Source organism: Mytilus trossulus, chromosome 7, assembly GCF_036588685.1.
Source record: "Mytilus trossulus isolate FHL-02 chromosome 7, PNRI_Mtr1.1.1.hap1, whole genome shotgun sequence".
In the NCBI taxonomy this organism is placed as follows: Eukaryota; Metazoa; Mollusca; class Bivalvia; order Mytilida; family Mytilidae; genus Mytilus; species Mytilus trossulus.
Genome location: NC_086379.1, coordinates 69,454,392 through 69,523,674, shown reverse-complemented (window position 1 = coordinate 69,523,674; position 69,283 = coordinate 69,454,392). Strand labels below are relative to the sequence as shown.

Genomic DNA, 69,283 nt, shown 5'->3' with positions numbered 1-69,283 from the left:
GAATTGTGGAAACATAAAAGGATCTGATTCATCAGAACATTAGACTTCTTCCGAAAACCAACAATCACCACTAAGTATTTGAGTATACTAAAAGTGTATCTTGTTCTGAAAGGTAAAAATCAAAGCTCCCCAATCTGATTCTTATATATCTTGTTAGCATTGTTCACTATAATAGTTATTTTCCTACTTTTCATCAAAGGCAGTAACGCAATATTGAAATAGTCGACTCCTGTATTTCCAATGATATTCCTTTCTTTAAGGATGTACTTATGATGTGAAGTTTGATAAATCTGGTCTACACGTCTGAAGAGCATTAGTGAAAGAACAAAAAAAAACAAAAAAAATATTAATAGATTCGATTTTTTTTTATATTTGCATTGGTATTATGTGGATATGTGGATCGAAAGAAAAGAAATCTGAAATCGGCTGAAACTTTGGTAAATGACCTTTTACAAGATATTGAAGTCTTATATGAAACGAAAAATTATGTTACGGGGCAAACTATTTTACTTTGAATCATAGTCAGAAAATTTGTCAAAAATTCGTAGCCCTCACCTAAGAACATTACTAAAGAATACAGCAATATAAAAAAAAATCAATTATACAAATATTAGCTTCAGTGTGTTGGTTGTGTCTAATTACATCGGATTCTCTACTAACGAATAATTGCTTAGATGTGTTATCTAAGTTCAATTTATCGTTGATATATGGAGAAGTTTCATCATAGTTGTAAATTCAGAATGCTCGTGATATACGGTATGAAGAAGAGTTGTGAAATTCTTAAAGACATACGAAAACCGACCGGAAACATCAGTTTGAAAAGGACAAAAAACATCCTGTACTCAAATAGCTCATAAAGAAGTAAACACTTATGACCTTATACAGGAATAAATAATCTGTGTTTAAACTCTTAATTGAAGTTTGTCTTTAAAACTAATTGCATGTAATAGAATAACAAAAACATACATTTTAAAAGTACAAAATAATCAATACAGAAAAAACACTCTACTAAATAACTTTCAATTGGTTCAACTGGCATCAATCAGTACAGAAAATAATACTACAAATTGTACTCTTAACATTTTTGCTAGCCATATATCATTTTAAAAAGATGTTTGTGATCTCATTTGAATAGAGACGATACATAACAAAGGGGCAATCAAGTTTACAGCTCGAAAACTTAAGACTGAGCAACATGACCCCTAAAAGATCGGGGTGATCTATGGTGCTCAGGAAGGGTCAATAAATTATTTGAATTTTGTCTTACCATTGTATCTGGATGATCAGTCCAACTTCGATTTGAAACCACGTGACATTTGACACCTTGTTTACAGGTAATTATGTCATCTTTTCCTGCACCGTGTGAATAAAAGTCCCACCACAGTAACTTTGGTATAGCAGGAGTCTGTTTTCTTATATTTGACTGTTTGACATTATCACGTGTAAGTTCTGATGCCACTTGATCCTGCTTTTCTATTCCCCGAACTAGTGTTTCTGTTGATAGTTTTGAATGTTTAAGTAGAGAATAAGTTGGCACAGTTGTATCTGCATATTGATATGAATCTTTGTTAGAATGTGGATTATTTGTTGTGGAGGTAGGTTCTGAATCAAGTTGTTCGAACTCTTCGTTCTCTTTAAAATCACCAACCGGCACAAATGGATGTCTTTCATTACTCCTCTCTAAAGTTTGCTCACTATAAGGACTCGACTCGTAACCTAAGGGTGTATTACTTTCAGCAAGACTTTGTTTGGCTAAGACTTCCAAATTTTTGCTATTAAGTTCTTCATCTTTAGTTTGTCTTGTTGCACAGTCATCTTCATTCGTACAGACGTCTCTTAATGAATTTTCTACAAAAATGTATATTTTTTCTAGATTTCTTCGTATCATATTCATGCATCATATATATCATATATTATATAGTGTTAAACCAAACTGAGATCTGATGAATGAACAAATTAAAAATATATATAAACAGTATGATGGCTGTTCAGACCAGTGTCAGATAATGGTAAAACAAACTAAATAAAGATACCTGTTTTACAGACTTTTATTAAGGTCATGCACCTGTTTTAATTTCTTGCATCTCAATACAGATAACTGAATAAAGAACATTTTTATGAGTTTTTTCTAGTAAAATTAAAAAAGTCTTTAATCATATTTCCTTGCTGTCTTAATCAATACACTAAACGTGGAAATAATCTACAGTACTCATTCTGGAATAATTAAAGTGTGAAGTCTAATAAGTTAATGATCAAATGGTTTGATTCAAAGTATTCCTGATTAAAAAGTATCGTAAACGAAATTTTGTCATAAAAGGAATGAACAGAAAACCAAGAACGAACTGTTTACTTGACTTTCAAATTTTTCAATTTGACAAAGTTTCAGCTTTGTCTCACTTTGAAACTACCTGTACTTCAAAGAAAGCCTGAACGAAACATGAATGAAAAAGAAGATATTGTATGTTCAGCAAGGAAACAGCAAGCAAATGACACAGAGCACGTTTTCTAAAGGTAAATAAAAGGACATTGACAATATGAAATGTCTATTATATAGCAAATTCTAAACCGCACTGAGTTCGGATATTTGCCATCTGATTAAAATTATGATCCATATTAACTCGCGTGTTCGTCTATATACTAGGCTCCCATAAGTATAACGAAATCAGAGAACTATATTTTATATTTTTAATTAGATTGGAAAATTTGTTAATTAAAAGAGCCGCACCTAACAAAGATTTATAACAAATGCTAAATTCCTTTAAAGACAAGAACATGTTTACTTCTTTTTGTCGCTCAATCTTTAGTTTTACTTATTTTTGGTCATGGATGGTGTTGTTTATCTTTGTTTGACCTAGAGTTTTTTGTTGCTGACTTTGCATTTTTCTTCTTTGTCTATTAGATATTGGCAATGATGCAAATGAGGAATACTAGTTTCAATAAATTAAGGAGTTTTCCATGTATATATCACAAATAAAACTCTGCCTTTCCTGCTCTTAATATTATCGTTTCTCCAAGAATGATGATATCCTTAATTTTCTTGGTATAATGTATACAGTTTGCAATTTTGTATTCTTTGTTAGCATTTTCAAAATAGAAATCATTATAAACTGAAGATTAAATAAAGTGATAAAAGTGTTTCTTTATTATAAGGTGTTTTTGAAATAACCAACCACAACGTGTAAAGTCTAAATTATAACGGGCGATAAGAAAAAAATGAGAATTTAAGGATAAACTTGGGTGAGAGTTTGGAATGTGTGTCAGATGTTCGAACTCCTTACCATGTTCTTTACGATACAAGGTAAAAAAAACACCCATTATCTGTTGATGTAAGACTTAAAAATTCATAAAAGGTCATTGACCCAAATTTAGGCAGATTCCAGATTTCTTTTCTTTTGATTAGAGACAGACTTGGCAAATATAAGTAAAAGTCTGAGTCAGCCTTTTCCTGCTTTATTTTAAAAATGAAATATCTTCAAAAAAGGTCCATGATTTATTTTTGCTCCTCCAGCTTATAGTTTCAATTTATCATTACTAAATTTGATCAGACTTTATCATTTCAATATATGTTGTATTTGCAACTGAACTAAGAAACATTACTTATCAAACATTTCTAAAACTCAAGATTTGCAAAAGGTAAGTAATTTGAATGTGTATTTTAGATGAATATCCGGGACTCAGGAACTTGCTACCACACACTAAACTCTTAATGAACTCATAGAAATTATTGGTATGTACAGGAATATTTTAAACTTACCAGTTAAAAATATTTCATAACAATATGAACCAACTACTAAAACTATCGTTGTGGTCACTGAATACAGTATTAATCTTCGCCACTTCCTACAAATACAAGAACACAAAAATCATATATAAACATGAGATATGGTATGATTTCCAATGAAACAACTTGAACTGAGTTTTACTGTGCGTATTGCCGTGTTTTTTTGTTGTTGTTTTTTTGGTTTACCTACATTAGCCTGAGGTAGGGGAAGGGTTAAGATCTCTTAAAAAATAATAACCCCCGACATTTTTGCGCCTGTCCAATGTTTTGGGCATCTGGCCTGTGTTAGTCTTGTATGATTATTTTTACTTTGGTTCATTGATATATTTTGGAGTTTGGTATGACGTCCATTATCACTGAGATAGTACACATTTTTGTGTAGGGGCCTAGTGAAGCACGCCTCTGGTTGCGGATTTTATCGCTGTATTGAAAACCCGTTGGTGGACTTCGGCTGTTCATTGGTCGGGTTGTTGTCATTTTGACACATTCCTCATTTCCATTCTCTATTTCAACAATAAGAAAAACTCATTCCGTATACATGTAGTTAACTTTAAAAAAAAAAAAAAGACATGAATTATATGAATCAAATATGGCAACCACCGAACTACATGCTCCTGACATGGGACAGGCACTCATAGAATTTGGCGGAGTTATACATGTCTTGAAACGATCAACCCTACCCTAACATGGGATAGTTGTGTATAGTATAAAATAAGAACAAACATTGAAAATTATTGAAATGGCTTAACTCGATAGATCGATATATAGCAGAAAAGATCTAACAAAAACACAGACCGGCGGCGTGGCAGGGTACTTATATATCCTAACAACGAAAAAAACTACATGGTACATATCTGAGCGTACTCGCAGAAACTGACAGCTAGTTCAAGCTTAAAACAAGTAATACAAAATCAAATTTAAAAAAAAATCAAGTATCTAAGACTCAAAAGTCAATTATTACACATACAACATCCAAAGGATTTAGTATAAAGATGACTTAAACAGTCAGAGAAAAACATCCCCTTGTGCAATGCCAACATATAGGTATTAACTGATGATTGTAGAACTGTGAAAGTGCTCATGTGTATAACAATAGTATTAAATTATTTTGTTTCACTGGTAGTAAAATCAATAATTATACCAATAAAATCAATATTCAAAGATCTAAATACTAGTATAGTGTTGAATTGATAACCTACTAGTATTAGAATAAGGTTTTTTAACAGGATTGTTAAGTTTACCCCGAAATGTTTCTTTTAGAAAAAATGTTATGATTTCTAAAGTATAATCTTTTTTACAGAAATCATATCCTTTGCCTTAGGCAGTATGTTGGCAAAGTAAGTATATCGGGGTTTTAATTCGGATAATTTGGAATAACACTTGAAAAAGAGTTTGATAGGATAGAAACGCCATTTGACAATCCAATGGGCCTTGCAACTTAGTTATTGAAGGGTTCTAAGATTTACCGCCCTGTTTCCCTACTTTGTGCATGTATACCCCCTTATACCCAGTTTAAGACAATGCACGAGGCAGGATTGTCTCCTTCTTTTTATAAAGATAATTACGTTCAATAATTACGTTCTCAAAACAAATACAAGTACAATTTGAAATAAAATCATTCATTTTTTATTGCATTATATTGTAAATTCAATATATCTATTGCGCTTGTATGACTTAAATAGAGACTGATCCCACCTTAATTCGTCACAGCTAAAACACATTTAATCTATTATATGATTATACATTTTACGTCATTAATCCTACTTTTATTAATGTGTTGACTTAGAAAACTCTAAACTATATATTTATCATTCGTGAAGTATATTCACTTATTTAATGTGTCTTCAAAGTTATACAAAATTGCATGGCGTATGATGTGGCGTATATACAAAATTTAGTCCTGGTAATTATGATGAGTTTATTTACTCCAAAAGATCAGTCCAGTTGTTGTTACTCAGTCTTAAGTTTTTTTTATGTTGTGGTTTGTGGTCTATTGTGATGACTTCGAAAATTCTTAATCTATAAATCTATATTCAAGATTATTCAATGTGTGCCAAATTACAAAGAGATCCCCCCACCCCAGTTTGGTTGGGTTCGTGTTGCTTAGTCTTTAGATTTCTATATTATGTTTTGTGTACTTTTGTTTGTCTGTTTATCTTTTTTCCTTTTTTATGGGACTGTCACACGTCTCTAAGGGTTGATTACATATGGGAGGGTAGAGTGCTCATAATCCCCACCACATTCTTTATGTGACTGACGTGTTACAATTCTGTAAGGTGCTGATAACATGCGGGAGGGTTGAGATCTAATAATCCCTACCACATTCTTTATGTGACTGTCCCAAGTCAACAGCCTGTAGTTCGGTTGTTGTCGTAGGTTCACGCCTGTCATCCATGTATGTGTTTTACCTATACATTGCTTTGTTAAAAATTAGGCTAATATTTTTCTCAATTTAATCGTCTCGTATTTTTCATGTCAAGTCCTTTTATAACCAACTATATGGTATGGGTGTTTTCGTTGTTGAAGGCCATACGGTTGCCCACAATTGCTTATATCAACGTTATCTGCGCTGTGGTGGATAATTGTCTAATTAACAATCATGAAAATAAAGGTTCAGTATAATGCAGAAGCAAATGTAACGGTTAATAAAAAAACAATTGATGAATGAGACAGTAAAGACTCTTTTTCTCATGGCTTAATGTTATGAAAATAATTATTTATTGTAGAAATTCTCATCTTTAGCAATGGTCATATCTATACATCGTTTGAATATTTTCAAAATCTGCATCAGTCAGTTATGCCTGTTGGTAATTTAGAATAGTACATATGTAGCAAACAGACTTGAGATTTTAATCATTTTGATAAAATGGCATTTTCTGAGGAAACGGTTAATTAGATAACACAAAAATTGTGACAAATTCACTACCAGTATTAATAAAAAGAAAATCTCACTTTACCTGTGCATTTTATATCTTCAGCTGTTGATACCTTATCAAAGGTAATAATATGTACATAGCAAGTTCACCATCAATACAATAATTTATCGATATGGATTACTTTGGTCAATAGTATCTTACAGTAAAGACTAAAAATGGATTTTCAGACGTGCAAAATAAACATTGATGACCGTGCACACGTGGTTGATTACGGATTCGGACGATCAAGTTATTGTCTATATATTGGCATGCAATATAGTCAGATATTTGTACAAAATTATTGTATTGGCTGACTGTAAACTGATGTTTGAAGATCGGTTGAATCACTAGATATTTTTTTACTAGTGAAACATTTTTTTATCGTTCAAAAGTTCAAATGGATAAGATCTGACAAAATACAACAAGTATAGGGTAATTGCCCTTTCTAGTTCATCTACGGGTCACTTTCACTCTTTTTTTATTTGACGTCATCAATTTGAATTTGTATGTGTTTGTACTTCAGCATCCAAAGGTGTATTTAGTCTTCGTGTCTTACAAGAAAAGGCTTTGGTACCAATTTTTGTGTAACCAAATTCCTCTTATATTGTGGAATGCTGCTATCGGTATGATTGGTATATGTTCTGTTATACCGGTATCCTGCTACACTGTATCATTGACGTTATAGGGGATACTTGTAGCTCACAACCTTAGTCAAAAAGATACATAATTTGAATTCCAACACTACATTTATACTAGTAACAGTTCAATTTAGCCACAGTTAACGTAATTATAACTATATCCAGCATACATTTAACACATTTCCAGTATAAAGATTTTATCCACTAATATCAATGAAAAAATATATCCGACACCCGTATCGTGGCTTATCGAATTCTAAACACACATAAATTTAGGTTTAGAAATATTGTTTAACTTATATATTGTATACCTAATACACTGTACATCTTACATAGTGAACTTGAAGCAAACAAAATACAAACTTTAAAGCACATTAAATCATTAAAGGATAAAGTCTTAAGAGTTAAATGTATGTAGAAAGTAGCTAACGGATCATTTGACGTAATACAATAATTCGAAATTATAACAATAATAGTTAAACCTGTAAGACTCAAAGACAAAAGAGAAAGTATTAAATAAAATAAATTAACTGGGAACTTTAGTTTAATAACAGGGAAAATGCAAATTATCACTGCCACGTTTTTTTAACTGCCGATGATTTGTATAGTTGATAATATGCTTGCGAAATATGAATACACGTGTTTTAATTTAAACAGAAGAATTATCACAACAATTACTTTTAAAAAGGCATCATACAAGTAATTGCTCGTACAAAGTTTTTGTACTAGTAATAACCTGTACAAAATAACCAAATGTACGCAACATATACAATGTACAGAACTTATTAAAGATCTTTAAATTGGATAAGTAAGTTACCGAATGCAATTCAAACCTTTATATTACTATATGAAGAGGGATTTGCAGATATCACAACTTGAATCCTCTATAAAAGAAAATAACTAGACGATTTCATACAATAAAGTTTACACTGTATATTGTCCAGATGTTACTAAGATAAAGATTGAGGTATTTTTATGTTTGACATAAAAAATCGATCCGGTAATAAATGAATATTGAATAGTATGATTAAGCCTATTGATAAAAGTTAATTAAACCACGGTTTCGGGAAGGGGATTTTCGCCATTTAGTGGGAGGTGGGTGTTTCATGTATAGATTTGAATGTGAAAACTTGTCAAAAATGTAAACGAAAGTATATGTTAATAGCAAAAGTAACGAACTCCAAAGTTGATTTAAAAAAGGTTCAGGTCCATAAAAACTGACGAAATCAAATGTATTAAGACTTTATCAATCAACGGAAGAAATCTAAAACAACTGTCATATTCCTTATAACAAGTCATTTCCTGAAAAGAAAATTGTGTGTTAAAAATTTTTTTTGTGTGTTAATTAACAGTTGGCAGATAAAATAAAAAGAAATCATAAAAAATAATGTTTTACTTTCCATATCCTAGACGGTATATTCCACGACATTTTATCTGTATATATATGAGACTGGATACAGTTATTCATAGTATTACTTTTACAAGACGTCAGTAGTTATTCCAGATAAGTATTCGTTGAATTCCTTGGAAGTTACTTTTCGATTAAGCTTGGCAAAATGGGATACCGCTTTAGCTTCAAAGATGGACTGATAATATAAATGTCTATATATGCTTTCAAAAGGTCTCGGCTTAACTTTTGGATTAAATTTCACAGGACCAGGACAGCCAAAATGACTGTGATTTGCTCTGTATCTTAATATAGGAAGTCCCGATGTCGTTCTCCTTTTGTTTTCATGTAAAATTTTACAAATATTACACTGGGCGCGCATATGGGGATCCATGAAATCTCGTTTTTGTAGAACATGCTTTAGATATGTATTGGTGACTCCTGTCTTCTTCCATGCTGTATATTCGTTATACACGTCATCATTATTGTTCAAGAGGTGTATATAATCAGCTATTTTCTTAGGTGAGCTTATATCCTTTATTATTATAGCGGAATGGTTTGACGGAAGAAAGTCCTGGAAAATAGAATTAACCCATTTGTAAATCATCCTATACAAATTATTCATTTTGCAAAGAAGTTATAAATCAGAAGATAGTTCTGTTTTGATTTAGAAACAGAGGGAATCTATACTATATGAGTGCAAATTAATTGCTGTTTTGCTGTTGTATTCATCATAACAAGCTCACTTTCCAGAATTATTTGTTTATATCCTGTTTGTAAGTGCTTCAGACGGAAAGAATTAATAACGCGTTGATTTAATTTTTTAACATATATAGTCAGGAAGATAAGTTTTTAAAATATGTAAAAAAAAAAGTTTTCCATATAGTTATGGTTTAGTGCAGTCTATTGCTATTATATTACTATACATGTACGATCTAACATATTCATAGGAATGGAACCAAATGGAACTAAATGTGAAGTATAAATGAATACCTGTACAATGTTACAGTACTGTAGTTGCCACCGTTTATGCCGGGGGATATGTCAGCTGCAAACGACTATCAAATCCAAAACTTAATCTTTTTCAGAAAGTATTTTTTTCGCGTTAAATACATACAGTATATTATAAAATTAATGTAAAATGTTTTGAACTTGACTACTGAGTCAGGTGACGCTAAAAATGGGTGCGAACAACATTGCAGAACTTTGCATTTGCACCAAAAAGCATTTCAGTTTGCCACATTTCATACATGTTGATCAATTTCGCCTATGTGAACTTTTAAACACATGATCTTTTCATACCTGTACTTTGGTAGAACCTAAAACAATAGGAACTGAACCGAGGTATAACGGTCTCCATAACTTCTCTGTAATGTAGTCATCACATATAGAATTCTCCATTGCAAGTGTGAACTTATATTTAGCCATTAGCTTGTAGAACTTTGTATCAAACATTCCAGGCAGGGGATCTATAAGACTAAAAAGTTTAACGAAAAATTTTATTTGTCATATATACATCTGGAAAAAAGTATTTTCGCGCTTTCACAAAAAATACAAATTTTGCAGGCCTCATTTTTTCCAAAACATTGGTTCTGTAACAAATACAGATTTTTATGAATTAAACTCATCCACAACTTTTTGAATGTAAGTTAATAACACAAATTCCATGCCATAAAAGGATCAAAAGTGTATAGCAGAACCCAAATTAGTATACACATTCTACAATCATATCATTCTACATTGTTTTCAATGGAAGTGTTGCAATACGTTTTGCCAGGTGAATATATTGCTTATAATTGTTTCTTACAAAATGAATGTAGTAATCGTGTTGGATTTTACTTGTAAAGAAGTTAAGGGTAATACTAAACAAGTTATGTGATCTTGAAGTCATTCATTGAATTGAATAGATCGCATTTAGGCAGTACTTGAGATTTATGCAGTTGTTGATTATACATGATAACCGAAAATGCTTCTGAAATTATTCATGTTATATTTTTTTCTTTCAAATATCTATTTATTGCAAAATGATTAAACAAACACAATCATAACCAAATATACACATCAGCTCGGAAACTCGAAACCAAAAACACAAATAGTTCGTCATGCTGTTAAAGATGGAAACTTAAATCTATTGATATTATTTTAGTCACATATAATTCAGGTCATTTGGGTAAATAATGTAAATGTCTATAGAAAACAACCTACTGTAACGTCACAGACCCAAATTCGCCGAGTACCTACATTGCATTCATAAGGCAAATCAAAAGCTGTGGAAATCTTGCAGGTTTCCTTAGAGACTAATCAATAAACAATGATTTCATACAATTACGATTTACCATTAGTATGGGTACGTCTCCGAATGATAGCTATAAGCACTTATATTTGCACCCCAAAAAACTTGTCTTCCGTAATAAAAAGAAGATTCATGCGACGTCTACAAAAAGTCTTTTTTGCTGTTTTTAGATAATAAAAAGATATTGCAGACATTCATTTTCGTTCAATATGCATAACAAGTTTAAGTATGGACTATTGTCAAATTGTTTAACAATATGGAAAAAATAAATAACGAAAATCCTGAAAAGTAAACATTTTTGTTAAGGGCTAGCTTAAGCCTGAGTGTGTCCGGTTGCGGGATATATTTTTTTTGCGGTGTTGAGGACCCATTGGTGGCCTTCGGCTGTTTTTCTTCTCTTTTGTTGGGTTGTTGTCTCTTTGACACAGCACCCGTTTCCGTTCTCAATTATAGTATTTATTCGATGTTACAGACGATTTGTAAGATGGTGTGGTATATGATGTGGTATGAGTGCCAATGAGACAACATTCCATCTAAGTCACAGTTTGTAAAAAAGTAAACCATTTAAATCAAAGTAAGGCCTTCAACTTGAAGTCATTGCTCATACTAAACAGGAAGCTATAAAAGGCCCCAAAATGGCATTTCAAACAGGAAAACCAAAGGTCTAGTCTATATAAGAAACGAGAAACACTTTTAGCATTGGCGCAATTTGGTATACTCAATTCAGTCTCTTGGGTGGTTTAGAGGTCGGTACAATCCCATTTTCTATGTTTCAGTTTCCAGATACATATTTTAAATAAGATACATCTACAAAATAAAAGTTTTTTAAACCTTTTTCCAATGTATAAGAAAACTTTTTTGCCTCATAATGCATGACCGAAACAAAATTTTTACACTTGAATTGTTTCCTTCTACTATGAACATAAATATACATGTAAGCATGCAAATAAAAGATGCGTCTGTGTTAACCTTACCTTTCAGGTAAGTCTTTGTTGTGAAGACATTTTCCGTATGAGTCTACTTTAAGATACTTCATCAGCTCTTTGACAAACTCATCTCTTCCAGATGGTGGATTACAGTCACTATGCACATATACTACTGGAGATAGTTCTGTTAAGTATTTGTTTTTCTTAAGAGTTGGCACAAAATATTTACTACTCTCTAACCAGTCAATACTTTGTACATCACGGAGCAGTATTGGGAAAGTTGATTCTCTCCTAAATGTGCTGGTAATGTTGAATAGGTCCATGACTTCAGAATGGGAGAGTAAGTAGTTATTCTTAGGGGATTCCTCTTGAAATAGACCCCATAAATCATCTGGTTGACGTGGTAGCGGAAGGTCATGCGGTTTCAGAAAGGTGCCATCAAACAAGAAAGCCTGGAATAAAGTATTTAGCGAAAAGAATTATTATAATTTTCTTTGTCGTATCACTTCTGGAATCATTTGACAGAATTTAAATCTAACTGAAGAACTTTCCAAGTCAATTCAGTGTACACCAAAACGAAAATGAAACTACGTTTGTTAATGACGTTCAGCTTTTTCAAATATCTGATAAAATACCGAGCGATCGGCATCCCAAATGTCATGGTGGTAAATATTTGTGAACTGCATTTTAGTCTTCAATTGAGCGAATTATTTATGAAGTTGCTGATGTCGTATGGTGAGAAATTTTCCGTTAACGAACCAGGTTTGTTTTAGTTGAGCAGAAACTGTTGATTTTTTATGTGCACCTTAATTCACACCCTGTTTATTGTGGTTTTGGTGGTGTGGCTTCTTTGGGGTCTGAATACTTAGTGTTTTGCTGTCTTTATTTACAGTTCGTCATTATGGCATCAATGTTGGTCCCTTTTTTCTTCATCGTTTTTTTCCTACAGTAACATTTAGCGCGATATAGTTGAAAATCGTATCAAAAATTTTCCTCAAACTGACATTTTAATTATTATGCATAGATAACTACTTGATGCAAAATGCGGGGGAGGTACACATGTACTTCATACGCTGCGGCAAGGACATAAATATACTTTTCATACCTTATTTCTTGGGTTGTCTTGGTATTCTTTTTTATTTGTTACAAAACATTTAACATCATCACAGCTTGAATAAAAACTTGTACTGTGATTTGAAAAGAAACTCCACCATATAATTATAGGTTCTACAAAAGATTAATTATCATCAAAGCACATACTAATGAATCGATTTGTTATACAAAATAAAATAAATGTTTTCAAGTACGGTTCGAACTAGATCAAGATAGCTGAACACATTCATTCATGTTATCTAGAAAATACAAAATGGCGTCAGATATTACTTAGAATGATGAAAACATCGGTTTTATGTTCATAATAAAGTAAACCGGTAAGTGATGTCTTTTTTTTTTAATACAAATGAAAGAGGGGTGTAAAATACCAGAGGGAGAGTCAAACTCACAGATTGAAAATAAACTGACAACGTCATGGCTAAATAATAAAAAGACAAACACAAATAATAGTACAAAAGACAAAACATAGAAAACTAAGAACTAAGCAACACGAACCCCACCAAAAACTGGGGGTGATCTCAGGTGCTCTGGAAGGGTAAATCCTACTCCACACATATCAACCATCCCCCGATATACCATAGATCTGATCTTAAAGGATTACATTGGTGTCTCTTTTAATACGAGTGTGGTCATTCAACATTCGGTATTAACATTTATATGATATTTCTATATAAGCACACTTGTGTATTCAATTGATATTTAGAATACGATATGTAATATGACACAATTTCTTTCGGGTCATACATACCTTCTCCTTTTGGATTTAACTGTTCTTCAACGTGAAAACCAAGTCGCAGCTTCAATTCAGGAGGCTGCAAAATATTTGATTATTTATTATTGATACATACAGACATGGGCACAATACAGAAAACCGCCACCAAAAGTGGAAAATGTCCGTTAGTGTCCTACACCAATGGCGTACAAGGGCAGTAAGTAAGTAAGTAAAATAGAAATACAGAAATACAGAGCTGTGGCATACTTTTCAATTACGAACAAATTAATGATAAAAAAAACCGCAAAGATGTGTACAATTAATATTATAGGCCTATATTGTCTCTGATAAGCAGAACACAGTTTTTCGTCACCTATAAGAGTTTTGCTTGCTGTAAAAAGAAAAATGCTACCCTTACAATGGCTTGTATTTTTTTTTATTATTCCTATGAAGGTTTTAAAAAAATCAGATTGGTTTTGTTATTTGTTGAAATATAATTCGTAAAAGTGACAATTACTTACACATAACTTGTATTTCCTGAGTTTTGTGAAAAGGATGGTTTTATGTTTTGTAAAGGCCTAAAATTACAAATGATAGATATAACAATAAGGGAATAACAAGAACGATAATCAAGCGAAATTGTCAAAAAGTAACATAACAATGATCTTGAATTTGAAAAAAAAGAATGCGTAATAATACTCACCAAAACAGAAACGTACAAATAACCCATAAAAATTGAAATCAATAATAACAAAAATATAACAATATACAATATTCTTCCCATTTATAGTAACTTTGTAAAAGTAAACTAACGAATACGTATTGTTATTTATAAACCCTTCAGGAAATCAATGATCTGCATCTACAATAAACAAATCTCTGAAATCTGATAACATGTTCAATGTTCCATGTTAAAGACAGCACATAGTATGAATACTGTAATGTATACGTTTTACTTTTTAAGTACATTTAATTTTAAACAAGGTAAAAATAAAGAGAAGTTTCAAACAAGGTAAAAATAAAGAGAAGTTTCAAACAAGGTAAAAATAAAGAGAAGTTTTCTAACAAGACGGATAATATATTTGGAAAGGAACAACTGGCTAGCAGATTGCTCAAAGTCATCGATGCAGCATTCCAACACTTTTATATACATGTATCCGCAAAAAATCCCACCCGCATACCTCCCTTAATTTTATCTTTAGAGGTAGATACTTTAATGGGGCATATTTTTCTCCCCACCTTGTCATTTATCAAATTGATATGATTTTAGTTGATGTAATTTCGTATGAATCATGTATTATAATTTCTTATTAAATTTAAACTTTCATGTCAAATGTTTTATTTGCAATATGTTCTTTTTTGTATTTAATGATTTTGAATAAATAACAATTTTTCGTCAATTTAGTTTTTATATCATGTAGAAAAAGAGGGACGAAAGATACCAGGTGAAAAGCCAAACTGACAAATCGAAAATAAACTGACAATGCCATGCGTTCCATGCGTTCTGTATGGCTTATATGAAAAACTACAAACAGACAAATAATAGTACTCATGAAATAGCATAGACCACTAAAGACTGAGCAACAATAACCCAACCAAAAACTGGGGTGATCTCAGGTGCTTCGGAAGGATAAGCAGATCCTGCTTCACATATGTCAACCATTGTGTTGCTCATGTTAATACAAACACGGTAAAAAGTCACATTCGAGAAAAGGAAGGGAATTGTAGATACGACGTAAGGAACATATCCTATATCATCTGTGGAACGGTTATTCCACGGTTATGTACAGTGGTGCATGCTGCTTCGAATTCTAAGGTTAAATGAACATGAATAAGAATAAGAATAGTATTTATTTAGTCTAAAACCAAAAAAAAATGGATTGTTACCAAATAAACAAATATCAAACAAATATATAAACATAATATAACAAAACGATAGACAGAAACCAATACAAACATATAGCAGGGATATATCTCAGACGCATGCAATATTAAGCAAGGTGTAAGACAAGGAGGAACGATGTTACATTGTAGCTAAATTTTTCAAAAGTATATAAACCATGCCTGTTTATGCCCCCACATACGATGGTAGAGGGGCATTATGTGTTCTGGTCTGTGCGTCCGTTCCTTCTGACATCTATCTGTCACGCTTCTAGTTAAAGTTTTTGGTCAAGGTACTTTTTGATGAAGTTGAAGTCTAATCAGCTTGAAACTTTAAACATGATTTTCCTACGATATGATACTTTTAATTTGAATGCCAAACTAGAATTTTGTCCTCAATATCACGATCCACAGAACATGAAAGTGCGAGTGGGGCATACGTGTACTATGGACACATTCTTTTTTAACAACTTCGTAGCCTCAAAAGGTAGTTGACAAGTTGGGTTTGAAAGTTTCTGTGCCACTACTTGCGAAGACGACATAGCTATAGTAGGGAATAACCCTACTCAGAAGTACAAATAAATATAGCATATGACTTCAAGTTACATCCAATGACTAACTTATCTTGATGCAGATGGCATTGGATAAATATCACAACAAACGACTAAGGTGTATGTGTATGAAGCTTTCAAAACAACGAAATTCTGTAAACTGCAATTATTGCTGTAATTGTCATTCCAAATTCTGATCAATACAAGATTTAAACTGTAATCAAGGATAGCATATAGCACACATTTTTCAGACTTATTGTTATTTACAAAGACAAAAACTATAAAGGATAGTGCTATTATATTTTATAAGTAATGTCATATGAAGTGCAAACTCGTGCAGTGTTGTGTCAGTTGACTGGTCACTTTTTCATATTCTTTTTTACAATGGTGTTTTATTTCTGTTTAGTTTAGTTACCTCCTCGACATATCGCTCCCTTGAATTAACATATATATATACGCGACTTCAACCAAAATATATATCTTTTGATTAACTTTTCAAATTTAGATACAATTTGTCCGTATCTAACAGAGTTATGAGGAGGGAAGATTAAAAATGATCCGCACAATGTGTCTATGGAAGTATTGTGTTTGTCCAAATTATTATATTACGTCGTCACATCATTTATTTTAAATAGCCTTACAATACCATCATAATTGATTGGACTAGAGGTATGAACATAAATTGTATGAATTTCAAGATTACATATGTGTTACAAAATTACGTCACTGTTTATGATGTCCTGTGCTGTTTGTCGTTAATGAAAGATGTTCGTTGTTATTCTGCAGTTTACATGTTGTAACCACTATGATATTATTTAATTGTGTATTTCTCTGTGATGAGTTTTCTTGTGTTTGTTTGTGTTTAATCATCTCACGTAGTGTCGTCATTTTGAAATTGCCATATAAGCGGGTAGTTTTGCTAGACATAAACCTAAGTTAAACCCATCAATTTATTCTTGTACCAAGTCAGGAATATGGCAGTTCATATCAAATAGTTCGTTCCTTTGTTTTCCTATTATAGTAAATGTTACATTGTGTACTAAGTAATGAGATTACCTTGGGTTTAGTTTGTTACCTGGGTTTGTTTAAAGTCATATGAAACGAGTGAGTGGTGAAAAATAATGTTTATCCAATTCTTGAACCAATGCATGAATATATCATAAACTTAGTCCTCTGTGCACGATTTTATAATTTTTTACGCAAATTTATCGTATAATCGTCATTTTTTTCTCTCTGTCTGTTATGATTTCATAAATATGGTTGCTCATTAAATGCCGTGTTTTGAAGCCAAAGTTTACCGATTGTCACCTTATAGTAAATAAATAACAAAAAAACATGGGTATTGAGCACGCTTTAAACATGTACTATCAGATAATTGTTTATTTTAATCACAGATCCACGCGTATTGCGATCACCGGATTTTTACGAGGTTTACGCTCAGGTCACTTTAAAAGTAAAAACACAAAAATACTGAACCCCGAGGAAAATTCAAAAAGGAAAATCAAAAATCAAAAGGCAAAATCAAAAGTCCAAACACATCAAACGAATGGATAACAACTGTCATATTCCTGACTTGGTACAGGCATTTTCTAATGTAGAAAATGGTGGATTGAACCTGGTTTTATAGCTAGCTAAACCTCTCACTTGTATGACAGTCGCATCAAATTCCATTACATTGTCAACGATGTATGAACAAAACAAACATACTTAAAGAGTAAACATGTCAAAAATAGGGGTACAACAGTCAATATTGTGTTATCATCTTAATACCACTACATTAACAACAAATGTAACAAAGAAGCACAAAAAGGCATACATCAATTTAACATTCTCATTTTGCTTTTCTTATACGGCTGAATTTATCTATAGACATAAAAATAATTTTGTCGTATGACGGCATACATAAATGCAGACTCACGTAAAATAGATATAACAAAAAACAGATTTAACAGTAAAAGTAATAATAATAAATAAAATAATGGTGTGGTTCAAAGTATGACGGGTTACATAAGTACAGTTTCACGTCAAATACGACTGAATTTATCTATGTAAAGTCTACCCATAAATGAAAGTACTGGTGTAAAATTGCGGGTTTGAAATTAGCACAGGTAGACATAAAAATAATTTTGTCGTATGACGGCATACATAAATGCAGACTCACGTAAAGTAGATATAACAAAAACCAGACTTAACAGTAAAAGTAATAATATTATATATCAATATACTAAATAAATAAATGATTGGGAATACGTTAAAGTAATAAAAAGTCAAGAGAATTTCCGAACGCAATTTGGTTCCGAATAATATCTATCACGCTTTGTGCATGCAGACTCCACGCGGCCTTCACGTGATTTTACTATTTTTAGAATAATTTCATAGTAACCAAATGCACTTGATTCAACCTTTACTAATTATGCAACATTTTTGACCTGGCCGAGATTAATGTCCTATAATAAGAACCCATGCAGCTTTCACCTGATTCTCTATTTATAGAAAAATGTCAGAGTAACCTGTCCATATGAACTTGATTGATTCTTATCATGTTATTTATATGGAGCGCCTAAATAAATATCTTATTAACAGAATTTGTAGTGTCAGATGTTATATTAATTTATTTATGGCATCTTAATTAAACTGTAAATGCATACTATACGCTTTTATACCCAATATAAAAAATAGAGGCTAATAGGGTGGTAAAGTATAAAGATCGAAATTTAAAGAGAATAATTAAACAAAAATAAAGAATACAGACCAATGAGATGATAATGGGAAGAATACAAAAATTCGCGACTTCCATCGAAACACCCTTTAAGCAACATCTGCTATTTGCTCATTGGTGAAGGTCGAAAATGCTTCATTTAAAATACTTTTTAAAGCAACTTCTAAATATAATGCATTCGTTTTGCTCATTGTTGAAAGCCGTAAATGATTAATTTTTCATATTTTTTAAACAAATTCTAACTAAATATAATGCATTTGGTTTTTCTCATTGTTGAAGGCCGTAAATGCTTCAATTTTTAAATTCTGCTGTGTCCATATCAACGGCAGCCATTTTGAATTTTTTCAAAAGAGATGTCAATAACATTTGACTTAAGTCTAATATTCTGTCAGAACATGCTACTTTTACGTTTCCCCCCAAGAGGTTTCACTTTTTTTTGCTGCATGCAAACATCAAGCAGCCTTCCGTTGCTTTTCAGTATTTTGAGATTGAAGAATCCCGATGCATCCGAGTATTTAAGAACAATCCCGAAACAACCGAATGAACTTTCGTCAGGCTTTATTATATATCAATATACTAAATAAATAAATGATTGGGAATACGTTAAAGTAATAAAAAGTCAAGAGAATTTCCGAACGCAATTTGGTTCCGAATAATATCTATCACGCTTTGTGCATGCAGACTCCACGCGGCCTTCACGTGATTTTACTATTTTTAGAATAATTTCATAGTAACCAAATGCACTTGATTCAACCTTTACTAATTATGCAACATTTTTGACCTGGCCGAGATTAATGTCCTACTATAAGAACCCATGCAGCTTTCACCTGATTCTCTATTTATAGAAAAATGTCAGAGTAACCTGTCCATATGAACTTGATTGATTCTTATCATGTTATTTATATGGAGCGCCTAAATAAATATCTTATTAACAGAATTTGTAGTGTCAGATGTTATATTAATTTATTTATGGCATCTTAATTAAACTGTAAATGCATACTATACGCTTTTATACCCAATATAAAAAATAGAGGCTAATAGGGTGGTAAAGTATAAAGATCGAAATTTAAAGAGAATAATTAAACAAAAATAAAGAATACAGACCAATGAGATGATAATGGGAAGAATACAAAAATTCGCGACTTCCATCGAAACACCCTTTAAGCAACATCTGCTATTTGCTCATTGGTGAAGGTCGAAAATGCTTCATTTAAAATACTTTTTAAATCAACTTCTAAATATAATGCATTTCGTTTTGCTCATTGTTGAAAGCCGTAAATGATTAATTTTTCATATTTTTTAAACAAATTCTAACTAAATATAATGCATTTGGTTTTTCTCATTGTTGAAGGCCGTAAATGCTTCAATTTTTAAATTCTGCTGTGTCCATATCAACGGCAGCCATTTTGAATTTTTTCAAAAGAGATGTCAATAACATTTGACTTAAGTCTAATATTCTGTCAGAACATGCTACTTTTACGTTTCCCCCAAGAGGTTTCACTTTTTTTTGCTGCATGCAAACATCAAGCAGCCTTCCGTTGCTTTTCAGTATTTTGAGATTGAAGAATCCCGATGCATCCGAGTATTTAAGAACAATCCCGAAACAACCGAATGAACTTTCGTCAGGCTTTATTATATATCAAAAAGTAAAATCACAAAAATACTGAACTCAGAGGAAAATCAATTTGGAAAGTCCATAATCACATGGCAAAATCGAAAAACAAAACGGATCAAAAACGAATGGACAAGAACTGTCATATTCCTGACTTGGTACAGGCATTTTAAAATGTAGAAAATGGTGGATTAAACCTGGTTCTATAGCGCTAACCCTCTCACTTTAATAACAGTCTCATCAAATTCCGTTACATTTACATGATGCGTTAAATAAACAGTCACAATCAATAAAATAGTCAATATACTAAATAAATAAATGATTGGGAATACGTTAAAGTAATAAAAAGTCAAGAGAATTTCCGAACGTTTTATAGCATAACCCGAATAATCTAGTCACCGTACACTCCTTATCGCCGTAGTTGTCAATGTGTAGTTTTAAATATTATGACTGAATGCTGAGGGGTATCAATAATAACACATGTTCTGTTAACAATTTTTTATGTTAGTGTGGAATTAACGTTAAATATCTACCCGGTGTATACAGTTTGTTATAAGCGGAAGTACCTTCTTTTGGGATTTACTTTTTGTTTGAATTTGAGTTATCGCGAATGCGGGAATGGATGATTACATTTGTAAAGATATCGGGATTCACTGTTTCTTTATGTGGAAAATCGGGAGGACACCCTCACATTCATGTTACTGGAGTAGAAATAATTTTCTCTCAATTATACAGATATCCACCACAAATCAAAACAAAAGAAAATATTTAAAATATTAATCGTGAGCTACATACTGCTGACATGGCACATGCAGATGTATGCAGATAGGGAATCAATCTATGACAAGAAATCAGATCATGAACACGGGGCATATATCTCACATGAAAGGAACAGAGGTACGCTTTTATTGTACATGTAGTTCTTCATTTCAAAATGACAACAAGGCCTTAAACATATAGCAAAAACTATCACACCACTGCAAGTTTAAGATGGTTTTAGCAAAGGTTTGAGCAGATTTTCTTTTTTGAAAAAAGACGTTTTAATACTGAGAATCAATCCGTGGAGTAATGTCACTTAATGAAAACGGTATAGAAATTATACGTAACTATACCATCACATGTGCATGTTTAAGAATGTGGGACACGGTTAATTAAAACACTTGTGACTGGGATTTACCATTATAAACCTTACCATTGGACAGCACTATGTGGAACTGGGGAGACACATTATACATCAAACATCATGAAATTGAATATTTTGTCCAGAACTATACGAATGAAAATTATGATAGATCCGAATTTTATTCAGATTGTACTATTTCGATTTATTTACATAAACTTATTAAATCAGCTGCAGCATTAATATTATATGTAGACCTACATTGCATAAAACAACGGAAATAACATTGTATATTGATATAAACGATCAAACTTGTTAATGATAAATAAAATAATGGTGTGGTTCAAAGTATGACGGGATACATAAGTACAGTTTCACGTCAAATGTATATCATAAAAAAACAGACTAAACAGAAAAAGTAGTATTATTGAATAAAATAGTTTAGTCATTCATAGTATGTCAATTTCCTTAAGTAAAAATAATATCAATCAATGAAATAATTTTGCCGTTCAACGTATGTGGTTTTACATAACCACTGAGTCACTTCAAATACATATCTAAAAAAGACATATAAAAGAGTTCTATAATACGTAATTAAGATGATAACAAACGTCAGTACGCAAAATCTATACTTCAAGACCATCTTGTATTATTTGTGAAGTTGATACGGAATATTTATCAACAAGTTCTGGGTATCTTCCGATGAACTTTTTTAGAAAAAGGACGAGACGTTCTTTGACATACCCCTGGTTCATCAACTTTCTGCTCAGACACTGGTGACGTTTTACAAAGTCTGAATAGGAGCTGCAAGCTCTTGAATACCTAATAAGTTGGGAAATGTATATTCCATATGCAGGTGAAGTTGGTATATTACTACTAAGGTGAGGGAAATTGATAATTTCAAAATTAAAATCGTCTCGTTTGTCATAGATTCTGGTACTGAGATGACTGTGTATGTCAAATTCGAGGTATAAGTCTAAAAATGAGGCGGAGGAAGCAGTGTCTGTGGTCTCTTTATTTTCTAGTTCTGGTGGGTATATTAATGGACTCCAATCAGAAAAGTTCGGATTGTTAATGGAAAGAACATCATCAATATATCTGAAAGTGAAATTAAATAACCTGGCTTCTTTGATCTTCTTGTTTTTGACAAGTGCCTGAAGGAACTCCGATTCATATGAAAATAAGAAGAGGTCAGCAAGGAGAGGCGCACAGTCCGTTCCCGTAGGAATGCCGACAATTTGTTGAAAAAGTCTACCTCCAAATTCAACAAATATGTTGTAAATAAGAAACTCCAGCATACTGATCACTTGTTCCTCTGTGTAGTATGTTTTACCCTTTTGTTCCTTATTAACAAAATATGCCTTATGGTATCCCAAAGTGATAAATTTATAGCGTATGCTACCATTTTTATGATGAAAAGCATTGTTGATTATTTCTTTTAGACGGTTTTTCAATTTCACATGGGGAATGGTTGTATACAAGGTTGAAAAATCAAAAGTTTTAATAGAACTAATTTCAGAAAAAGACCGAGATTTAAAATTATCCAGAAGTTCTTTAGAGTTTTTCAGAATCCACATATGGTTAATACCACTACGCGAGTAAACAGTTTCACAGTATATCTGAAGACCCTCTTTAACTGCGGACAAAATTTTAGTCAATCTAATGGACAATTCTTTAGTAGAACAATCAGATGAGCCGGCAATGTACCGGAATTTTGTGAAGTTTAGGTACCCAATACAAACAAGGTAAGTCCTCCGATTTGTTGTTCAATGCAATGTTCATAGAAGCCATGAAGGACTTATGATTCGCCAAAATCTCATCCTTGTCAAATGATATGTTTTTGTATGTGGGATTACCTGAGTGTTAAACGTCACGCACGCTGTTCCTACAACCCCTATGATTAAAAACAGAATTTCGAAATTTCTTCCACCAAACAAAATAAAATGTTAACAAACAATAACCACTATAAAAACTAATTCAGTATATGTTTTCCTTTATGTTCTTATAGCTCTTGGTCATATGCTTAGTAATATCTAGTATATTTGAGGATTAAAACTACAAAACTATGTCAAAAAACGGATGTCCAACGTTACATTTTTGTTCAACTGTTTTATCTCTTATGTATAGTGATCCTATTTCTTATTCTCTTATCTTCCCGAAACTTGACAGAACCAACGAAGTGTTTCAGTTCTCGGTTAAATTAAAGCCGTTCTTTTGTCGAATTTTGTTTGATTCGGTGGCTGCATATTAGCTGGAATAAGAAAAATGTCCAATGACGTTTTTCGTTGACTTAACGACTGACAGGTAGTTTTATAATTTATAGAACCAGGTTTAATCCACCATTTTCTACATTTAAAAATGCCTGTACCAAGTCAGGAATATGACAGATCTTGTCTATTCGTTTTTGATGCGTTTTGTTATTTGATTTTGCCATGTGATTATGGACTTTCCGTATTGATTTTCCTCTGAGTTCAGTATTTTTGTTATTTTACTTTTTATAAGTAGACATAGCTAAAAATGTCTCAAAAATGTGAGATAATTATAACATCTACCGAAAGAACAAACATTTGCCTCATTGTTCGTGAGTTCAAAAATTGTAGATCCTATAAAACCATCATTACACAGTCGTTTTTCAAGCGGTAGCCATTTTGTCCAAGTTGATATTTCATTTGTCCAAGCAATTAATGCGGGTTTTTTACCTGATATTTCAATAAGTAATTTATAATTTACCAAAACAAAAGTTAGATACACGAATAGAACATAAAGTCTAGATTCTTTTTTTATTAACTGCATGTTTGGGTCTTACAGGAATAAAATGCTACGAAACATTACAAAACGGTAGCCATTTTGTCCAAACGTCGAAAACGTCGAAAAATCCAAACAAACCGGGGTTTTTTCAACGTTACATGTGCAAAATCTGATACTTAAGCGAATCGCATGGTGAAATTTAAAAAACAAAATGCTGGTTGTCGAAAAAACCCACGGTGCACATTGTGCATGAAAGGAAGGTAACTGAAAAACTTATCGGAAATAGAGACTAAAACAGTTTCATTGAATAAATGCAACCCCGTATTATACGGACGATTCAGGAGAAGATTAGAACATTTTAAAAGCAAGCAACTTCCAATGATAGGGTTATAATAAAATTAATAAATGGTTGTATTTGGACAAGTTATGTGCCAAGCAAATTTTTAATACAATTCAATTCAAGGGTAAATATGTTTTTATTTACTTGCAGAATGTCGGATATATTTGTATTAGGGTTGAATCAAGATGTGAAAAATTTACAATGACAAATGATATGCACCATGCAGTTTTAATTTTTTAGCAGCCTGCGATTTAAGTTTTGTTATAATTCATTTATTGAAAACCGTATACGTCTGTCCCATTTTTACCGGTCCCATTTTTCCTTCCTTCAAGTTCATTACTAACGACAATACAACATTTTAAGGAGAATTAAGGGTGAAAATTATTTAGTCGATTTTCACAACTTGAGGTAATAAATTCATGGTAAATAGACATATCACAAAATTAGTAGAGACAGATGTAGAATCAACCAACTACATAAAAAAGCAAATGAAACTTGCAAATTGAATAAATGTACCTCAAAAGTTTCAGAAAACTCTCTTTGACGCCGTGGTGGTGTAACGTCGTGTTGTAGGAACATCGTGCGCAACGTTTATGTATACGGAAATATGTCGGCGAATCTTCCTGGAAGCAAGCAACTAAAAGCAAGTAAACTTCTTCTAAATGTGGACAAATTAAAGAATTTTCTTCAGAAAAAAGTATATGTACATAAGTTGTATAATGAAAACTATCCATTTAGTTATAAAAAAACATATGCATATTTCTTTTTTAATTTGAGGTTTCATATGACATTAACTCTAAATCTATATAGCTATATATACGACTTTTTAAAAGCTGTATACTACTGTTGCCTTCATTTATCGCACCATTATAATAATTATTTTCAATTCTTCATAATTTCTTAATGTCAAATGCCGGTGAAATCGAAATATTTGTGAAAAAAGCACTAGACAAAAGAAATGACCAAAACGTCAAAGATTTATATCATAATTGTGTGTTTCAATTATTACAGCAGGGTTTTGTAGAACATTGATTTAAATGAGAGACGAAAGATACATAGATTTAAAATAAACTGAACACTAGTAATTTTGGGGCCCTTTATAGCTTGTTGTTCGGTGTGAGCCAAGGCTCCGTGTTGAAGGCCGTACTTTAACCTATAATGGTTTAATTTTTAAATTGTTATTTGGATGGAGAGTTGTCTCATTGGCACTCACACCACATCTTCCTATATCTATTGACAACACCATAACTAAAAGAGAAAAAGACTATAAACAGACAAGTAAGAGAACACAAAACACAACATAGAAAACTAAAGCCAAAGCAACACGAACCCCATCGAAAACTGGGGATGATCTTAAGTGCTCCGGGAGGGTTAGCAGATACTACTCCACATGTGACACTCGTCGTGTTGCTCATGTAATTACAAATCTGTTAAATAGTTCAATTTATTCACATATACAACCTAGTGTAGTACAAGGCGTTATTAGTTTCCATTATTTCAACTTGTAGAACTCAGTCCATTTATCCAAATATACACTCTGGCGTCATACAAGGCGTTGTTCCTGATTTTAAGGCTGGTATCTGAGTTAACCAAAAGTCCATTCGGTCTTTGTACAAGTTATTCTGTATCACCGGATTGACATCGAGAAGAGAATACTTCTTTGTTACAATATCATACTCTGGCCACTCTGGTACACCATTACCGTTGACATTCCTAAAACAATACGAAATATAGGACATGTTTTAAATATCTGTCATTCTAAATAAAATGGAAATAGATAATAAGCTTATTACTTTCTTCTTATTAAAAATAGTTCAATAATCATTATCTTACAAAAGAATTTGTCCTTGTGCTAAACAATTTATTTGGAAGCAATCCTGTATTAATACAGTATTAAGCAGTTACTGTATCTTTACAGTAGCATGCTGGCTGTGATGAGATATTTGAGATGAATAAATAAACTCATCATAGATACCAGGACTAAATTTAGTATATACGCCAGACGCGTTTCGTCTACAAAAGACTCATCAGTGACGCTCGAATTCAAAAAAGTTAAAAAGGCCAAATAAAGTACGAAGTTGAAGAGCATTAGACCAAAATTCCCAAAAGTGTTGCCAAATACAGCTAAGGTAATCTATACCTGAGGTAGAAAAGCCTTATTATTTCAAAAAATTCAAAAATTTGTAAACAGTAAATTCATAAATATAACCATATCAATGACAATTCATGTCAGCACAAAAAGTGCTGACTACTGGGCTTGTGATACCCTCGGGGATAGAAGCAAAATATCGAAAGTTAAAACTTGTTGCACTAATTTTATTTTGATATTTAAAATCAAACATTATTGATGTAGGAATACATAAAATGTAAATTATTCTTTTTGATGAACGAACAATTTTCAGAATTTATTATAAAAAGATACTTTTTTGATAATGATGTCAGTTATGGTATCATTTTTGAAAATGCGAAAAGAGTATTTAAAAAAGGTCGACAATGAATACAAATCCTTAGCCATGGTGTATATAACAACTATTTTCTCAAAAGGTTATGCATCTTGTTTCAATTATGTCTTATTGTCTTTCAACCATACATATCACTTGTTTATAACTATATATGAAGTTAATTTTTTTTTACCTACCCAGTCTTTGCAAAATTACTCCAATATTTCATCATCTTCAGACTGAAAGAAATGTCATCATCGGTTGCGGAGGGCAATGATGGTAATTGGAACGGGAAAATGTATGGTAATTCATCACCGTGAGCTGCTCCTTTAAACCATGGGTAACGACTGAGGGAACTCGAAAATATAGATCGTCTTTCGTTGACATACTGAAACTGTTTAGTTGTATTATTGTTTATGGCATGAATGTTCAAACTTTGTACTGCTGGACTGTGGAAAAATAAGTCACTAAACAAGTTTATAACATTTTGTCCTTGATCCGCAATTGAACTTTTATTTTGATATTTTTGGCACATAGCACTACGTATAGCAGTGCTGTTATTATAAAAATCTTCTGTAATTGGCTGAACAATATGCTTACACATAAAATCAGATGTTATTCCTTGTGATATGTTGAAGGATAATTTGTTTCGTAAAAGTTCCAGATATTCAAACAATAATGACCCCTCTGATTCGCATGTTCCTATTATAACGTCTAACGATCTAAAGAACTCAACGGCACGGGAACGCGGATTTCGCATTAATTTCCTTGGGTCCTCTTTGAAATAAGGTGTCCAGTAAGCAATTTGATGAATATCTAGTGACCCTGAACCAAATATGGGTAGTGATATAGATGCATTTAGAATTTCTTCAGCACTTTTACTTTGCATGCACAATGTTCGTTCAGACGGCGTACCATTACTACAGTTAAGTGACTGAATTACCATTTCACTTCCCAAGAAATGTTTTGGGGTATCAGAAAAAAGGCTGTTACCTGTACCACTTTGCTCAATGACCCGATGAAAGAGTCCCTTGTTGGCAGGATATATTGCTTGCAAGCCTACACTGAATCCACCGGCCGATTCACCAAATAAAGTAATGGATTGTGTATCACCACCAAAACTTTCAATATTATCGTTAACCCACTGAATTGCTTTTCTCTGATCATTGAAGCCATAATTACCACCTGACATACCGTCTGAAGTTGTAAAGAATCCAAACACATCCAACCGATAGTTTAAAGTTACAACAATCACATCTCCAATGGTACTTAAGAAAGAACCATCATAAAACATACCCTGTCCAACAACATATCCACCGCCATGAATCCATATCATTACTGATTTTTTATTTTTAACCGAGGCACTAGCAGGTACGTAAATATTCAAGAATAGACAGTCTTCGCTCATCTCTAAATTAGGCAAGAATTCATCATAGCCGCCGGTGTATTGTTGATAACACGATGGACCGAATTGTGTTGCATCTAATGTTACATTCCATGGACCAAATGAAGCTGCGTCTTTAAATCGAAGATCTCCGATTGGTGGTTTAGCGTATGGTATTTTCTTGAAAACAGTATAAACGTGTGTTTTATTGTCAAATGATACTTTTGATGCGATTCCTTTGATAGAACCAAGATTTGTTTGAACAGTAACTATATGTTCACTGATCACTGATGAAATCATTAGTGACACAAAAGTTAGCAAGTGTTCCATAGTAGCAGTTCTCATCTAAAATATATTTTCTCAGAATTAAATTTACTGTTTTTTTTTCAAAGAAAATAAAATTATTTTGCTGTCTTCACATAGAGATTCCTTGTTTTAATAAATACATATGGAACTTCAAATTAAAAAACAATATGCATAATTTTAATTATGAATTAATGGCTAGTTATCATAAAACGTATGTCCATATACTTTCAAATGGCTGGATCCGCCCGCTCCTGTTGTAGTTTAGTGATTGTCGATGGTTCATGTTATTCATATTTGTTTTTGGTACATTTTTTGGGTATAGATTAGGCCGATGATTTTCTCAATTGAACTGTATATTTTTCATGTCGGAGCGTTTAAAATCCAATACTATCGTCTAGGTTATCTCGTTGTTGAAAACCATACTATTGCCTATAATGGCTACATCCACTTCTTTTGAAATTTAATTGAAAGTTGTCTCATTGGAAATCATACAACATCTCCTTATATTCATACTATTTCAACTTCTCATTAATATTTTATAAGTCGACTGTTATTAAATAAAATGAAACTAAACGGAACTGTTCATTATATCATGTAATTCGAAAAATTAAATATATAAGAACTACATACCTTACAAATTGAAAAATAGCGTACAAGTATATCCTTCTTATCACTGAATACCGAACATTGTATATAGAGACAATAATATTCGTCTTTCTGATCCTCTTTAATGACCTTATGATGAAAAGCAAGCACGATGTTTCAAAATGTGTTACTGTAAATAAATGTTTATCTGGTCTTGGCGCCGTCTTTTATTTAGATCTTGTTTACATTTCATGTTTAACAATGTATCCATATCTAACAACAACAAAAAATGTTTGTCAATAAGACAGCAATCAAACGACAAAAGTAAAAAACCTACTTTTTCAGATATAATAACAAAAATACAATATTTAACAATAGCAGGTCTAAAACTCTTCAGCGCTCAACACCCACCCACCAGTTCGGAAAGCTTTTGAATAACAAATACAGAAACTTAAAAGGTGTGCAAAATTTAAATTTAATATTGCACGAAGCTCTTTTTTTTTTTGTATCTGGGCAACTTCGTTAATATATCATGTATATCCCAACGAATAAATTTAGATTGAAAATTTGATTGCTTGTGAAATAAAAACATATCATAAAAAAACATATTATGAATCTTAATGATCTGTTTGTTTTATATTGCATCTGTGATTTAAAATGTGTGGGTAAAGCACGGTTACTACTTTTTGTTTTTCTTGCGGAATTCAGATTCTTAAAAATACATTCAAAAGACGAACGGTTAAGAAGGAGTTCTTTGTTGCTTCTCGGCGTTATTGCTGAATGAAATAAATAATGATCCATTTTTTACAGCCCAGCTGTACAGAGTCTGAATATACATTCTAGAGGCAATGAATATTTCTTTACATGATACCGCGACTCATTTATGATCAATCTAATGTAAGGTACCATTGTTTAAAGAGGCATATCATTGATATGCAGTTATTTATCTATTCCCATGGAAACTTTATGTGTCAACAGAGGCAAAAGAATTATGCAAAATTTTGATTTTGCACTGGACAAATTTTGCAAAATCAGGGTATTCTTATAATCACCTTGAGATTTTAAAACTATCTGGCGGGATATCTCGCTACATTGAAGACCAATGAGTTGCCGTCGGCTGTTGTCTGCTCTCTGGTCGGGTGGTTTTAAGCTTTGACACATTCACCATTTCCTTTCTCAATTTTATCCTATTAATTAACATTACTTATAGGGTATTGTAAAAAAACCGTAGAAATTATTCAAAAGTATCAACTTTTAATTCTTTCTTTGTAAATGGTGCTCTAATATTCTTTAAACACATTGCTGTTTTTGTTATAGAAGTATAAGACCTAAACAAATCAACAATAATATGATTTGCTTTCGCTGTTGTGCGGAATCAAATTGAGTGTGACTTTGAATCGGTATGTTAGGAATCAACATGTAATACCGTTCAGTATTTTGTTTTCTCAAGATAAACATAACATTTGCCGCATGAATCTGTTGATTAAGTCTACAGTTTCTGAAAGAAAAAAAAAGATGTTATTAAAATACAACGTATATTATTACGAAATTTAAACACAACTTAGTGTTTCATACGTTTGTCGAAGGCGGAATTTATAATAGTATCCATCAACACTTAGGAAGATATTTTAAATTAGCCTTGATCAACTTTGTGTTATTTAAATTTTAACACAAAATTGTAACAATTTGAAAAAATTACGGGACTAAACTTTGTTAATCAAGGATTTTTGTCCTAAATCGTACACTTACTTAAGTATGCCCTGATTGACTTCGAATATAAACTGTTATTAGGATTGGTAACAGGTAGCGCCCTTTTATTAATTTTTACATCAGAGACCCCTGAGGGGCCTCGGGTGTATTGCCATCGCCTACTTTTCAAAGATCTTCAAAGATCAAAGAAATGCATATATAATTCGTGTTGGGAAATTAACCGACATTATGAAATAGTGCAGAATAAAATTCCTTGTCGCTTCTTTTAAATTCATGTTTTCAATGGATACTAAAAAAAATTTGATTTTTTTAAATGCAAATTATTAATATGAAAATGTTTTGTTGTTATAAATATTCGTATATTAATCAAACGATCTTCAATATCAATGATATACCGAAAAATTGTTGTTGCGGATGAATATCACGAATGCATATTCATCGTGTTGAAGATAAACGAGAGAAAATCAATTCACGCAATTACACACAGAAAGGTAATTATATTTCAATTATTTGATTTAGAGTAACATCTTTAAACCGTTTGTAGCATATTTGTCTATAATATTAACGTAGCAAATTCAGGAATATTTAATCTGACACAATATTAAAATATTTTTTTCAGGCCGCGTCCCCCCGCAGCCATTTTGAAAATACCAGCAGGGTAGGAGTAACAAGAACCTGCAAGGCCCTTAAAGATAAGGTTACTTTCTTTGTATTCTTTAATGCAACTATTTGGTTTTTTTTAAAGATCTGAACAATTTTTGAAGTTAAATTTCTTTTCTTCGTAAATAACAAATAGATTGATCACTTGGACACACACATGGAACTATTTTCTGTTTTTTAAGGTATTGTTTCGGATTTCCGCTCCTTCTCCGACTTAGTTACTTGCATTAGTATATTTGAATAATTATGTCCCTTGACTAGAAAAAAAGCGGATTTTGTTAATGAATTTGTAAGTAATTATATATAATTCAATGATTGGTTGAAATAATTGTATTTTATGTAATATTCAGAGAATCTTCGACTTCTTATTCTTCCAATAGAGATGGACTATTTTTAAGTGTGAATTATCTTTGGGGGGACTTTGCTCGCTCGTAAAAGCAAGTCTTATTTTACACTGAAAGTCAGAATTTGGGTAAATCACATTTACTGAATTACAATTAGTGGCGTTGTCCGTACCATTTAATACTAGCCTCTAGATATGTTTGGAGAATCCTTACAGTTTTAGAGGTATAAGTATAGATTACAAATGTAACTGTTGTGTTTTTTAAGTCTTCCTTGTAGTATTGTATAATTTTGGACCATACAATACATGTCACATTACATGTATTGCCAAAATTATTAAGTTGTGTAACCATATCCATGTAAAATTTTAGGTATTTGAATTAGACATTTGTTCACGCATACATGATTACTTGAGCAGATACAATCAGTTAACTGCCACTAGAGGTCGGTCATTTAAAGACGTATCAACCGTTTTGTATACGTTGACGTATCCGCATCTGCAGATATACAAAAAAAACAATATATGATCCCGAGCTTTAGTTTTATGTACTTTCAATAATTCAAACGGGCGACTGATTAATTTCTAATGCAGAAATTTACAAACAATAAGGAAATATCGAGTTTTTGTGGAATATGTAACCCTACTTTTAAAGATATCCCGGATAGTTGAAACAGTTTATAGGTATGATAGGAGTGAATACGGTAAAATCGTTAGTTTGTGTATGAACTTGTGCTCACGTAGAACCAAATTGTAAATTGACAAATAGAGTGATACTCAGTACTTTCTATTACCTTTTATGATAAAATATCGAATGAACAATATTCAAAGTTCCTTATATTTATATAGGTAGTACATTTAATTTTTTTCTAGTTTATTCATATAAGACCTTGAAATATTTTTTAACTAGATTAATAAAGGTTATTCGTGTACCTGGCCTACATTTGCTCCTTAGTGTATGTTTGATTGTTTCGAAAAGATTCCAATTAGTTTTTTTTTTAAATGAAGCATGGTCTTATTAATAAGCTCTGGATCACGAAATATTTTTGGATATATCTGCAGATGCGGATACGTCATCGTATACGATACGGCTGATACATGTACGTTTGTAAATGACCGACCTCTACTACCAGCACCCATGAGATCTTAAATTGCGCAAATATGATCACTTACATTTATGAGTAAAATTTGAGCTAGATCTACTCAATTGAGTTAGATATATCAATTTTGAGACTAATCTAAATGGTTATTTGAGCACACATGTGGCTATTTACACTAATGAGAGCAATATTGGGATTATTGAGTAAACTTAGCAAATCTTGATAGAGACAAACCTATGAGCGCTTTATCCTGCATATGACTGCAAGAGATATTTTAAAAGTTTTCTGGAACCCCAGATTAAAAGTTGAACTGCAACATTGCAAAGTGTTAGTGTATTATTTTATTTTATCAAAATGTTAAAATTGAGAATGGAAATGGGGAATGTGTCAAAAAGACAACAACCTGACCAAAGAAAAAAAAACAACAGCAGAAGGTCACCAACAGGTCTTCAAAGTAGCGAGAAATTCCCGCAACTTGAGGCGTCCTTCAGCTGGCCCCTAATCAAATGTATAATAGTTCAGTGATAATGAACGCCATACTAATTTCCAAATTGTACTCAAGAAACCAAAATTAAAATAATACGAGACTTACAAAGGCCAGAGGCTCCTGACTTGGGACAGGCACAAAAATGCGGGGGGGGGGGTTATGTTAGTGAGATCTCAACCCTCCCCCTATACCTCTTGCCAATGTAGAAAAGTAAACGCATAACAATACGCACATTAAAATTCAGTTCAAGAGAAGTCCGAGTCTGATGTCAGAAGATGTAACCATAGAAAATTAACAAAATGACAATCTATAATACTAAAATTACGAGGTCCAATTTGTCAGCCGTCATCACGTGAAAACGACGAATCAAAGAATTCAACTTTATATATAAATAATATAGTACAAAGGTGTAGATTGAAAATTACACCACTCCAGGCCCTTTCGTTTTCCACGTAATTAATATTGCCAATAATTAAGAAGTTCCGGGTCGAGTCCGATACCGATACCAATAGTATATTCACCTGTTACCGTATACCTTATCTGTACGTTCCGCATCTGACAGGCGCACCACCAAACGGTGTATTCAGGATAAATATGCTATATAGTATTACACGGGTCATAATCATAGGGTTGACACTACTTAATTGTCAAATTGTTACCTATTGTAGTATTTTAATCAGTAAGACTTTCAAAGATAACAATACGAATACTCAAAATCTGGACTAAAAATAAGGCGTATAGGTAAAGTTTTCAATTTGTTAACGGACATGACGTAAAACAGCGAATCAAAGAATTCAGCTTTATTTATAACTAATATAGGACAATGCTGTTGATTAAAAAATACTCGGAGTCTCCATTCCAGGACCTTTTGTTTTCCAAATAATTAATATTACCAATAATTGATAAGTTCCAGTTCGACGGGTTCAAACAGAAAGATTTGAAAGCAGAGAAAAGTGTGTATCTTATAATCGCCATGACTTTATCAAATGACAATACTAATACTAAAACAAGGCTTGCGCATAGTTATATACTTTAATTTAATCACGGACCCGCGATATCACGGGTGTGTTCTAGTAATACATAAATAACAACAGACTACTAGCAGTTAACTGACATGCCAGCTCCAGACTTCAATAAAACTGACTGATAGATTATGATTTCATCGTATGAATATCAAGCACAATCCTTCCTGTTAGGGGTTTAGTATCATACCAATGATACCATCATTACATATATGAGAAGAACATAACTTGTGTCATGCCAACAACTGTTTTTTTAATAAATGTGTTCAGTTCCAAAGCAAAGACCCGATAAGTGAATCAATATGAACGCCAAAATATGCAATCTTTAATGACCTGATAACAGTATCGTTACTATATCCCTTCTTAATAAGTCTATTCAAAGGTTTTGTTAGTTTCTGAGGTGAATACGGACACCTTTGAGCTATCTATAGATATTTTCATGTATAAATTGATAATTATTTTAACCAATTTATACATTTTTTTTAATTTGTTTTTGACAATTTTTTGTTCATTTAAAAATATAGGGACAACAGAGTTGGTGTATGTGGGTTCGATTCCCACCCTAGGCATTCATTTATATTGGCTGGTGCAAAGCGGGCAGTTTAGCTTAGTGGCCCCACACTGACTCTGTTGTTCATATGTCACTTAAAAAAATCAGGCCGCCTTCTTCAGGTCTTGCCATCTCTATTTTTCTTTTTGTAAATCATACACAACAAAACTATTGAATAATTGTGAAAATTATACCACAGATAACTATGGTAAAACTTTAATTGTTGTTGGAATAATTAAACTTGGCAGCAATGGCTGCCATCCAAGATCCTAAAAGTTTTTATATTGATGAATTATATATCAGATTTGGATTCTTTTGGTCGTAAAACATTTTGGAAGGTACACTGTAGGTGGTGGCCAAATCTTTATTCTTAAAGGCTTAAAGCTTTCGGGTCTGAAAATTGCCCAAAATCATAATGTTTTGACAAAATTTGGAACATAAAATGTACTTTTATGAAAAGAACTGATTTATTGAGCGTTAAGACTTTAGAAATATACCCATTTGAGAAACCAAATAATTGTTAACTTTTTGGAGCTTTATGTTAAAGTAAATATTTTAGGCCATTTTGGACAAGAAGTGAATCCGTGGTTTCACACTAATAACCATACTATATACTAAGTATCTGTTAGAAGATAGCTCTTTCACAGTACATTGTTAAACTTGAAGATAAATTTATACCAACAATGACCAATATTAATAATGGAATGAGATTATACATGTTTATATACTGTCAGTGGCGGATTCAGAGGGGGGAGTACAAAATTTTAAAAATATAATGGATAAATGATTGACTGTGTTAACGTTGCAATAAAACCAAGATAACTCAGTGAAGCTATTTGTGAACATTAAAAAAGTATTTGTTGACTGCAACAAAAATCTAGAATAAGGGATAGTAATATGGCTGTGTTAACATCCACTCCATTAGTGATTGATTTCAAAAGCTAAATGTTCCAGAAAGTAGAAGACCTGGCCATGCTAAGTCTTTAGTTTTCTATGTTGTTTTTAGTGTACTTTTATTTGTCTGCATGTCTTTTTTAGTTTTAGTCATGGAATTGTAAGTTTCGGTTTATGAGTTTGCTGTTCATCTGGTATCTTTAATTTAGCTCCAATATTACAATTTGTCTGTTTTAATATGATTGTCTTAAACCTCTTTATCATAGTTCAGTGTCAGAGCATTGGTGAGTGACTATACATGTATAACACTATGTTGATTCTCTATAAATAAGTTATATGCTAACTATTTTTGTATGTTTTGTATGTGTGCAAATATATGGTCATAATGCCAATCTAACAGTTCTCATTTGACCACATAATCATTGATAATTCACAAAGTTAAGTAACCTAGTTCAAGTCATTATCTCAGATATAATTTGGTGTCACGATATCACAGTAGCATGGGTTTGAATCCCGGCGAGGAAAGAACCAAAAATTTGCGAAAGCAAATTTACAGATCTAACATTGTTGGGTTGATGTTTAGACGAGTTGTATATATATATATATATATATATATAGCATAGCAAATTATATTATTTGTACTATATTGTAAGTGAACATAGTGAACATATATGTCCGGCAAGTATACATTTTGTAATATAAACACCTGTCATTTATCAATAATTCAACACAATTTGAGGTCCTCTGATGTTCAGTACTTCAGTACTTTGATTTTATTTTCTGACCGTGCGGAAGGTCGTGGGCTCAAACGTTGTTCGGGTCAAATGAAACCAAAGACTTTAAAATTGGCAGTTGATGGTGACCTATAGTTGTTTATGTTTGGCGAATGGCGAATCTTACTGGTCTGTAATTTCACAGACAGTAATCAATATCTCAATGTTATTTTTCTTCATGGATGTTAATGGTCACGAGAAAACAATACGCCTTACTGAATATCAACGTTGCTTTTTGGGAGAAATACCACTTTTACTAAAACGGGACAATATTGATTCCATCTTTGGATACAAATACGTTCTGTGTCATTTGGTTTCTGGTGGAGAGTTGGCTCAGTGCAATCATACCACATATGTTTATTTTCACATGTAATTGGAAAAGCAAATTTCTTAAGGTAGTTCGCTTCTCAGTTTCAAAGTAATTAACTTTCGAAACACTACTTTATATTGATAGGGGATTAATAAAGGAAGTCAAAGAGTAACAAATAAATAGGCCACCGTGCTCGTTTTCGATATATTAGCCATAGTATTAATGTTTATCATAACAGTCAAATTGGCAAATATGGCCTAAATAATAATTATCACCTAAAAAAATACTGTGTACAGACTGACATGTGCGGTTTGGAAAGTTTTTATGTTTTTAGATATATAAAAGTTAATCTATTTTGCATATATCTGAAAGATAAAATAATTTTTGGTAAAGATCTTGATTCAAAATAATTTTTTTGTCCTATGCTTGAACAGATTTTTTATCCATCAATTTTGGAATCAGAATTTTTTTCAGGAAAAATAGCATAACCCCCTCATGCCTTTTCAATAAACTAGTATATTTTCAATTTGATAAATTCCTGCGAATGATTGCATAAAAATGTGTATTTTTGTAAATGACAAAAATTAGCGTGTCAGGCTCAAAGTGTAGTATAGCACTATTATATATAAAGTTTCGTTCGAATAAAAACAATGTTGTTTGCGATTATAAAGAAATTAAATTATTAAAAGTTTGAGAGCATTCCAATATTTCGATATGTATTGGGTAATTAAGATAACCCAGTTGCATTATTGAAGTGAGTATTTTGTTATTTATAATACAATTTAGATGGTAGTTATGTTATATAATTCGTATGTACAGCCACCGATATTTGAGTGTAGAAAAGGATGATTTCATGTCAGTAGGGTATCCATGTTATATATTCGTATGTACAGCCACCGATATTTGAGTATAGAACGACATGATTTCATGTCAGTAGGGTACGTATATTATATAATTTTAAGTACAGCAACCGATATTTGAGTTAAGAACAACATGATTGCATGTTAGCAGTGTACGTATGTTATATATTCTTAAATACAGCCGCCAATATTTGAGGATAGTGTTTTCCTTAATGTACCGTTTGTGAATCCATTTAACCAGTTATAACTGTGTCCATGTGCCTGTCATGTTAAGTCAAATATTGTCGGACATATTTTGTGGATTATAAGCACCACCGAATAACAATTTATGTCTACTTGATGTTAACAACAACTGATTCGATATCGTGTAAATAACCCTTTTTCTACATTTTGTAATAATTTTCTTTGTTATAATTAATACATAGCATGTATTTTATTATATAGAACACGGAAAGTCTAGTTTGTGCACTGAACCTTTGATCTTCATTTGGCAGGACTTCCTTTCGAAAAAGTTTGATGAAGCTAGTGAAACGTATCCGTTTGTAAAGAACTAGTAATATGAACTAGGAACGAAAATTTAATAGTTTTGTGCCTTTGTAATAAATTAAACTGTTTCTCGTTTCTCGTTTTGTTTATATAGATTAGACCGTTGGTTTTCCCGTTTGAATGGTTTTACACTAGTAATTTTGGGGCCCTTTATAGCTTGTTGTTCGGTGTGAGCCAAGGCTCCGTGTTGAAGGCCGTACTTTAACCTATAATGGTTTACTTTTTAAATTGTTATTTGGATGGAGAGTTGTCTCATTGGCACTCACACCACATCTTCCTATATCTATTTAACAATAAACTGTAAATTACTTAATATTTTTTTTATTTCAGATGGCCTTTACCTGTCCATTGTTCCTATTGGTTATATGTTTGACCTGTTGTGATTATACTCTTGGCCTGACACTGCAAACAAAACTAGGCCAGATCAGAGGTGTATCGAACACATTAACAATGCAAGGCATCCAGTACAACTACAGTGAGTTCAGGAAAATACCATATGCAAAACCTCCTGTTGGAAATCTTCGTTTTGAAAAGCCAATCACGTTTGGACCCTGGAATGAAATGCTTGATGCCACTAAATTCGGTCCGTCGTGTGTGCAATATTCATATCCGGAAATGGCCGCTTACCTACCTAATGTAAACCAATCAGAAGATTGCTTATTCCTGAATATTTACATTCCAAGTGATACATCTAGATCGAATAAGAAGTCGGTGATGATATGGATTCATGGTGGGGGATATGAGTCCGGACAAGGGATGCTCTATGATGGTTCATATCTAAGCGCTATAGGCGATGTTATAGTAGTCACTTTAAACTACAGACTCAATATTTTTGGATTTTTAAGCACTAACGATGCATTAATTGCTGGAAATTACGGATTATGGGACCAAAAATTGGCAATTCAATGGGTGAAGGACAATATAGAAAGTTTTGGAGGGAATTCAGAATCAGTCACCATTTTTGGTCAATCAGCTGGGGCATTTAGTGTCATGCTACAATCTATTCATTCTGGAAACAAGGGACTATTTCGACGCGTTATAGCTCAAAGTGGCACCGCTGATTCTATTTTAGCAACTTCTTCTAAATCTCGTTCACTTACGCAAAAGATAGCTCTCAGTCTAAACTGTGATTATTTATTAACAAATGAAACGGTTAAATGTTTAAAAAGCAAATCATCAAAAGATATTTATCAAGTTTATCTTGAGCAATCTTCTAACGGTAGTATTTTAAAGCTAACAAATAATTCCATGGATATTCACCTTGACCTCAATTATGCACCAGTCGTTGATGGGCAATTTCTAAAAGATTCACCAGTTAATATTATAAAACATCGGAATTCGCCTGAATTCGATCTATATAAATCGTTAGATATAATTGTAGGAAATGAAGAATCAGAAGGCTCGTTTATTCTAGATTATTTAAAGCTCCTTCAAAAGTCTTTACCTTTCAACATGAAAGACGGAATATCATCAGACTATTTGTGTAAGCATATTGTTCCACCCTTCGTTGAAGATTACTTTGGGGGTAACCTTGCATTAGCGTTATCTATATGCATGAAGTATTATAGTAAAGGCACCCTACAAGAACAAGGCCAAAATGTAGTGAACTTTTATGGAGACAATACGATGTACATGCCAGCAGTTCAAAGTCTAAACTCACACGCTTTAAGAAACTACAATTCAAAACAGTTTCAGTTTTTAAATAAAAGAAGATCTATATTTTCTCCACAACAAGATTCGTATCCATGGTTTAAAGAAGCTGGTCATGCAGCAGAGTTATCGTTCTTGTTTCCATTTGGACAACGATCGAGTAACACAGAAGACAACGACAATACTCGGTTTTCAAAAATGTTAATGAAATATTGGAGTAATTTTGCAAAAACAGGGTAAGCATTTTCGATTCTTTAATGTAATATTCTAATATATGAATGAAAGGACGAATTGATTGATTGATTAATTGATTGATATAGATTGATTGATTGATTACTGATAGCTTAACAATACATCAGCACAACAAAGCTATATCGCGGCGAGAGAAGAACTGAATGAGTACCATCAGTGTAAAAAATCATCGTAGTTTCTATAGAAGTCTAAGCTTTGGAAAACATGTATGAAGAGAAGTATTAAAAAACATAGATAGGAGACAAATCCATTTATTTTATTTTATCTCCAAATCGTTCAATATTCTATCCTTCCCTTACTTTCGAAGAGCATTTGTCGTGTGCCTCATACTATTGCTTATAAGAAGCGGGAAATACTATTTGATAATTCTATAGCTCGATGATGAATGATCTGAAAGTATTTTCTACTTTTTAATACTTACTTTTTCTTTCATTTTAGAGACGTTAATTCTGCTGGTCTACCAAGATGGCCGACATACAACTTGAGAACAAAACAATATGCCTTACTTGATGTAAATGTTACAACGAAGAGTAACTTATACCAAGACAGAGTGGATTTTTGGATGACTCAATTAATATTATTTCAAAATAACTGAATTTGCAATGTCATCAGCCTCTACAGACTATTTCAATCTAACTAATCGGCTTATGAAACGTTCCTGAAAGTGCAAAATTGAAAAATCCGAAAGTGCATGTTTACTAGCAGATATTGATGTCATTAGTTGAATAAAATTTTGCTCATAATTTGAGTCGTTTAAATATCTTTTATAAATTCAAATTAAAGTATGGTTCCAACTACAGTAGTCGCCTAGCTCTTCTAAACGAGATGAAATTAAGAAATAATTCGTGCAAGGCCGAGTGAAAATGACGTATGCATTGTTGTTCTATTTAACCCCTCCCCAATCCCCCGTAAGATTAAGAACTGTACACATGTGAATAAATCTACTGCGTGCATGAATTATTTCTCAAATAACCACAAAAAAAGTGTTCAATCCTTATAATTCTTAAACCAAACATTTATGTCTCGTTGGATATTATTTATTTATTTAAAATCCAGTTTTATTATGCTAACTTAGGGAAAAAAGCAGGTTGCTAAAAACCCATCTGCGAATGATGGAATACAATAGAAAATATTAAAAAAAAAACGACTCAAAACCCCATTTTAATGTGCCAGTAAGGATGAAACTACACAACGACAATTATCATATATAAAGACGCACACGTACCAGAATAATCATCAGCTGAAGAGCCTTCATTCCGATTCAATTTGAACCAATCAAAATCCACATAAGTTATGAAACATGTGGATTCACATGGGAGGTAAATAGTAACAATCATTAATATGCACATCTCTGAGTGTAAGCTTATATAAATAAGGAGATGTTGGTGAGTGCCAATGATACAACTCTTCAGCCAAGTCACAATATATAAAAAGATAACAATTATAGGTCAAACTACGGCCATCAACACGGAGCCTTGACTACTACAGAACAACAAGTTTTAAAGGGCCCCTAGTATAAATAATTCAAACAGGAACACCAATTGTCTAATCTATATACAAAACAAGAAACACATATGAACCCTACCAACAAACGACAACCACTGAACAACAAGTTACGGACTTCGGACTGTTGCAAGAAATATTAAAGATATATGGAGAATTTGATTATGATGATGCAAGGGAAAGAAGCAAGTGATATTCGAATATTGATTTTTGTATGAAAGTTGCACATTAGCTAAAATTAAGTAAACTGATGCTAAGTATCTCAACATTCAACCACCCAAATATTGTTTGGGGCAACTACATTCAGACTATTTAAAAAATATATGGTTGAACACAGAGCTATTTCATTTAAAATTGGCCAACGCTTATCTTATCGCACCATTTAAATTCGTTTTTGGAATGACTTCATAACAAAACAATGTCTCGTTTAAATAGAGAAGAATAATGAAAATTTAAGTTTTGCATTCGTCCTGCATCAAGATATTATTTATTAATATACGGAAGTATATATTTTTGTTTTCGAAGGTGGGTGGGTGCTTGGGGCTGCAATAATAGAAAATTGATTTCTGAGTTATTTTTCATATTTCTATCTTTTATTTTCTTTCATTTGAGAATGAAAGTAGTTTTAAAATAAAACGAATTCTTCTGCATTTCCATAACACAAGATATTTGTACGTTTTAGAGATCAATGACATGGGACAATGTTTTTTTTCTAGACCCTTATGCTTTTACATTTTTTACCTATTATGTCAGTTTGTTTATTGTCAATACAAAGGAATTTTATACGACTGTCATAAAAGTGAGAGGTTTAACTAGCTTTAAAACCACCAGCTTTATAACCCCCAACTTTCTTCATAAGGAAATGCCTGTACAACGTCAGGAATATGACAGTTGTTTCCGTTCCTCTAATATGTTTGAGCTTTTGATTTTGCCAATTGGAAATGGATTTTATGTTTAGAATTATCCCTGGAGTTTTTGGTATTTTTTCTGTTTACTTTACTCTCTTGTTAACATTTAAATCCATTATTTTGAGGAGAGTTCCCTTTCTGAACTTGTATTCCATGCTAGCGACCTGGGACCTGTTTATCGAAGCTCCCTAAGAGTTATGACGTGTATTAAGACCAACTTAGGACACATTTTAGTTATTACCTTGAATTTGATTCTAATAATTACTTTCTAATTATCATTTTTTTTTAAATCATAGTTATTGGTTAAATTTGATACAATATTTTCATTTTTTCACCTTTTATTTGCTATTTTTTTACGCCAATACAAGCCGTCAGGACATCCTTCCTAGAATAAGCCTTAGGTAGCTTTGAAGTGCATACTGAGACATGTCGTAAGTCGGTCATAACTTTATCCTATTTTCAGTCCCAAGAAATTCTTGGACCGATTTTAGGAAAGTTTCGATAAACAGGTCCCTGGTTTCAAATGCTTAGATCTTTAAAACAGTAGTCTAATTTAGATTTGCAATTTTGGGCTTCTATTCTAAATTGTGATATTGTGACCGAGTGTTGATTTTCAAGGGGTTTAATGCATGCGCATACCCTGTCAACCCACTCGGTCTGACTCCTTTTCAAGTTGATGCGATTCCTCCTGGTTTTTATTTGACTTCTAACTAAGTTAATGAAATCTGTAAATCAATGTTACCTTAATTTTACCAGTAAATCAATATCTGCAAATTCCGGAGTTAAATGTATCAACTGACCGCCCTTTTCTACTTACTTTTGGTACGAAGTTCAAAGATCTAACTGATGTAGGCACATATACATTGATGAATCATCTCGAAGTGGATATTAGTAGTTACATTTAAATCCTCTATATTATTTATACCTTTTCTGTCATATGATAAATATACATTCTGATACAATTCGAAGGAAAGTTATTTATAAAACGAAACGTCACTTAAAGAGTGCGAAATAAAATAGAGATACCAAGAGTGCAATCGACAATCATTTCAAATCATAACAGATATAATTGAACTCTATAGTTTCGACAATAAAAAAAAACGCATCAACGATATCAGGGGACTGGCTTTCGAAAGTATCATGCGATATGTCATAAGATTTATCTTACTATATCTATTATCATCTTATGACTATCATATGGTATGTCATATGATGTAAATCAAAGCTGTCGTTAGAGAGTCATAGCTATGATGCTCCTATGACTGTCATAAGTAAATTATGTTTTTTTTCTATTATTTTGAATATGATTAAAAATAATAAATATAGAAATGAAAAGTATGAACATAGTTTTCCCGATGTTTGTGTTTTGTGTTATAACGCAAACTTTTGAAAAATAACGCAAACCTTTGCGAAATAACGTAAACCTTGTGCACTATAATAACGCTAGAAATTTAGTACCCCATACGCGCGTTTCGTCTACATAAAACTCATTAGTGACACTCATACCAACATCTTTATAAAACCAAACAAGTACATAGTTGAAGAGCATTGAGGATCTGAAATTCAAAAAAAATGAACCAAATACGGCAAAGTTAATCAATGCCTGGGATATGAAAATCCGTAGTTTTTCGAAAAACTCAAAGTTTTGTAAACAGGAAATTTATAAAAATGACCACATTATTGATATTCATGTCAACAACGAAGTCTTGACTAATGGGCTGGTGATACCCTCTTAATTAACATGAAATTTATAAATGATATTAGAAGTTAGAATTTTAGTTGATTATCATTCAACATTTTAAGCGCTTAGAGTAAATGCATTTTATATAATGCGCTATAAAAATGCCTTGTAATAATACTAATAATAACAAGAGGCTCTCAAGAGCCTGAATCGCTCACCTTAATTTTTTTGGTTAAATCTCTCATCAATGATTATTTTGGCTTTTCAATTTATTTAAATATTCTTTGAATCGTCCTATTTTCTTCAAAAGCAAAAAAAAAATCATTTTCTCCTATGTTCTATTTTAGCCATATGAGCTATGTTTCTTGACATACAAGGAAATGAAATACAAAATTTATACTAGATACTCTGAAACTCATTTAGCTCAAGTTTGGCTGATATTGATACAGCAGTTTCAAATGAGAAGTTTTTTTAAAGTCAGTCAACATGATGAACAAATTGTGAAAAAAGTTTTTAAAGGGCAATAACTCCTTAAGGGTCAATTGACAATTTTGGTCAAATTGACTTATTTGTAGATCTTACTTTGCTTAACATTTTTGCTATTAACAGTTTATCTGTATCTATAATAATATTCAAGATAATAACCAAAAACTGCAAAATTTCTTTAAAATCATCAATTCATGTGCATTATACCTGAAAAACCAGTTACTCAATTCGGCTGACCTAGACCTAATAAATACTTTAACTTCTTGTCTTATTTGCTCTAAATGCTGGAGTTTTTGAGATATAAGCCAAAAACTGCATTTTACCCTGTGTTCTATCTTTAGCCATGACGGCCATGTTTTTTGACGAAATAAAAAATAAAGCACAAACTTTATTTTGTACAGCCTACTGATCATTCAGTTGAAGTTTGGTTGAATTTGGTTTAGTAGTTTTAGAGGAGAAGATTTTTAAAAGTTAGCAAATATGATGAACAAATTGTGAAAAATTGTCTTTAAAGGACAATAACCCCTTAAGGGATCAATTGACAATTTTGGTCATATTAACTTATTTGTAGATCTTACTTTGTTGATCATTTTTGCTGTTTATAGCTTATCTTTATCTATAATAATATTCAAGATAATGACCAAAAACTGCAAAATTTCCTTAAAATTACCAATTAAGTGGCAGCAACCCATAAATGGGTTGTTTGATACATCTGAAAATTTCAGGGCTGCTAGATCTTGACATAATGAACATTTTTACCCTATGTCAGATTTGCTCTAAATGCTTTCGTGTTTGAGATATAAGCCAAAAACTGCATTTGACCCCTATGTTCTATTTTAAATAACGGCGGCCATGTTTTTTTACGGATCAAAATTCGAAGCACACACTTTGTGCAGGATAATCTAAGGAACAATCATGCTAAGTTTCTTTCAAATCCATTCAGTAGTTTCAGAGGAGAAGATGTTTGAAAAATTGTTAACGACGACAGACGACGACGACGACGGACGCCAAGTGATGAGAAAAGCGCACATGGCCTTCTAGGCCAGATGAGCTAAAAATAATAATAATAATAATAATAATAATAATTATAAGACCAACATAAGTCATGTCGCGAGGGGTATTAAGTTTACGACAGAAGTTATGATATAATGTAACTTGGGACACTTTCGAAAACATATCTTACGACTATGAAGTGTCATAAGACCATTATAAGACATGTCTTAGTCATTTGGTGTACAATTATTTGTTCATTTATAATATCATGTAAACCTTTTGCAAACTATTCATTTAAAGATAGGTAAAAGTAAAACATTTTATTTTTAGTATTATTATCATCATCATCATATCATGACCATGATGACCCTGTTATTCCTTTTTTGGTAACAATGAAGTATAGCAGTATGAAAGTCAAGTAAATGTAATTAACAGTTATTACCTTTATGCATATTGTTAGCCGAGTAGGGACTTTAGGTCTTTTTAATGTTCCTTGGGGTTTGGTATTTTTGTTATTTTACTTATTATCCAGAATAATATAGATATATAGATATAATATGTAAAAATAAAAGTACATACGTAGAGGCTACATCAAAATACATTGACATAAAAAAAGGCATGCTATGCCCTTTTTTTTTAAACAATTATAATAAGAACTGAAAAAAGTACAGATAACTGTGTCCATAAAACATAAAGGGAACTATAAACTGTTGCATAACATATTTAATGACATCACTAATTATATCTGGCTGTCCCAAGCGTGGTATTGTTTTCGTTTTATTTGTTATTTATAAATGTTATATGATTAAGTTCTTACACTTCGAAAAAAGCCAAAATTGCAAACTGCCAGCTGGTCTATGAAACAGTATGTGGTTATATAGGCAAAATTATTTTTATTTGATGAGTTGGCATCTATGTTTAATATTTTCGATGCTAAGGCATACATTTTAAAGTAAAGTGCATTTTTGAAGCTGCGGATTCTAAATGCACAATATGTTAAAGAACATTAAAAGAAAAGGATACTCATTCTTCAGACAATAAAACAACAGAACTAGTATGCAATTATATGCTGGAATATGAATTAAAACATTTTCTATGATCAACTTTAATACTACTAGGTAAAGGTAGATGTTTATTTTTTCCTCGTTATCTTAACTACGGAAGTGTCCTGATAAAAGATAAAAATAGGATAGCAGTTACATGATCAAAAGACAAATAATATTGCCTTAGTGTCAGTGACTTTAATGTATTCAATACAATTATGCAGCATTTCGGTGAGTACTTTATATGCAAGATTTGGTAGTTTGATATAAAAAAAATATGTGTCTTTTCAAATGTGTGTGCGGCCTATATAATAATCAACAGTCAACTGAAAATGCCTTCAGTGGTAAAACCGATAACGATTCTCGTGAAAAGACGACAGAATTAAAAGTAAAGCAACGCTGCCTTAAAATAGAGTTGCATTTAGTAAAAATATATCTTATTTTATTGAAATTTGAACGATTTTTTAAATATTTTGAAAATGCCTATAGTGAATCGGAGGTCCGTGATCAATTTCTATTATTATTATCTTTATCTAAATGAAGATGTTTCTGAAGATAACTTTTCTTTAAATAAACAACATCCGTCTCAATCATAAATACAGGCTTTGATTAATCAACAAATACCACTGTATCGCTCAGGTCTAAGTTACAATGTTATTTTGAAGAATGAATGAATACATTTATGTAGTTTTTACATTATATCTTATTCAGATTTGTCGTCGGTCAATCAGACTATTTGAATATAATTATAAGATCAAGTCATCTCATATCTAAGTGACGTTAGCTAAGAATATATGAGACTACTATATTTGGTTTTAATAGAAGTAATATGTTTATTATTTGATCTTATTCTCTTAATCAAAATTTAGCAATCTGAACCTATATTCATGACAAATACATCATCAACATAAGTGAAAATAAAAAAGCTTCACAAAGAATTATTAGGTCATACAAAATCAAAACGGATGAACTTTATAAGTAAATCGGCAACCACAACAATGCTTTAAATGAAATATTAATAAGTAGTCTTATTATATGAAACTTATCACATTACTAGAAACACTCCATAACTCGTACATACATTAACCAGTGATATCTTTTACTGTTTAAAACAAGCATAAAAACCACTCTGATGATTCATTGAACAAAATATAGATCATACAGTACAACAAATGTTTATAATTTTCAAAAAGTTAACACTTGTTTCAGATAAGGGCGAAGTTTTGATACCAGGAATCTGATGTTCAGTTGTTGTCGTTTGTTGATGTGGTCCATAAGTGTTTCTCGTTTCACGTTTTTACATAGATTAGACCAAAATATCGAACTCCGAGGAAAACAAAAAAGGAAAGTCCCTAATCAAATGGTAAAATCAAAAGCTCAAACACATCAAACGTCATATTTCTGACTTGAGGTCGTATGTAGAAAATGTCGGATTAAACCTGGTTTTATTATTTTGACAACGATGTGTGATCAAAACAAACAGATATTATAGTTAGTTGTCAAACATATGGTCCAGCAGTCAACATGGTGTTAAAATCTGTATCAACATTACATTTGATTATTTGACATTACAATTTTCTTTCTTGATATAGAAATAGAAAAATTCGGGTAATGTATAATATTATTGTCTTTATATAAGTTATAGTTCGTATCTTGGTACATATATTATTTACTGTAAGACTGTTCTGAGTTCTGCCTTAGATGTTAAAGAGAAATCCTTCCTTTTCAGTCACTTTACTTTCGTTGCTGTTTTTAAATTGCACCACTGTATATTCGGACACAAACTTCAAACTGTCGACAAAACTAGGGGACATCAAAGGAGTTCAGTCAGTTTTGACAATCAACAGTACTTCTTATCATTATAATATGTTCAAGAATATACCTTATGCAAAACCGCCTATTGGTCGATACAGATTCCGTAAGCCTGTTTCGTATGGTCAATGGAATGGTACATTAGATGCAACGCAGTTTGGACCCTCTTGTATTCAGACAAAGAATGCTTTTGTTGACAAATGGCTGCCAAATTTAAATCAATCAGAAGATTGTTTACGTCTGAATATTTACGTTCCAACAAATGCGTCTACAGCAAAGAAGAAGAGTGTAATGGTCTGGATACATGGTGGAGGATACCAGACTGGTCAAGGAATGCTTTATAATGCTTCATATATATCGGCTGTCGGTAACGTCATTGTTGTTACTATCAACTATAGGCTAGAAGCTTTTGGATTTTTCAGCACAAATGATGATATTGCACCTGGAAATTATGGACTTTGGGATCAAAAGATGGCAATCGAATGGGTTAACAATTATATTGAAAGTTTTGGTGGTGATACCAAATCAATCACTTTATTTGGACAATCTGCCGGTGGACTTAGCGCAGGCCTTCAGGCTTTCAACGTCAAAAATAAAGGACTCTTCCAACGCGTCATATTACAAAGTGGTGTTGGCAATAGTATATTTTCGACAAAGCCATTTCCGCGTACAGAAGCTAAAGAGCTAGCAAAACTTGTGAATTGTTCAACAAATTTGACCAACGACACCATGCAATGTTTACGAAGTAAGTCGGCAAAAAATATTCATGAAGCTTGCGAGATTATATCAAACAAAACACATAAATTAAAAAAATTTCATATCGGAATTCCGTTTGCTCCAGTGGTTGATAATATCTTTCTTGTAGATAAGCCACAGAATATTTTAGAAAACCCAGGACCAGTTCTTGATTTTTATAGATCCCTAGATATTTTAATGGGAAATAGTGATTCTGAAGGGTCCTCGCTGATTCTTATTTTAGAAGGCAGGAAAGATATTAACGTGACTAATGGAATCCCGTCTAACTACTTGTGTGATCACGTTATACCTCCTTTGTCCACAGATTACTTTAACAACGTCTCAAGCGTGACACCTTTTATATGTAATGAATACAGAAGTAATGGGTCTTTACTCCAACAGAGCAGCAATAGTGTAAACTTCTATGGGGACGTTTTCTTTTATAGTCCATCTGTGTTCAATCTTAACATTCACTCATCAAACCGAGACTCTCATCGTTACTTCTACTTGAATAGACGAAAATCGGTTGATAATTCCCTTGGTACTCCGCCATGGTTCAACGGCACTGCACATGGCGACGAGTTATTTTACTTGTTCCCTAGTCTAATATCTAATCCCATTAAAGATGATAAATCCTTCAGCATGTCACTGGTGAAATATTGGTCTAACTTTGCCAAGACTGGGTAAGTTAAATTAAGTATTTCTTACTTAGCGAAAGACCGTATAATCAAAATCGGGGTATTTGCTTTATTCACAGCTGGAAAGTAAATGTTATATTTCTGAATTGGAACAGGCTTAATAGCTAGCCAAAAGTTGTATATAGTCCCGTTGACAAAATTAAGTTGCAACAATTGAGACCCAGATTCCTAAATTGAGTTCATGTACACATTTATCATTTCTGCTCTTTGATCGGCTAGATGTCTCTTTGACACATTCTTCATTTTTATTCTCAAATTTATAATAGATATATATATAACACAACTAACTTAGAATTCCAAATCCTGTACATGTACAAATCTAACCAAGACACAAACAAAGCATTTGTGCAGTTTAGAGCACAGTCTATATATGGTCAAACATAATGACATATACACACTTTTCGATAAAGTACATATTATGTTAAATACAAATTCTAGGGTATATCAAATAAAAACATTAACACTATAAAAACTTATAAACTGCATTGAGAACGCCTGAAGCTGCAATATCAGAAAGGCGAAATATGACTGAGGGATATTCAAACTGATTAGATGAAAATAAACTGACAACGCGGTGGCTAAATCAGGAAAAACCCAGCAGACAAACAATAGCACACACAGCACAACATGGAAAACTAAAGACTGAGCAACTCGAGCCCTTAGGCTACCAAAAACTCTCAGGGTTCTCCGGAAGGGTACACTGATCGTGCACTACATGTGGAACCCGTGATGTTGCTCATGTAAGAACATACAAGGTAACAAGTCTACTTAGATATGTCATATTCTGGAAAGTAATGGGATTGAAGTTACTTAATTAGGAATATGTCCGCTGTCATCTGTGAAACGGATATAACTATATGGACCGAACATGTCATGTTGTATAAGTAGTCCTATTACATGTTTATAGAGATTATAATTAACTTTTTATATGATATTCTTATTATTAAAGGGACGTAAATGGACCAGGATTACCATACTGGCCACAGTATGATGTCCAGGATAAACAATATGCTGAACTTGATGTGAATGTGAAAATCAAGAGTAACTTGTTCAAATCACGAGTTGACTTCTGGCTTAATGATATTACCACTTTATTGAGAATGCTGAAACAGGACTCAAATGGGGGCCAACCATGTTGTCAAGTCAGCTTTGTTATGATTGCTTTGGTTTTTATATTCACTTTGATTTAAATTCTACTGAATATTTTTTGTACTATAAGGTCATGTTTTGCTTGTTCCTTTTATGGCGTGCTTTCATAAGTGGACATTAAACATTACTGATTATCAAAAATGAAAACAACCAATAATGCACAAACCTTCGTAAGATTAAGATCGAATTTTCCACACTTGAAAAATAACGTATATTCTGCTTTATGGTAAAAATGAATAAAAAAACAACAGCCTCATATCAAATAATTAAATGACAACACTTGAATTATTTCATAAAGTTCAGAAGATTTTTTTTTATTTAGGAACATAATTAATACGGTTTTTTGTTTTGTCTTTTATATTGTTGTAGTTTTCTAGAATTGATGAAATATAAACAAACAAAAAAATGACGGGGTACGATTCCCAATGAGACCTCTCCACAAGAGACCAAATGACACAGAAATTAACAACTAAAGATCACTGTGCGGCCTTCAACAATGAGCAAAGCCCATACCGCATAGTCCGCTATCAAAGGCCCCGAAATGACATATGTGAAACAATTTAAACGTGAAAACTAACGGCCTAATTTATGTATAAAAAAATGAACGAAAAACAAATATATAACACATCAACAAACGACAGCTACCGATCTACAGGCTCCTGAATTAAGACAGCGCACATACAAACAGAATGTGGCAAGTAAACATGTTAGTGGAATCCCAACCCTCCCATAACCTGGGACAGTGATGTTACAGTACAACATAAGAATGAACTATAAAATCATTTGAAAAAGGCTTAACTCATCAGAGGGAAACAAAGAGAAATACATCCGACTAAACCACAGAGTGGTCGTGGACGGCACGAAGTAATGATTTGAATTTACTTGCAGTTACTGACAGCTAGTTCACATCCACGAACAACTAATAAAAAAGATGAATCATTCATTGTAGATCGAAGAATGTGTATATGTATATGTTCCGGACCATATGAGTATTTGGACCATACGCGTATTGTCATGAACATATGGGTATATGATCATATGGTCTGACCATACGCGTATGGTCGGGGTAATTAAAAATTTTACAGTTTACTTTTGATACTTCTAAACAATTCATGTGGTAAGACCATTTATTAAAAAGACGCTACAATATAGGTAACGTTATTATTATATTATAAGAAAAAGATTAGTTAAATAAAAAATAGAAGTTTCAAATAGTTAATTTTACTTACTTGTCACAACTATAATAAACACATTTTATACCGATGGTCATTACCGATTGATATTATCGATTTGTTATTACGAGTGAATGGCAATATGTCAATATGAATGTGAATATGGTGAATTGCAGTCATGATACGATATTTGAAATCTAGAGCTTCATAAAAACATATCGGAATGACCCTAGACCTCGGTATCACTGTACGCAGCTACAAAAGGCTAGCTTTTCACTCGCATACAAAAGGTGTTTTGAATAAAAAGGATCGTGCACAACCAAAACTCGTAAAAAATCTATGATACCGTGTTATAAACCATTATTGTTTTTCAGATAAAGCTTTTATAATGTAATTTAAAAAAAAATACTGATATGGTCCAAATACTCATATGGTCCGGCCCGTTAATAACCAAACGAGTATTATACTCATATGGTCCGACCATACGCGTATGGTCCAAATACTCATATGGTCCGGAATATATATAACAATACTATTTAGTGTGTTTTAAATTTACTAATAGCAAAGTCAATATTAATTTAATAAAAAAAACAATATTCAATGATCTAATTACAGTGTTGATTTATAACCTTATAGAATAAGTTTATTTAAAGGATGGAAAGGTTTACCAGGATCGTTTCTAAATTCGTGCACGGTAAACAACATTACCGTAAAAATGAAGATGGTCTATCCCGTTTGAAATACGTTTAATAATTTACCAGAAAATTCACAACAATGATCTTAAACGATCAAGCATTTATATAAAAAAAAAATCTATAGATATACAAATGTAGTATGATTGCCAATGCGACAGCATTCAACTAGAGACCATAAGACGTAGAAGTCAAAAACTATTATAGTAATAGGCCACCGTACGGCCTTCAACAAACAATGAGCAAAGTCCATACCGTATACTAAGCCATAATAGGCTCATCATAACAATGTAAAAATCAATCGAGAAAACTAATGCGCCTGATTTAAGTAAAAAAACAATAGACGAAGATCATCAATGTAATATACAGCAACAACTGACAACCACTGAATTACAGGCTCCTGACTTGGGATAGGAAAATACATGATGTGGCGTGGTTAAAAATGTTAACGAGTTGGACGTTGACAGGAGATAAATTGTGTCGTCATTGTTAAAAGCAGTGTTTGGGAAACAATACCTTATAACTATGGTAATTTTTTCGTAATACATCAAAAGTTGTATATGAGAAGAATTGGAATAGAGAATGGAAACCGGAAATTTGTCAAAAAGACAGCAACTCCACCAAAGAGCAGAAAACAACCCAACACATTATTTTTTTCTCTCGAATTGGTGCTTAGCGGGCTGACATGAAAAGTTTATCACATGCTTTGATTGTTATCACATGCCTTTCCGTAACGTTATCGCATGGCATTCCGGTGATACTCGGCAAATTCCGGAAAATACACCTCAATGCTACGTTTTCTATGGAAAACATTTACAAAGTAGTGTACAAAAACAAATATTTGGATACTGGAAAGTATATTGTGTAAAATATTATTTATTTATAAAAAAAAATCAACTACCATACAAATTATTAAATAAATGCATTTTTAAAAGTTTCAAACATAATTCAGAAAGTTACTTTAAAAAAGTTGACATTTCCAAACAGTGTTCATTATGTATTCTTTTGTCGATTCGTCGGTATTAAAATACATTTCCTCTCTGTTGAGGCATATGATAGAAAGATTTTATATCGAATGTACTAAATTTGGGGTCCGGCGTCCGTGAACTTTTCACTCTTTGAACTTCTATTTGGGAACCACGTACAAGGATCAATATATGAATCTATTACTTTTCTCCGTTGTTGAAGCATATGATAAAATAAAGATCATAACATGTAATTTTTCTTATCATATACTTAGACTAAATAACATATGATTCTTACTGTATGATAATAGTATTAAATTAAACGTAAATTCCATATTTTTCGAATTGGTGCTTAGCGGGCTGATATGAAAAGTTTATCACATGCTACGATTGTTATCACATGCCTTTCCGTAACGTTATCGCATGGCATTCCGGTGATAGTCGGCAAATTCCGGAAAATACACCTCAATGCTACGTTTTCTATGGAAAACATTACAAAGTAGTGTACAAAACAAATATTTGGATACTGGAAAGTATATTGTGTAAAATATTATTTATTTATAAAAAAAAATCAACTAACATACAAATTATTAAATAAATGCATTTTTAAAAGTTTCAAAAATAATTTAGAAAGTTACTTTAAAAAGTTGACATTTCCAAACAGTGTTCATTATGTATTCTTTTGTCGATTCGTCGGTATTAAAATAAATTTCCTCTCTGTTGAGGCATATGATAGAAAGATTTTATATCGAATGTACTAAATTTGGGGTCCGGCGTCCGTGAACTTTTCACTCTTTGAACTTCTATTTGGGAACCACGTACAAGGATCAATATATGAATCTGTTATTTTTCTCCGTTGTTGAAGCATATGATAAAATAAAGATCATAACATGTAATTTTTCTTATCATATACTTAGACTAAATAACATATGATTCTTACTGTATGATAATAGTATTAAATTAAACGTAAATTCCATATTTTTCGAATTGGTGCTTAGCGGGCTGATATGAAAAGTTTATCACATGCTACGATTGTTATCACATGCCTTACCGTAACGTTATCGCATGGCATTCCGGTGATACTCGGCAAATTCCGGAAAATACACCTCAATGCTACGTTTTCTATGGAAAACATTACAAAGTAGTGTACAAAACAAATATTTGGATACTGCAAAGTATATTGTGTAAAATATTATTTATTTATAAAAAAAAATCAACTAACATACAAATTATTAAATAAATGCATTTTTAAAAGTTTCAAAAATAATTTAGAAAGTTACTTTAAAAAGTTGACATTTCCAAACAGTGTTCATTATGTATTCTTTTGTCGATTCGTCGGTATTAAAATAAATTTCCTCTCTGTTGAGGCATATGATAGAAAGATTTTATATCGAATGTACTAAATTTGGGGTCCGGCGTCCGTGAACTTTTCACTCTTTGAACTTCTATTTGGGAACCACGTACAAGGATCAATATATGAATCTGTTATTTTTCTCCGTTGTTGAAGCATATGATAAAATAAAGATCATAACATGTAATTTTTCTTATCATATACTTAGACTAAATAACATATGATTCTTACTGTATGATAATAGTATTAAATTAAAACGTAAATTCCATATTTTTCGAATTGGTGCTTAGCGGGCTGATATGAAAAGTTTATCACATGCTACGATTGTTATCACATGCCTTTCCGTAACGTTATCGCATGGCATTCCGGTGATACTCGGCAAATTCCGGAAAATACACCTCAATGCTACGTTTTCTATGGAAAACATTACAAAGTAGTGTACAAAACAAATATTTGGATACTGCAAAGTATATTGTGTAAAATATTATTTATTTATAAAAAAAAATCAACTAACATACAAATTATTAAATAATTGCATTTTTAAAAGTTTCAAACATAATTTAGAAAGTTACTTTAAAAAGTTGACATTTCAAAACAGTGTTCATTATGTATTCTTTTGTCGATTCGTCGGTATTAAAATACGTTTCCTCTCTGTTGAGTCAGATGATAGAAAGATTTTATATCGAATGTACTAAATTTGGGGTCCGGCGTCCGTGAACTTTTCACTCTTTGAACTTCTATTTGGGAACCACGTACAAGGATCAATATATAAATCTGTTATTTTTCTCCGTTGTTGAAGCATATGATAAAATAAAGATCATAACATGTAATTTTTCTTATCATATACTTAGACTAAATAACATATGATTCTTACTGTATGTTAATAGTATTAAATTAAACGTAAACTTCATATTTTTCGAATTGGTGCTTAGCGGGCTGATATGAAAAGTTTATCACATGCTTCGATTGTTATCACATGCCTTTCCGTAACGTTATCGCATGGCATTCCGGCGATACTCGGCAAATTCCGGAAAATACACCTCAATGCTACGTTTTCAGTGGAAAACGTTACAAAGTAATGTACAAAACAATTATTTAGATACTGGAAAGTAAAGTGTAAAATAATAAAAAAAAAAAAAAAAAAAAAAAAAAAAAAAAAAAAATTAATAATAAATAAATGCTTTTTTTAAAGTTTCAAAAAAAAAAAAAAAAAAAAAAAAAAAAAAAAAAAATTAATAATAAATAAATGCTTTTTTTAAAGTTTCAAACACAATTTGGAAAATTACCTTAAAAAATTGACTTTTCGAAACAGTGTTCATCATGAATATTGTTGAATAACTTTTTTTTGTCGGTTTGATATTTTTCTCTTCTGTTAGAGTACAATGTATACGTACGATAGAAAGATTTCATATCGAATATACTAAATTTGGGGTCTGACATCCATAAACTTTTCACTTTTTGAAGTTCTATTTTAGAACCACGTAAAAGAATCAATATATGAATCTGTTATTTTTCTACATTGTTAAAGCATATGATAAAAAGATCATGACATGTCATTTTTCATATCGCATGTATTGTCAGCCCTCGGTCAATATCAGCCCTCGAGCCATGCGGCTCTTGGGCTGATATTGAACCTATGGCTGATAATACATGCGATATGAAAAATGCCATGTAATAATTTGATAATACTAGTTTAGCGAAAGATACGTCAAACTTATCTCCGGAACATACAAATGAAATAAAATTTTAAAAAAAACCAGCACAGGACTAACAAACGCTGGGTGTTCCTGACTAGGCGCAAATATACAGCGGAGTTAAACATGATTTATAAAATCTCGTCCCCCATCCGGGCATCCCTTTTATACATCTATCCAAAGTGCATAATAAACACACTGCAATACGCACAGTAAAACTAGTAAGTTTAAAAGAAGTTGAACTATATTTCAAGTGCAATATCATGGTCCCATGAGTTTATATCAGCCCTTGGATTTTCAAATATTTTGATCTTTAGCCTCAATGAAGAGACATTTAATGTAGAAATGCGCGACTTGTGTAGTAAAAAGAGTATGGAAACGACCATTTAACTTCGAGAGGGGGGGTAAGTTTTTTTTCCTAAAAAAAATATTCTGATCTCATATTAGTTAAAAAAAAATATTCTGATCAAGCAGATGACAAAATTAATCTGGATGCAGAATTCCCCAATGCCCTTTTTTAGTGATAAATTTTGTAGATTTTTTTTTTCATATCGCCTGCTGTTTTGCTATCATTTCTTCCTTGATACATGTAGGTTGAATGGGTTGTTTTACGCAATGTCCTATTTAGTAAACCTTGTGTGGTTTCACTATCTTCTAGCTGATAAATATTATCAACATCACAACTGCTTATAACGTTCCCTACATATACTGATACACCCATATATTTGAGTAACATCGTTAAAATAAGTAAGTTAATTTTATTTTTTTAATAACCCTTTTAATAAAAAATTAAATTAAAAACATATTCATTTTATGTTTTTCAATATGTTATAGCATTATATTTATGTTAAGTGCGTTTCCTGTATATACGGTTTGTTATCGTATTTCGTATGTACATTTGTGTATATGTTACAGTAAATAGGTGAAATTAGGAATTACACGTAATTACTAAACGTTTCAGTAAATACCTGTAATTACTAGCCAATTTAGTAATTACATGTATTTACTAGTTGTTTCAGTGATTACTGGTAATCACTGATTTTTTTTGTCATTTTTACAGCTATTTACTAACTTGATGTTTTTGTCTTAAAATTAAAAACATAATTAAAGATACCAAATAAGAAAGTAAAGGATAGGGATTTTAAGGGAGCTTACTTAAGGACGTAGGAATATAAGGCACATCAAAAGTGCATACTCTTTCGTGTTTGTGAATTGAAACTGGAAAATGGTTGTTTTATAGGTTTTGAAACTCTGTAAATATATGCATGCAAGACAATGATATCTATCTCAAATTGATTTTCATAATTTGGTTAAACTAAAATCTCCATCATGCACTGTGGTTTAAAACTTTAAAATTACTTTCTCCAAATATCCTGGATTTCTACCAAACATGGACAGAAGCAAAATTTTTATGATCATAAGTTTATATCCAAAACCAGCCAAAAGTAAAGTTTGTAAAAAGAATCCTTTTTTTTTCGTATATTACTTATAAATGGACTAGAGTTTTTTTCCCAGTTAACATTTCATACACTATGCAGTTAAAGTTTTTAAAACATTAGGTTTTATAAACTATCCTGGATTTTTACCCAATTTTGACAGAAGCTTTTTACAGTACTAGTCAAAAGTTAGTATCTAGAGAAAAAATTTAATATTTTTTCCTCATTTTTGTTGAGCCTGCGATTAACAGCAAAAGTAGGCTATTTGTTCTGCAAAACCCTTACAACTTTAATAGCTTAATACACCGATAACCCATCTCCAGCTAGAGGTTGAATTGAAGGTCACATGAATACGTTGTCAATGAGGTCCAAATATTCACTCGCAAGTGCACAACTCATCAACCTTGTTTCTCAGCTATTTTAACCAAATATAACCATATTGGCTGCTAACAGTGAATTATTAGTTCACTATATCATTTTTATTAATGATTTAACAACCAAAAAAAATTTTTATTTTTGTTGTTAAATCATAGTGAAAAATATTTATTTTTTTATATCTCGAAGCTAATGCACATAACAGTTCATTCCAGTTCTCAACCTACATAACGTTATCTCATCTGTATAAGGTAGTAAGTCTAAATATTCTTAAAATTCAAAGTTTTCTTTAAAAAATCAAAACGTAATGCTTTAGGAGAATTTTCCGTTTCTGATTTCCATGTCTACTGAAATTGGTCAAAAATTATCTGTATAATGCTCAACTTGAACCATTTTGGATTAAAACTAAAGTTACTCGGATTTAAGCAAATATTTGAAAGTCCATATTTATTCAAGATATTTTTTATAGAAATTAACCATTCAAAATTTACAGTACTGTACTAACTGATCTTTTAGTTAGTACTACCATAACTTTTGATCACCTGACCATAATACAACATTGTTTTAGCAGTCAGTAAATAGGTGTAAAAATTCATTTTAAAATTAGTAATTACTGGTAATAACTGGGCCGTTTCAGCAATTACTTGTATTAACTAAGTGCATCGGGGATTACCTGTAATTCCTAATTTCACCTATTTACTGTAACATATACACTAATTCAGATAAGGCGGAGGTCTGGTATCTCAAACAAACTAATTTAACGGTAATCCCGAATCATTTTTTCCATGCCTGTCACAAATAACAGTTAGTAATATCACAAGCACGGGTGATACATGTGGAGCAGGATCTGCGTACCCTTCTGGAGATGACGCCCCAGTTTCTGGTGGTGTTCATGTTGCTCTATGTTGCGTCTTGTGTACTTTTATTTGTCTGTTTGTCTTTTTCTATTTCAGCCTTGGAATTGACAGTTTATTTTCGAGCTATCACGTTAACTGTTCCTCCGTTATCTTTTGCCCCTCTTTTGTATGCCATTATTAGATCTTAGTGATTATTTTCATAACTGGAAAATATGTTGTGAATTGCTGGTCTGTGATTGCTCATGTATATATATAAAAAAAAAATAAGATATAGTATTATTGCCATCGAGACAATAATCAACCGATACAAAAGCTGGGGATGTTAGCAACTGTAGTCATCGTATGACATGCAATAGTAAACAAATTTATACCATATACTATACAAAACAACACCGATATGACAACATGTAAAACAAGAAAACAAGAAAACAAGAAAACAAACGACCTGATTGACGAACAAAATATTCAAAGGAGTAAGTTCGGTAAGAGCCATATTTGGCCCCAATTATAAAGTTCATAGTTACAAGACAATAAATGTTTTAAGTTGCCCTTAAGACATGTTAGAAAGTTAAACAGAACTGTTTTTGTAAAAGTTTAATTCTAACACGTTGATTTTCACATCCAAACAAGGTCAAAATAAGGGATTTTGATGAAATTTGACAAAATCAGCTAGATTTCAACCAAATAAAGGACCAGGAAACATAGAGCGCAGGCGTCGACAAGCATAAAATTCAAATTAGACATGTGAAATGTCTTCACAAACATTATTTTAAAAGATCTTTGTTGTCGACGTATGCGCTCTATGTTTCCTGTCCAATAATTTATGGAAATTTACCCATTTTCATTGATTTTTTCGTGAAAAATCAATATGATTACAACTTGTGACGTCATAATGAAACACAGAAACGTAAAATTTTCAACAAAATGGCTTATAGCATAGCTAGTCAATGTATTAACTGTAATTTATCGTGATATTGGTTGATAAATCTGAATTTGAAATTTACGCTAAAAAAGTTTTCATTTTTTAACGATTTACCTCCCTTTCTTTTGTCCTGTAGTTATTAACAGAACTCCTGTCTTTGTTTTCAGATGATGCGTGTTTTGTTGATGTTATCGTTAACAGTAGTGACAGTACTGGGTCAAAGTACACACACTGTTAATACAAGACTAGGTAAACTAACAGGTGTATCATCGTCTGTTAATGATGGAAATACAAGTTATCAACTGAGAATATACAAAAATATACCCTATGCTAAACCTCCAGTTGGTCAGCTTAGATTTATGGAGCCTTTGCCTTTCGGGAAATGGACCGGAACTCTAGATGCTACACAATTTGGACCATCGTGTATTCAGTTATCATCACCGTCAGACGCTAAATTTCTCCCAAATTTAAATCAATCCGAAGATTGTTTACAGTTAAATATATACGCACCCGTTAACGCTTCATCTTCAAATAAAAAGTCAGTTATGATCTGGATTCACGGTGGAGGTTATTCGAACGGACAAGCGATGCTTTTCGATGCTTCTTATCTCTCTGCGCTTGGTGATGTTGTCGTAGTAACAGTTAATTACCGTTTACATATATTAGGATTTTTTAGCACATCTGATAGTGTGGCACCTGGAAACTATGGTCTGTGGGATCAAAAGCTTGCTATTCAATGGGTTCAGGATAATATTTTTCAATACGGAGGAGATCCGAGTTCTGTTACCATCTTCGGGGAATCAGCAGGAGGCTTCAGTGTGGCTCTACAAGCCATTAGTCCAAATAATAGAGGACTATTTCAAAGAGTTATTGCTCAAAGTGGTGTTAGCAATACGTTGTTGGCTACATCACCAATTCCTCGACAATCTGCAAAAGCACTCGCAACTGATTTGAACTGTTCTGATGCATTGACAATTGACACTATGTCTTGCCTACGAAATAAATCAGCCGATGAAATTAGAAATTCATTATTTACCCTCACAAAACAGTTTTATTTGACACCTGATATACATATTTACATCGCTTTTGCTCCTGTTGTTGATAATAACTTTCTGATTGACACACCACAAAATATAATGAGTGGAAAAGGTCCCGGATTTGAGTTTTACAAATCATTAGATGTAATTATAGGAAACTGTGAATCAGAAGGCTCGTTACTAGTTAGTACCATGCATACAAGAAATTATGCCAATTTGACAAATGGCATCCCATCGGAACTTTTGTGTAAAAATATAATACCTACAACGGCAGCTGACTACTACCAGAATAACACTGACATTATTAAACCTATATGTGATCAGTATAAAGTCAGTGGACTAGCAAAGCAAAGTATGAATGCTGTGAACTATTATGGAGACATCTTTATGTATAGTCCAGCAGTGCAAAGTCTTCAGGTCCACGCAGCTCAAAGCAATCGCAAACATTTTCAATATATTAGCAGACGTTCTTCTTTCTGGTCACTGTCTACTAAGAGATATGCTCCATGGTTTGTAGGGCCAGGTCACGCGTCAGAGATACCGTTCTTGTTTCCATTTAAATCGTTGTCTAATGCTACTGAAGATGACAAGAATTACAGTGTGACTATGATGAAGTATTGGTCTAACTTCGCTAAAACAGGGTACGTATATGTTTTTGCAAAAGGTTTGTACATATCTATTTTGTAAAGTTGTTTTTTTATACAATATATATAACCAGTACCAGTGAGGAAGAAACAGAATGTTTGACTTGCATTTCGAAGGATTAAATATATATGCCTACCTATATATATATATGCCTACCTATATATATATATGCCTACCAATATTCTCGCATTGTGTTGTAGAGAGACTAAAGATTAGTTCACAACATATGAAACCGTACAAATTGGAAATATGTAGGAATCTTCCTAGTACAAAATAGAATTCCAATCTCCATTGGTAAACATTGGAATATCCAGATTTGTATTACTAGGATTCTGATTTGTACTAGGGGATTATATTAAAAGAAACAATAAACACAATATTGTATTACCTTCATCATGAAATAAACCTATCAAAACTTGTCCTAAAAAACGTACTATGTATGCTTTGGGTAATAATTATTTAATGAAAATATGAAGTAGACAAAAAAAAATAGTCATGTTTCTCGGGCTTTTAAAGTCATATGATAGTACTTTAATGATACTATCCACATTTAATGCAAACAGAAGATTCCTAGAGAAAGTTCTACTGTGATAAAGGATGGAGTAATTTGACTCAGATGAAGATGGACAAGGGAAAAATGTCATGCAACAGGTTACCTATTGACCCATCAAAAAAGGATCGTCCTACACAATGTGTCAATAAATTATAAAGAATCATGTCTACATAGATATAGGAAGATGTGGTTTGAGTGCCAATGAGACAACTCTCCATCCAAATAACAACTTATAAAAGTAAACCATTATAGGTCAAAGTACGGTCTTCAACAGTTAGGTATACCTTTTGTCTGGTGGTGATTTATGGGTATGCATAATTATTTTTCAAACTTGCTTTACTATTTTGGCGTAATTTGTAGGTTTTTTTTAAATCATTTCAATATTTGTATATATTAATTTATCAATTTCGGTTCTTTAGGGATACAAATGGCGATGGATTGCCTGTATGGAAGGAGTACGATCTAGCAACGAGATCTTATATTCTATTAGATGTCAATGTTACAACTCAACAAAACTTATACAAAGACAGAATCGACTTCTGGCTGCAAACAATTCCAAATATACTAAATACAACAAAGACCACAACATCTGCAGGAACTATTTCAACAGCGACTAGTTCAGAAGAAGTTTCAACACAACAAAGCACGCGATCAATGAAAACAACCCCCAAAAATCAGGGCAATGGTGGTCAAAGTTATATCCCGCAAATGTTCTATTTAGTTATTGCCCTTTTGTTTGCTTGTTTAGCTTTATAATTGACTACTAAGAACATTACATTTTGTTCATATGTTTTGCAATTTTTATATAAAAAATCGATATTTAACAAACAAACAAAAAACAGATTTGAACTAGAAAATTATATAACAGAAAAAAAACAAGGAAAATTCTCATCGGTAAGTCTTTCAGCAAATGGTAAAACCCTAAGCTCAAACATTTCCAACGAATGAATAACGACTGTCACATTCTTGAATTTGTACAGGATAAAACCAGGTTTTAAAGTTAGCTAAAACTCTCACTAGCCGTCAGTCTTCTCAGATTTCTACTTTGTGTCTTTTTGTTTTCGGAAGATACGAGTACCATACAACGTTCACTCTGTGTTTGTAAGACGTTTATCTATTTGTATCTAAGACTTTTTTAATTAATTTTTATAGTACTCTGTTGCACCAATATCCCAGTTAGGGGAGAATTGAGCGCTCACACTCTTTATGTGCCTGCCAAAAGTCAGGAGCCTGTAGTTCAGTGGTTGTCGTTTGTTTAGTTCTGTCATATTTGTTTTTCGTAAATTGTTTACAAATAAATTAAGCCGGTAGTTTTCTCAATTGATTTGTCTTAAGGTGGTACCAAACACTTTTACTAAAATTAATTTTGCTCGGTTAATTTTCATAAAATTTTGACACAGTATGAACCTTGACCCTTTTACAAAAATTCAAAAAAAATGAAATAAGCGTTTAATTAGAAAATTTCACTGGTTATATAGCAGTTTGACAAACACTAATGTTGATCATTGAGAAGCTTTGTGTTGCCTTCAAAACACAGCGTTCTTAAAACACTTAGCTGATATTACAGAGTTATTTCCTTCCCTGTAGTGTTAGGTACCACCTTAATCGGCGTCTTTTAAAGCCTATATGTACCAAACGCTATGGACTTTCTCATTGTCTAAGGTCGAACGGTTACCTATAATTATGATTGCTTACATTCATTTCATTTGAACTTTGATGGATAGCTGTCTCTTTTGCAATCATACAACACCTCCTTCTTTTTAAATTGTAATTTTCATTTAAAACTGTAGCTTTATATAGAAATTTTCACCTATCATTGGATCATTTAATGTCTGATATTTTTCGTCTCCTTTAAACCTTTTGCGCAATAAATTAGAGAACAAGAGTTCGATCCCATCTACAAAAAGACAAAACAAATATAGGGTTATGAATGTGTCTGTCCCAAGTCTGCAAGAGCTGTTATTCAGTGGTTGTCGTTTGTTTATGTGTTACATATTTGTTTTTCGTTCATTTTTTGTACATAGATTAGATCGGTAGATTTCTCGTTTGAATTGTTTTACATTGTCATTTCGGCTATTTTTTTAGCTGACTATGCGATATAGTAGTCCCAGAAAAATAGATAAAGTAGCCTTGCCAATCGTCATAATTATTTGGACTAAGGCAATACGTAATATCATGAGTAACTCAGTTGACTGACGATTTCGGCTTTTCAGTATTTAGCTTGTGTGTCGATTTTTTATTGTTGACACTTTTTGTTGTTTCAAGTTTCTGTTTATTGTTCAAAATAATTTGGTTACCATGATTTGCCAGTGAAAGGAGTCTACTTCATTAAAAGACGTTGTCTGACAGTTTTAACATAAACATAGACAGTAAATTAATCTCAAATTTCTGAAAGCAATACAGGCTAGTTTGTGAGATTTTTCAATATATAAAATGGGTTTCAAGATAATAGACAAAACATAGTACGTTTAACCTCCTATGTGCTATATTTAGCCATTAAGGCCATGTTCTTTGGCGGTCTGAATCGTCGGACATATTTTTAATAAGTAGATATTTCTAAGAGGATTGCTAAGGTTAGCTCCAGTTGTCTTTCAGTTACTTTATATATACACATATATATGTGTACTTTCATGTCGGTACTGTGGGTCTTAAGTCTTATCATAAGAGCTCACAAACAATCAGATATGCATGTGCAAGTCAATCTTTTAGCAAGCACCCTTCAATCTTGTGCTTATGTTTGGTTACTGTTTGCCTATATGTATATCATCATTGTCGAGGTATTGATTAGGCTTGATAGATAACTTTAAGGTTGATGGTGTCTGTTAGCCTATGATTGATTGATTGATTGGTTGATTGATTGATTGATTGATTTGGCTTAATAAATAACTTTAAGGTTGTTGCTTACTGTTAGCCCATATGTATATCCTCATTGTCGAAGTATGGATTAGGCTTGAGAGATAATCTTTAAGGTCGAAGTATGGATTGGGCTTGAGAGATAACTTTAAGGTTGAAGTATGGATTAGGCTTGAGAGATAACTTTAAGGTTGAATTATGGATTAGGTTTGAGAGATAATTTTAAGGTTGAAGTATGGATTAGGCTTGAGAGATAACTTTAAGGTTGAAGTATGGATTAGGCTTGAGAGATAACTTTAAGGTTGAATTATGGATTAGGTTTGAGAGATAATTTTAAGGTTGAAGTATGGATTAGGCTTGAGAGATAACTTTAAGGTTGAAGTATGGATTAGGCTTGATAGATAACTTTAAGGTGAAGTATGGATTAGGCTTGATAGATACTTTAAGGTTGAAGTATGGATTAGGCTTGATAGATAACTTTAAGGCTGATGGTGTCTGTTAGCCTATGATTGATTGATTGATTGATTTGGCTTAATAAATAACTTTTAGGTTGTTGGTTACTGTTAGCCCATATGTATATCATCATTGTCGAAGTATGGATTAGGCTTGAGAGATAACTTTAAGGTTGAAGTATGGATTAGGCTTGAGAGATAACTTTAAGGTTGAAGTATGGATTAGGCTTGAGAGATAACTTTAAGGTTGAAGTATGGATTGGGCTTGAGAGATAACTTTAAGGTTGAAGTATGGATTAGGCTTGAGAGATAACTTTAAGGTTGAAGTATGGATTAGGCTTGAGAGATAACTTTTAGGTTGAAGTATGGATTAGGATTGATAGATAACTTTAAGGCTGATGGTGTCTGTTAGCCTATGATTGATTGATTGATTGATTTGGCTTAATAAATAACTTTTAGGTTGTTGGTTACTGTTAGCCCATATGTATATCATCATTGTCGAAGTATGGATTAGGCTTGAGAGATAACTTTAAGGTTGCAGTATGGATTAAGCTTGAGAGATAACTTTAAGGTTGAAGTATGAATTAGGCTTGAGAGATAACTTTAAGGTTGAAGTATGGATTAGGCTTGAGAGATAACTTTAAGGTTGAAGTATGGATTAGGCTTGAGAGATAACTTTAAGGTTGAAGTATGGATTGGGCTTGAGAGATAACTTTAAGGTTGAAGTATGGATTAGGCTTGAGAGATAACTTTAAGGTTGAAGTATGGATTAGGCTTGAGAGATAACTTTAAGGTTGAAGTATGTATTAGGCTTGAGAGATAACTTTAAGGTTGAAAGATGGATTAGGCTTGAGAGATAACTGTAAGGTTGAAGTATGGATTAGGCTTGAGAGATAACTTTAAGGTTGAAGTATGGAATAGGCTTAAAAAGATGTACAGTAGTTGTCGTTTGTTTATGTAATATATACGTGTTTCTCGTTTCTCGTTTTGTTTATATAGATTAGACCGTTGGTTTTCCCGTTTGAATGGTTTTACACTAGTAATTTTGGGGCCCTTTATAGCTTGTTGTTCGGTGTGAGCCAAGGCTCCGTGTTGAAGGCCGTACTTTAACCTATAATGGTTTAATTTTTAAATTGTTATTTGGATGGAGAGTTGTCTCATTGGCACTCACAGCACATCTTCCTATATCTATTAAAAAGAGATAACTTTAAGGTTGTTGGTTTTCTCGTTTGAAATGTTTAATATTTTGTCATACCGAAGTCCGGTGACTAGTCATTATTTACATCCCTGCCATGTTTCTTTCTCGTCCATCCCTCTGTTCCCCCACCACAATTGTTCATCATTTATATGCATTAACTTATGTTTGTCCTTCACCTAACTGCCTATGGATACTTATTTTTATTTTTCATTCTGGCAATCATACCACAACTCCTATTTTTTAGATAATTTATTGGGCAAACATGATAAACAATATATAAAAACATTTCCTCTAAGTGTCAGCAATTAGTAATTTTTGTAAGGCGTTTATTGTGTATGTGTTGAGGGAAATAGTTTTGTTGTCACATTGTGAAACAAAGGTTGACAAATTATGTTGCTGTTGGCCTTTCTTCTATGTTTTTCACTATTAAATATAACGTTCATCGTTTATAAACATTACCTTGAGTATACAGATCACTCATTCGTCTCATGTTTCGAAAACATATAAATAAAAGTTATGCATAAAGATAAGATAGATCATACGCAAATAAATTACACCAAAAACATTTTTCTCATTGACGAAGGACGTACAGTTGCCTGTAATTAATTTGATACACTTCATTTGAACTTTGGTAGATAATTTTCTCACTGGCAACTATACCATATCTCTTATTTTTATATTGTAAACAATTAAAAATTAAAGGAGTATTATAAGTTCTGTATTACTATCACGGAATATTGGAATATTGGATTATATTTTTACAATGAACATAATAGCATAAAAGAAAGACAGAATACAAGAACTGCACAGGCAGAAAGTGAACTTGATAGATTTTCTACAGTAACTTCTAATTTTGGTAATTTTGGTAAATTTGGTACCTCCTCCAACCAAAAGTCAACGCGCGATTCATACAATTTACTTCTTGATGTCATGTTAACATCAATCTGCAGATATTTCTGATGTGTAGGATCATACTCTGGCCAATGGGCAAGGTCATCACCATTTACATCCCTGAAATACAGACAATCATATACTGTGGATTCATTGATATTCGTTGGATACTAATTTTCGTGGATTTCGTGGGTACAAGAGAACCACGAATTCAAATGTTCAACGAATTACAAATTTTCTAAAGGAATGAGTGTAGACTTTGCCAAAACCACGAAATTAAATATCCACGAATATATAAGTTTTCCTCAAACTACGAAAACTGGTACCCACGAAAATAAATGAATCCACAGTACTAACTTTTTTTTAAATATGTGTTCATGATGAAATATCTAACTGAGGAATAACAAAATAAAGCAGGATGCTAGTCTTCAATCACTTTAAGTAGTGTTTCCCAACTATGTTTGCTTCAGAAAAGTTTTTGGTTGAATTTGTATTAAATAAGAATAAAAACGAGGAATCTATCAAAGATCCAACAACTCGACGAAAGAGCAAAACAAAGCGTAAAGTCCCCGATGG

The 69,283-nt window shown here is 32.2% G+C and overlaps 4 protein-coding genes across 5 annotated transcripts in view; 1 reads left to right on the top strand and 3 right to left on the bottom strand.

The window, feature by feature from the left end:
• Positions 1 to 8,812: 8,812 nt before the first annotated feature.
• Positions 8,813 to 14,589, bottom strand: LOC134727234 (alpha-(1,3)-fucosyltransferase 10-like). The gene is made up of 6 exons (XM_063591612.1): positions 14,469 to 14,589; positions 13,802 to 13,865; positions 13,046 to 13,167; positions 11,989 to 12,392; positions 10,024 to 10,198; positions 8,813 to 9,295 (listed from the first exon to the last, which is right to left on the bottom strand). Exons 1-6 carry the CDS (start codon positions 14,547 to 14,549, stop codon positions 8,813 to 8,815), a joined length of 1,329 nt encoding a protein of 442 aa, XP_063447682.1. The 5' UTR covers positions 14,550 to 14,589.
• Positions 14,590 to 26,166: 11,577 nt separating this feature from the next.
• LOC134725694 (fatty acyl-CoA hydrolase precursor, medium chain-like) lies at positions 26,167 to 29,629 on the bottom strand. Its single transcript, XM_063589719.1, has 3 exons — positions 29,498 to 29,629; positions 27,375 to 28,906; positions 26,167 to 26,449 (listed from the first exon to the last, which is right to left on the bottom strand). Exons 2-3 carry the CDS (start codon positions 28,904 to 28,906, stop codon positions 26,257 to 26,259), a joined length of 1,725 nt encoding a protein of 574 aa, XP_063445789.1. The 5' UTR covers positions 29,498 to 29,629; the 3' UTR covers positions 26,167 to 26,256.
• An 8,384-nt stretch (positions 29,630 to 38,013) lies between these two features.
• LOC134726627 (uncharacterized) lies at positions 38,014 to 66,083 on the top strand. Its single transcript, XM_063591039.1, has 7 exons — positions 38,014 to 38,052; positions 39,035 to 40,590; positions 41,045 to 41,136; positions 48,950 to 50,450; positions 51,415 to 51,652; positions 61,246 to 62,756; positions 63,733 to 66,083. Exons 2-7 carry the CDS (start codon positions 39,035 to 39,037, stop codon positions 64,067 to 64,069), a joined length of 5,235 nt encoding a protein of 1,744 aa, XP_063447109.1. The 5' UTR covers positions 38,014 to 38,052; the 3' UTR covers positions 64,070 to 66,083.
• A 2,472-nt stretch (positions 66,084 to 68,555) lies between these two features.
• The window catches only part of LOC134725693 (neuroligin 4-like), a 14,377-nt gene continuing 13,649 nt past the window's right edge, over positions 68,556 to 69,283 (bottom strand). For both annotated transcript variants that reach the window (XM_063589718.1, XM_063589717.1), the window contains exon 3: positions 68,556 to 68,827. In XM_063589718.1, coding sequence (XP_063445788.1) covers positions 68,575 to 68,827 — 253 coding nt within the window. In that variant the 3' untranslated portion in view covers positions 68,556 to 68,574. The remainder of the gene's footprint in view (positions 68,828 to 69,283) is intronic.

Coding starts and splice junctions, on each gene's coding strand:
- LOC134727234 (XM_063591612.1), bottom strand. CDS start 14,549: ATGGGAAGAATATTGTATATTGTTATATTTTTGTTATTATTGATTTCA. Junction 13,168..13,801: donor GTTAAATCCAAAAGGAGAAG/GTATGTATGACC, acceptor AATCTTTTGTAG/AACCTATAATTATATGGTGG. Junction 9,296..10,023: donor TAGGTTCTACCAAAGTACAG/GTATGAAAAGAT, acceptor TCTATTTTCCAG/GACTTTCTTCCGTCAAACCA.
- LOC134725694 (XM_063589719.1), bottom strand. CDS start 28,906: ATGAGAACTGCTACTATGGAACACTTGCTAACTTTTGTGTCACTAATG. Junction 26,450..27,374: donor AGTAATTTTGCAAAGACTGG/GTAGGTAAAAAA, acceptor GTATTGTTTTAG/GAATGTCAACGGTAATGGTG.
- LOC134726627 (XM_063591039.1), top strand. CDS start 39,035: ATGGCCTTTACCTGTCCATTGTTCCTATTGGTTATATGTTTGACCTGT. Junction 40,591..41,044: donor AGTAATTTTGCAAAAACAGG/GTAAGCATTTTC, acceptor CTTTCATTTTAG/AGACGTTAATTCTGCTGGTC. Junction 62,757..63,732: donor TCTAACTTCGCTAAAACAGG/GTACGTATATGT, acceptor TCGGTTCTTTAG/GGATACAAATGGCGATGGAT.